This window comes from Gymnogyps californianus, chromosome 12 (genome assembly GCF_018139145.2).
Source record: "Gymnogyps californianus isolate 813 chromosome 12, ASM1813914v2, whole genome shotgun sequence".
Taxonomy (NCBI): Eukaryota; Metazoa; Chordata; class Aves; order Accipitriformes; family Cathartidae; genus Gymnogyps; species Gymnogyps californianus.
Genome location: NC_059482.1, coordinates 7,359,775 through 7,431,863, shown reverse-complemented (window position 1 = coordinate 7,431,863; position 72,089 = coordinate 7,359,775). Strand labels below are relative to the sequence as shown.

Sequence of the window (72,089 nt, the reverse complement as noted above, 5' to 3'; positions counted from 1 at the left end):
ATACTTTGTACCAGAAGAAATATAAAATACTTAAACTGAAATACAATCATACCAGGACTCCAAAGTGTTTCTTAAACAGAATGTGTGTTTCTATTCCATGGGCTTGAAACAGCATATTAAAGACCTAAAATCACATAAATCCAGAAATAGGCTGCAATGATACGGCTGGGCTGAGGATTTTATTAGAGTACCTTTACCACAATATTAGGACTGTTTAAGGATATCATCTCTCAGCTACTGTTTTCTCATGTTTTACATCTAAGTTTATATTTCACAAAATAAACACAAAATGTGAGTTTATCTTGTGAAGAGAATTATATGCAAGTAGTCTCATGGAGACTGGTGAAATCAAACCTCATTAGTATTTCCTGCTTTTGAACATAAATAATGACAGGGTTTCAAAGACTGACAGATCTTTGAATGAACAGCAACAATAGTAATTGTCATCTTTGAATTGTGCAGGAGCCATTTTGAAAATTGTCCAAAGAGTAGGGAAAAAGATTATACTTTTGCAGAGTGGACATTAAGACTGAGAGAAGCCTGTGTTAGGCCCTTGTCTCCAATTTTCTGCCCTGATTAATTACAAAGACTGCTAATTGTGTATTGATGTTAATTAAAACCATTTGGCATTTGGTATCTGTCTAGTCATGTCAAAATTAAAAACTTTCTGTGTAAATGTTAGGTCAAGGAAAGTACCATTGTTTTTCTCCCTCATTCAATTTTGTTTATAAATCCTTTAAACTACAAGTATTTGTATTTATTTCATATTGAATGTGACTGCAATGGGTTAAGAAAACACAAATTAGAAAAAAATAAATTATAAAAATACGGAGTGGAAGTAGTGATTTCTAAATGTCATTAATGTATGGTGATTCTGTGGCATAGTTTGTAAACAAAGAAAGGATCTGATTTTCAGCAAGTTGGACAGACGGTTATTCATGTGTTGCGCATCTCATTTCTGTTTACTGTTGTTACACATCAACACACAAGTGAGAAGCTAAATTTTGCCTTCCTTTCCCTTCTAGTAACACTGACTTTCTTACATAGAGCCTCCCAGACATGATACAGCCAGTATCCTGTACACTGACAGGACCATCTTTGTGCCTTACAGCCCACTGAATTTCAATTTCCAACTCACATTTATATATTGTTTGCCTTTTCTTTTCATTCCTGCTTTTACACAAATTGATTGATTGGATGATTATTCCACAATGACTCACACATCTGGGAGTCCAACATCTGGATATGTTCCCATTTAGTGCATGTTCCCAAGAGCCATCTTACATTGTCAGTGGTGAACTGCATTTGCCTCCTTCTAACCTACGTCTTGATATAATCCAGAAGCTGCTGACTCCCAGGGGTGGTACCTCAATAATTGCTTTACCTCCAAACGTAGGGTTTAATTTAGTGTTAGTTGCATGAGTGTGAGTCATTTAAATAAGCACTAAACTAAGCTACAAGTTTCTTAACTACAAGATTCAGGGATCCACCACAGACACTTGTGGTAGCAGAGCAACATATGGATTTGGCCCACCATCCTCAAACCTACCTGCAAACTACATGTAAACTTAATGTATAAGAACTGAGTTCTTAAAGCTTAAAGGTCTTAAAGCCAACCTTTAATAGCCATTTTCCAGCATGACAGCAAAGCATAGCCTAGAACTAAGTGCCTTGCAAAATTAGTGCATATAAGGCTATAAGGCTGTTTGGTTTGTACAATGAAGTCCAGTCTCCCTTGTGATGTATTACTCCCGGGTGAACATGTTCAACTATTGAGGGCTCCAAGAAAAATTTGAAGCAAAAGGCTTCAGCTAAATAACCAGGCTTGCTCTCAAATAAAAACTATCCTCTGTAGTTCTCAGTGTCCCTGGGGCTCTAAGACACCATCATCCCACAATTTTCCTGCTTCCACAAAGTACCTGAATTCTAGCAATGTCTTTTTCTTTTTAGTAAAAATGTTCATTTGGACATAAAAGAAAAGCATTAGAGTTTCGTACTCTTCTCCATGCAATATAAATTTGGACTTTTTAAAATGAGCTTGTGTTCTGACATTCCCACAGGCCGCTTGCACATGTCCCTTCTGCTCTCCAACCTCTACAATACAGGTTCTGCCATTTAGAATTGATCCTTTCACCCTCCTTCTATTGCTAAAGTTATTTCTGCCACAAATAGCCATTATGATTCCCTTTGGTCCCTTTGCCACTCCCCATGCAAATAAATCTTGCTTTTAGCAGAATCAAGACATCTTTTCAGGCCTTCACTTGCAGCTAGTTAAAGAAAGGGAAATGTGCCTTGTGCTGCTTACTGAGCTCCAAGCAGAATGATGATTTCTGGAAATTCAGATGCAAGGGAGGGTTGGCATTTGTCGGTTGCCAGTAAATGCCTCATGTGTTAGAAGCTCTTGGACAGAATCTGAAAATGATTAATTGGTAAGTCACAGAGGCCAACAAAATGTGCGCACAATGTCTTACAATTAACAGCAAGGAGAGAGATTTCAATACAGTTGCAGAAAGGTACCAGCAGCTCATGTTGACAACAGAATACTAGTTATCTGAGGGCAGATCAAGAAAAGTGAGGCCCAAAATACTTGAATTTAGACAGCTGAGAGGACTCAGAAAAGGTGTTGAGCTGTCTCTGAGGTAAAACGTAAGTATGAAACTGTAATACAGCAAAATAAGTATAATGTGAATTCTGCTCAGAGAATTATTTATTAATGCTGTGGCACAGAGACTGAGAGCATTTAAATGTGTTGTCTCCCTATTGTATTGCAAGTCATTTGCGAGCAATCTGGAGGAGCTACATTTCTTATTCCTTAAGGAGCATTGTGATAGCATTCTCTAAAAGACAAGTAAACTGCACTGTACTGCTTATCTGAAGCCTCTTCATCTACAGTTTGTTGTCCTGAATATTAGGATAGTCACTTAACAGCTTTCAGACAAATATCAACCTTACATTAAGTAACTATTTTTTCCACAGAACAACTGACTGAAGACAAAAGACTATTGTTTTAAAGTAAGCCAGGTTAATTGAATAAGAGGATTTGGATTATATTTCATGTCTCACCAAAGTACAGATAATGGAATTCTGTTCCTTCGATTCCAAATATATGTCTCTCAAGATTAAGAACAAGGATTACCATTTACCACAGCCAACTGGATCATGCTAACATGGGATACAAAAAAAATGCATGCTTAACAAAAAATTTTGAGTTTATCAACTTCTAAAGTAAAGTGAACAGAATATGTAACATTGACAAAAACTTTGACAAATTCTAAGTAACTTCTTGTGATGGCTTCTTCTGGCCACTTTCTGTGGGTTTGATTGTATAAACATGACTTTGAAAGATTATTGAATCATAGAGGGACCTGATTTTCAAATTATCTCTATTCATTTATTAAAGCTTTTAAGCATAATCCTTCCTCCCAGATTCATCAGGGAACAAATTAGATAAACAAGTTCTCTACCTGTTTTCCTGCTGTTTTTAAAAAAATTCCCATGGAGATAAACAGCTTAGTTGGATGTGTCCAAAATATACCATGTCTCATAAATGCCTAAGAACAGAGCCAGACACTCAGATACACAAACTCGATTTGGCACACCTAAGCGGAAGATAAAGGGGCAAAACTACTGTAAGCCACTATTGTTATCCCTTAGAACAGGTGGGGTCCCCAAGGGGTTCCCAGAATTGTTTAGAAGAAACTGTAAGATGCTCTAAATTATGCCTGTTAGACTCTAGGGCCACACCTGCTTCTAATGGCCTGCAGCACAGCCTTCCCTTCCCTCCTTCTTCATGTAATGGCATAAGAAATTTGTTGGCAAGGAAATGTGGTTAGAATGCTGCTGGAGACAGGGGTGCAGCCAGGTCTTTGGCCACAAGCCTTCTCCAGCACACCCAGCACACCCGACAAGCTGTTACATTAAGACTGGGAAATAGCTGTTGCTGGTGGGGAACATTGCTGGTGATACTGTGGAAAGTCTAATCATTCTGCATAAGTGGTTTTCTACTTGTGAGCAACACGGATCCATACTCCTGCACAGGACACACAGCATAATTGCAACAGTAAGGTCATTACCAGTGTCCTGTAGGAAAAGTGAAAGTCGTTTACTGACATGATTTCCTTCTTTACCTTATGATCCTCTGGCAATCCCCTTGCAATTAACTGCCAACTCATGTCACTTAGTAAAAACTATAACCTTGAAGCAAAGCATTTCTGGAAAATACTTTACACCATTTATCACACGCAGAAGCAGGCTTGGCATACTCAAAAGTTGAAAGGAACTTGAGCTCATAGCAGCTACCATGTTATAATAACTTAACGGATGTCTATGCTGAAATGTTAAATTACACCTAAAACATACGACAATAAAGACACTGCAGTCTTTAGTGCTGTTAAGTTTCCCATCTGTTCAAATAGTATACAATTCAATGAGGTATATAAATACTTCTGGTTTCCATGATTATGTTCGTTTTTCCAACACAGTATATGACAAAAAGTGTGTTTAATTCTTTGAGTGGAACTGAGTAACCCTTACTGACTGCTCAGGTGCTTTATTTGCAAGACAATGTCAGTGACTGATATTTAGGCAGTTAGGTTAGACTGATGTGCGTGCTGATTAACTGGAGATACAGCAGAGACTCAGCCCATGCTAAAGCATTTTGTCTTCTGTCCTGTGGAGACAGTTAAAAATGTGGCATAGATTGTTGCCACATTATCATGCATTCAAAAATTACTCATTAGGGACATTTTGTAACCCCGTTCAGAGGTGGCACTCTCAACAGATGTAACATACAGAAGTGTGCAGTGCTTACAAGTGTCTATCTGCACTCTTGCACCTATAAATGAGGTGCACAGACTTTTCACTGATACCTAATTTGAACTGTCGTTCTTTTTAAATTCAAGTTTTATGATCATTCTTCTTTCTTGTTATTTAAAAATTATGAATGGATAAGAGATAATGATCATGACAAGAGGGTAACTGTGTTTGCTCTAGCATTAAGATAAAATTGAACAAGGAAAAATTCTTCATTAATAAATTAATGTGGTGAAAGATGCTAACTCTATTGTTTTAAATGAGGTTCATTTAGTAAGTTCAACCTCTACCCTAGACATATACCTTACATCTGTTTAATTTAATCAGAAAAGACAGACGGTGTTAATTACTTTCTGATGGTTGTTCTGTAGTGTGGCTTTGGCAAGTGAGAAAAGACAAATTCCCATGGTTTTAAGCTAAAGGAAATGGCTTCTAAGGGATAAAAACCACTTCAGCTGGATGGCAGTTATTAAACTTAATAATAAACTTTATTATTTAAAGTTTAAAATCTTTGGGGTTTTTATTTGCAATATGCATGTTAAGATGCAAAAATGTGCTAAGATAACTTGTGTCCATTTCTTCATTGTATATTTGCATGAACTCTGATTAGTGCTTGGGGAATACAGCAAAAAAGTCTCTGCAGTTCTGAAAGGTGTATACTATGACTTCAATTGTCATTAGTTTGCCACCATTTAAAATAATTCTACAGAAAGTCATGTTTGCCCAAAGCCTGACTTCTGAGTTAATATTGCAGAGAGATTTGTATTGAATGTATCTTGAGTTAGTAATAACGGAGCATTCATGCCAGTCCTGCTTTGAGGAGTCAAGCTCATCAGGGAACAGAAATATCCTAGCTGCCATATGTGCCAAGCCAAAGCAATTTGAGCTGCTAACTGTTCACAAAGACTCATTTGTCAAATGATTTTAAAGGAATTCATCCATAATCATGCCTGTGTCTCACAGGTACTTCTGGTCTCTTGAAAGAAAGGTAGATATCAATTGTCCCACCTCTCACAGAGGGGGAAACTGAGGAACAAAAAGTTACTACAGATCACACATTAGGTAAAAGAACAGAGTTCTTTACCAGTTGGTCCTAGCGATTTGTAAACAAGACAGAGGAAAAACAGATTGGGCGTATTATTGAACAACACCTATTCTTGATGCTGAGTCTGCAATATTTGCACATGTTGAAATTTTACACCGCAAATTTAAGACTGCATGTGCTTCAGTCACTATAGTATGCAGTGCTTGTCCCCTTCTAATATGTTTAACTACTATAACCACTTTAACTACTTAAAAATAACTGCTTTTTTTTACTTTAAAGGACATAAATTTAGGCATGCTATCCTAGAGGATGTCACATTCTTAGATACAAAAGTGTGTGTGTGCTGTGATGATGTTGCTGAATCTGTCCTATGAATACCATGGGTAGGAATCTGATTTTTCCATCTGGTTCAACTGGATGTTTTTATTGTCTTACAAGTTTAGAGGACTGTTCCAATGAAATAATGGAAAATAATACATGGGAACTTCTGTGAGGAACAATAACGCCTATTGTCATGGATTGTTTCCGTCACCTCCTTCTCACCTGAATGTAACATTTGCCCCTCATTTCCTACTGAATATGATACATTCATCGCCTTTGTGCTTTAATGGAACATTTAATTATACGTTTATTTCTGATTAGAAATTATACTTTTTCTTATTTTTTATTCTTTCTCTCCACTTTGAGGTTGTGTCCCATTAATGTCAGAATCAATGAGAGTCAAATTCACCCAGCTTTTCTCACATACCTAATAGTACTGAATCCAGTGGGACTGTTAGTGTGAAAAAGGTTGTTTTTATAGAGTATTACATCACAGAAAAGGGTGGAAGAAACTTCACATCCTATGACAGCAGCAAAACCTACATAAATGACATGTTCCTTTCAGTGCACAAATGCTATCTGTCAAGAAAGTTTTATTCGTGTACTTCAACTCTCTTTATTCCTGTAAGAGCTACAAGTATCCACCATTTGTACCTCAGTTTTAGCTAGTGACTCTATTTAAGTTAGGATCTACTCCAGTTAAACTGATGCAATTATACCAGTTAAAAAAAGGTCACAGGGAAGTCAAACAGGGACTGTAGCATGGCAATAGCTGTAGATCAATATTAGCAAGTATACAGGCAATGGCAGATTATTTCTTTATAAATAAATATTGAACATAACACACAAAGTTGTGTGATTTCTCTGTGGTAGCTAAATAGCCATCAGGGCTTTTCTTGAAACAACTGTATTTATCATTATTTTCCCTACAATATGTTGAATCCTTCTGAAATCTTGCCTGTTAAAAGTGTTTGGAAAACACTTTTAACTTATGTACGTGTAACTCAAAACCTATGCAGTAAGATAGGAGAATAGGGAGTGCTGAGATAATATCATTTATGGATTTTCCTCTTTCCCGCCCTTCAAGTTTTGCTGAAAAAAAGGCAAAATCTTAGGATTAAAAAAATAAATCTTATCGCAGTGTAAAAGCAAAGTAAACAGACAGCAAAGTCTTATGGAATAATATTTTATGTGTATAAACATCTGCAGCCAGCAGCCGCAATAGGTATGAATATTTCTCTTTAGCAACTACTACACAGTATTTTCCCACACAGGTTTTCTCATCCTATTCTCCAAAATATTTGAAACCACTCCCAGTTAACTCTAATTAATAAGTTTTGCATGGGCATTCATCTTAGTCATTAATGAAAATAGTTAATGGAAAGTCAAATAAAACTGGTTAAAACTAGACTTCTGTGAAACTAAAACTACTTGAAATACATATTTTGACCTTCTCCAATTGCACGGACTGACAATATTTAACATAAATGTTGTCACAAATGCTCAAAATCTACAGGAAATATTTTCCCCACTCTTTTATTAAATAGCACATTGACGATGAAATCAGTATGCTTTGAATTCTGCATAATCTTAAAATTTCTGTCATTTCCCATACTATTTTCTCCAACTGTCTTAAGAGCAGTGCAGATGTAAAATACGTAATTGTAGTATACAACCCTCCTTTCTGAGACCAGGTTCAAATGTTTTGCAGAACATAATTCCATTTTTTAATATTTTTTTGAGACCAAAAGTGATGAAACTTCTTCACAAATAACACATGACCTGTAGTACCTAAACACTGAAAACAACAGCTGCAAAAGTTGTATTTTATAAATAATTGCTAAGTGGTTATTTCCAAAATACTTTTTCCACTCTGTTACTTTTACACACATTTCAGCATAAGCCCTTCCCAGGACACTCACACACATAATCAGAGATGACTTCTCAATGTCTTCAGTGTGGCACTAACATCCACATATGTCACCAAGCCTCCCCAGAGAACACTGCAGCTTCACAGTCTTTCAGCATTCCTTTAATAGACACTGAGCCAATTTCTGAACTCGACAGTTTGGTTTTCTGTAGAAACAAAGGACTGGAACAGACCTCCTAGATTTTTGAGTCAACTCCTCTCCTATTGTAAGCAACACATCCTATAATTCTTGTCAGAAACTCGTCAGCTTACAGTGAGAACAACAGTACGGATCTCAATTGGCCCTGGCTCTGGGATGTACATCTCAAAGCAAACTTGTGTTGTGCAGTCACTAAGTCACTAGGCTTGCTTGTCTTTAACTGCTCTGTTTAAATAACCTCCCTGCAGAACTGCAGCTGCCTTAAGACTCCAGCGGTAGGTGTGAAATCTGCAGCTTGCCCTTAGTAGAAACTCTCTAAAAATTCTCTCTTTCTGTTTTTGTCTGAAAAGAACTGAACTGAGGCAGTACAAAGACATGGGATTCAGAAGCACAGAACAGATTAATAGGAATATTATGCAGCGGCTTTACTGACCACTCAAGGAATGACAGCTATCAGGAGTCTGGCTGAGCATATAAAATCGTTATAATACACAGGCTAGTAATGATCTACCTTAGGATCACAGATAATCTCCAGCACATGAATCAGCCTTTTGAACATCTTACATTTAGAAAGCTTTGGAAAATGTGGTGAAGGCCAACACTGCTGCCCATCTCAATGGATTCCATTTCTACCCTGTGCTGTCTCTCTACCTGCTCATTTACAATGCAGGGAGCTGAGGAACTTATTTTGGACTTCTACAACTTCTCTAAATGGTAGAGAAGGATATACAAAATTGTTACCACATTCCCCTAATATATCAAAGGGCATGCATGAGGGAGACCAACAAATTACTTTTAACCTGAAGAAAGCAGGGAATCAAGAAGTGAGAGGTAGTATCATTCATTGCTCTGGCCAAGGGTGTTATAATTTTGCAAATAGCTATTTCAGGATGATTGATAAAACACAATTGAACCAATTGTGTGGTACGGAGAAAATTTAATAACATCAAGCACATCAAATACTAGTGCATCAGCTATCCTCCCTGTGGCCACAGACCACGAGATGACCATTAGATCTTCTTTCTTTGCATCCTACAAATGTGGAAACTCAGCCTGATGAAAAGAGGGGTCACCCCCTCCATTTCCAGAAAAGGACAAGACATGTTTGGTCTACATTTGTGGAACTAAATAAAAATAGTGTGATAGTAAGAGTCGATGAGCATGTCAGACACCATCTAAGTTAAGAACACCATCACGTTTTTTTCCCTGTATTCACACAAGGTTTAGAGTCTTTTCAATTTACATATCTGGGGAGGCACTTTTTTCCTGAATTATATATAAACTTCATTACACATAAAGTGATATTAAAAAGACACACCAAAAAATCCCATTGTACACCAAAAGATGAACATGGAAGTTTTCCTACTTGAAGAAGCAGAAGTCAATCCAAATAATTCTTAATGCAAAACTGAAGAGTGTTTAGTTACTTTTGAGACAAATACAAACAGGAAACTATTTTGTGGTGCCAGTAGAGTTTGTGCTTATTTTGGCATATTTTACCATCTCAGTCAACCAAACAGAACCAACCCATTTTCAACAGGCATTGGCTTTATACAGTCTGTGCTGAGTCAGAGCTATTCAGAAGCTAAATACAGCTTGTACAATACATGATATTTTTAGATTTCTTCTGTCTGACAAGATCTATTAGAAATACAAAATGAATGTACAAGAATGTAAATGTCTACATTAAAATATATTTAAAACATGCTTAGGAGAAATATTTTAATGAAATAAGGTATTTTTCTGTACATGTGGGAATTTATGGTAGAAAAACACAACTTTGATAAGATCTGATTCTTAAAAAGAAGATCAAGAATGTGGCTTTCTACACTTTTTAAATTTGCAAAATAAACCACATTTCAGGAAACCTCAATTTTCAAAAAAAATACAGCATTTCCAGTAAATGCCAAGATAAAATTGGCTCATGTTCAGTCCTATGATAAAATATACTTTAAAGCACATAATCCAAAATTGAAACATCATGAGGTTAACTAAAAGCTAACCTACACTCTAAGTGAAAAGTACCTACACACTTAAGTTTGGTAATGTCTACAAATAATTTGTGACTAGTGAAAGCAGATACACAATATGTTGAAACTGCTTAGTGGATAGAGTATATTGGGTGGATTCCACCCTTCCTTCTATTGCTCTTGCTTAACTGGTCCCTATGCTCCCTATTTTCCTATTTTCTTGTATGCTAGATACAATAGTGGAAGAAATGTGTATTTTCTATACATTTGGAACTTGCAACATTGTTTGGCACAAATCAGTACAGAAGCTGATAAGTGAACTGTTAAGATAGGAAATCTCTGAGGTGACAGGTACCGAGTGAAAAGGGGACAAATTCCAGCCTCAGATGGATAAGTTGATTGTTTTTTGTAAAATACGCTATATAACCAAGAATGTGATCATTAAATATACCGAGTTTCTGCCACTCACAGTGAAGTCACTAGGTGGTCAGCATCTCTTGGTGTTGTGATCAAAACACCCATCGCTCCCTGGAATTCAGCAGCTCCCGTGGGCTCTCAGCTCTGCCGTGGGGTACCTGATAACCTTTTCACACCAGACGTCCATTTACAAGCATTAATGTTTTACATTTGCATGACTGTGGGATCATTTCAGCTGCACACAGTGCTCACAATGGACTTCCACCATGCCAAGTGCTCCTAGTAATCATGTTTGTTATGGAGCGCAAACACAGGGCCAGCCTGTAGAAGGGTTTCCTGGCATCCACTGAACAGTCAAGCAAAATGTGAGCCATTTCATAGCTTTGCACTGAAATGGGGCGAAACTCACAAATGACAGTTTTTTCTCAAAGAAACTTTTAAACTAGTTAGTTTTAAGCATTACTGCTCTTGATGTTTTGCATTCACTTGAAACAGTTTTCAAAAAAAAGACCCTTTAAAAATACTTAATAGCTGTAAAAAAATTTGTTTCTATTTCCTGTTTTACACAGACTAAGTCAGATACTACTAAATGGAATAAACGATACATTCAATAATTTCTATCTTCATCTTTTTTTTTTATGATACAGAAGTCAAGACAAAATATCAGTTATTGTTTGTGGAGAGCAAAATGTGTGGCAATACTTCTAGTATAATTTTTATAATAGGCAGTGAAGACTGTTTCTTTATTTCTACTTACTATTTTACTTAAATTTTGTCCATATTTAACAAGTCAAATTGGTTAATCTGTGGTTTTTCTAACCAAAGTAGATCTAAATAAAATAGTTCCCTGAGCAGTTAAACTAATGAAGTATGGATCTCTTTTGATTACATTGAATTTGTAACTTACACACTTCCCTTTTCTTCAGCAGGAGCAGGTTTCTTTCTATACCTGGCTTACTATTTACACAAAGTCTGTACAACAAGGTGGTCTCTGCTTTTCTTCCTACATTTAGCTGGAACTGCACAAAGCTCAATGTCATGATACTGACTGGGAACTGATATATAGCCAACCTATTTACAAATCTGGATTAAACCATATGCAAGGTTATTTGTTAAACATGGAATGGAATGCTTCTTATTCAGCAACAAGACTGTTAGCATTAAACAACTGATATTCTTACCATTAGTTTCATTTAACCCACCATCCCTTGGCTCTTTTTATTGTGATATAAATATTTGATCACTCTAAAATTGCAGTGGATAATATAAGCTACATGTAAGAAGTTCACCAAGGAGAAGTTCTATCCTTTAAGGACCATTCAATACTATTTCTTTCCCAAATCTATCTTCTTTCTGTTGTTTTCATTCTGTATAATTTTTCAACATTTTTCTTCTAATTAGTCACTAGTTAGGGACTTTGCAAGTACTCTGGCTCAAGAAATCCAGTATATCTGGCATTTATTAGATTAGGGAATTTCACTGACTTTGACTTGATTTTAATTTAATGCAGTAATCTAGTATTGCGTTATTCTCCTATGTAGTATGACCATGTGACATCCAAAATATATGCTCATTTTGGGGACAGAAACTTCCTTTTAAAATAAAACTTTTTAAAAGAATGTATGTTTATGAGGCACATTCAAAAGCAATTATAAACTCAAACACAACCAAAACAGTAGTGGATGGAAGCAGAAACAGATTTTAAGTGCCCCATGGCAATTAATGACTTAACAGCCCTTCACAAGTGGAAGCCAAAAGAAATGCTTTGTATGAATTCAGGATAAAACATAATCCATAGGAGGAGAACAAGGATAATTGGTTGTATCTTGGCTTTAAGATATCCACATCATGAGGAAAAAATGTCAGTGTTAACTACAGTTCAGCAAATTTCTTATCATCAAAAATGCAGCCTTATATATTTGATTTGCACTTTCTAGAGGCTTGGGAGCACCCACGCAGAAAAAACCAACAGACTCTGTTTTGGTCTCTTTTTTGACTTGAAGGGAAAAAAGAATGGTGGGGAATATGAGAACATGCAGTACGCTTATGTGGTCAGATGGGGCTCGGCATTACAACTGTTGAGGACTATTCAGGCCTATTTCCAAAGCCCAGTGAAGTCAAAGGTGGTCTATCAGCTTCAATAGGATTTGGGTCAGTTAGTTCCTATGGGTTCAGTTACTTGGGGTATTATCCCATTGCCATTGAAAAATGTTCTATCAAGACCTCAGCATAGTTTTTTTGACACTCAGCTGATTTGTGCAAATATGCTGTAACTACGGCAATGCTAGAAAACCCCAAAGGGGTGTCTCCCTGGTATTTCACAGGCACACACATGCTTGCTTTGCCCACACTCAAAGCTAGCTGGATAATAGCCAGTTGTAATCGGAAGTTTGCAAACAGCGCTGTAGATCTGCCTTTGGAAGCATCAGCTTATACAGAGCACAGAAACCTCCTTAGTTGACTGCATAGCCAACTCCCTTGTAATAAATTATTGAGCTAATTTTCTAAGTGCAAACAACTGTAAAGAAAAGAGTGGCTGGTGGAAGGTATAATCTATCAGCTGGTAGGACAGCAGAAAAGGCTAGTGGAAAAATGGAGAAAAGGAATTGCTTACAGGATTGATGCCTATAAAACATATGAAGGATGAATTTCCTCACAGAGGAAGAACTACTTAAATCAAAAGATGACCTAAGATAACAATATAAAATGATTATTAATACAGTTAAGGTGAAACTGTGCAGAGAATTCCTAACTAGATGAATTCTGCTTTTAAGATAGAGCATGATCATTTTGTGGAAAAAATTATATGCTGTGACATTCAAATTTTGAAGAACTCTTCTATGTCTAGATGATCCAGTGCTATGGTTCTGGGTGCTAAAGAAACAATCAAGGTTAAGATATTAGGCTTAGAATCGCTACATTAGATTTGTCTATTTTTTTCTATCAATATCCAAAGTGACCCTTTCAAAACCAGTCTAATAAAGGCATTTGCCAAGAAAGACACTCATCTTTCTTATTTTCCCCTGTGGAAGTTTACAACAGCCTGGCTTTCCTGTATACAGATAAGTTAGCATGTCTAAAATATTGTTTGGTTAATTAGTTGGGAATGTTACATGTGTTCTTTATTGCAACACCACAGAGTTGGACTTCAGAAATTGTGCTTTGATGCAGCCAGTTGCTGACAACATGTTACTGCACTTCCACTAGGTTAGTGACGTCAATGTATGAGAGGTTTAGGCAAAGGAGCGTATGTATGCTCAATAATTCAAAATGAAAGGCAAGTTTTTATTTGATTTTTTAATTTTTGCTTTGCCTCTGAAAAGTTAGTATGAGTAACTCACAGCAGCAACTGTTTTCATAGGTAGTAAGTTCTGTAACTTTTAATGCTCACATGGTTGTGTAGAACATGCCAGTATTCAGCAAAATTAACTTCAAAATTCATTTTCCAAGATGTGGAGAAAAAATTCACTGAGCTTGAATAATAAACACCAACAAGCATCTAAAATATTCTAAAATATGCCTTAAGCAATACTCCTCTGCTTTCTGTGATTAGTGATAACATCATCTTTCTACATACTCCTCTACATTCTCCTACCTACTTCATGACTGAGAAGTCTGACAATCTGATACATTCTGTCTGAGAGTTGTGGGTTTACAGGATTTTCTTCTGAAGGCAGGTGTTTCCTGAGGTTCTAAAATGAGCAAAGAATTCACAGGCTTTCCTTGCAGGATTTCCAACAAGACAAATCATTTAAAGTAAAAGTTGTTTCTTTCCCTGTTGCCTTCTTTTGCCTGATTTCAAGAGAAATACATCAGTCAGGACAACAGAACATGTCAGAACAGAACATGTTGCCAGAACATGTCAGTTTAGGTGCCTCATCTGCCACATATGCTTTTGTGTGAACTCCAGCTAATCAGCTTCTTGTGCTTTAGTTCCCTATAGGAATAATAGCATTACCCTGTCTTATAGGCCTATTTTTAAGAAAACGAACAAACACCAAGAATATAAAACTGATACCTGTTTATGGAATGGAAGCTAAATATATTTTAAATGAGATAAATTTAATATGCCATGTTTGGTTTATTTAGCCTGCAAATTAATCAGGGCAAAGAGAATGTCTTGTTCCTTTTGTTAAAGTGCAATGCAAATACAGTTGCTACATACATGTTTGTTATTAATAATAAGAGATACTTTTAGATTCAGGAGTGAAATCTGATTTTCCTGGCAGAGAACTGCAATTTCAAGGATATTGCATTCTTCTACTGCATTTCCAGAGTTAGCGCACTAGGAAAGGCGATATCCCTTTGGGGAGGGGCAAGTCACAATGGTTTTGGGTTTTAGTCAGTTTAAATGGCAATGTTAGCAAAATGCTGCAAATAAATGAGCTTGCTAAAAGCAGAGGATGACTTGGACAGCCAGGTTTCTGCAGGTCTTTTGGTTCCTCAGTCTAGGAAGGTAATTTACACAGTCCATTCCACAGTGTGAAATGGATAATGATATGCCCTAGTGGCCTTAACTTCTACATTCAGCATTTTGGGGCATTCCTCATCCCCAAAATAGATCCTGCTGACCAGTCCTTGGCTGGAATAAAGCCAAAATCACTCCACTGATTCCAAAAGACTTAATTCAACTTTGATAAACTGAATTTGGGTTTTACTCTGCCTCAGAAACTTCACTGAATGTTCAGTAGTCCTACTTTTTAGGACTAGCCAACTGCTGCTTGTGATTGGTTTTTTATTTGTGTATATTTTTGGGGTTTAGATTTCAATACTGACCGTATGACACATATTAGGTCTAATACATGATTTTGTTTAAGCTCAATATAAGCTATGTAAGATTGACTGACTCCAATAAACACCCTTCTCCCTTTTTTTTTGTCTTAAAAAAAAGACACACACTCTTCCTCAAAGGAAGGACTGGGGAAAAAAAAAAAGTTATATTTTAAATTGAATAGAATCTAACATTCCCCACAATATGCACTCTTGATATTTTGAGATATATAAAGCCAGCCTGGCAAATGTTAAGTTTGTAATTTTTTGGAAGATACAAGTTGATGGAATAAATAAAGAAATACTCTGTATCACTGCCCCATCTGGTCCTACCATTCTACTGAGGGGTACCACAAGAAATAAAGTATCCAGAAATTGACTTCCAAAGCTTAGTGACTGCACCACAAATCAGCCAGTTTCTGAGACTTCTGTTTGAACATGCCCTGTACACGTGCGAAGAATAACAGACTGAAACAATGGCAAATTAGAAACATAACTGAAGAAGCATCAAGTCATCTTTTGCTGCCAGTATGTACAGTTGCAAAGCAAGAAAATTCTTTTTATGAGTATGCATCTCTTTATTAAAGTGCAGATATGTTTAATTTCACAATCCTGTGAATCATGCTTTCCTTTCCAGCAGCTTCAGACACGTCTTTCTTCAGTGCAATTTGATTGATAGACCAGACAATTTCATCATTTTTTCTTACCAAGAGAAAGTTGGCCTGATCATTAATCATAAAAAACCTGAACAGAATTTAATTAATCTTTCTTTCTTCCTTTCTTTCTCATATCTGCTTCCTACAAATCAAATATGTCAGGCCGCATTGGGAAGAACTTTAACTAACATAACCTAATTCTGAATATTGAATATTGGTTCACAGTGGCAAGTTTCTCACAATGAATCCATTAAAGTGAAAGAAAAATCTCTCCAAGATCTTGCTTCAGAAAAATCAAGAAGATTGCAAAGCGTTTGCAAAGTTTCCATCAACAAAGAGACAGGCTTTGTCTGGAATATTATTCACTAGGAAATATTTCCTCAGGTCTCATAATATGAATATGGAGTTTTTTTCTTCTACTATATGTGTTACCCTATAAAATACAGAAGCGCCGAAGCCAGATCACATGAAATAGACTAACTGCTGATGACTTGCAAGCAAATGTAGAAGGGGAGACTGGCTGTTGATACCACCAAACAGGGTTCTGCCCCATCTCTCCCAGGAAGCCTAAAGACGGGTCTAGAATGAGCAAAAAGCGCCTAAGAGTAACAGTGTCCTGCATCCTGTAATTGCTTGTCATTATGAAAGAAGACCTCACCTCCCAGTGCTTGGCTGACAAATGCATGAAGCCCTAAGCATTTACATGCACTGTTCTGGAATTTAACTACAGCCTGGTAACTTGGTGCACAAACATACTTAAAAACTTTCTGACTTTCTTTCTACATTCCTGACTGAAGAGAAAAAAGAAAAATGATGCTTCAATTGGTAGCTGATATTAAAAAAATTAACTTAACCTCCTTTTCTCTCCCTTGGAATCTCGAACATTGCTAAAACAGGAATGAGAGGTTTTGGCGCAGACTCTCCAACTCTCAGCCATGTAATTCCACCAGAATCTTTGCATATCACTCATACAGGATATTAGTTTCTGAGGTGTACTGTGGGGAATATGGCCTTCCACATTTCTTATTATTAGTGGGATCATTCTTAATAATAATATTAAAATTGGCTGTGATTCTGAGTAGAGATCACCAAAACCAGTATTTGCCACCTTGATTTCCCTATCAAAATGTATATGTAAAGTACATAGGGTACAAAATAACAGCATGGGATCCATCATTCAATTACAGGGCTCCCATTAATTCAGGCAGATAATCTGAGATTTTTAGTTACTGTGGGAATTTTCAAAGTAATTAATGGGTTTTGGACAACATGACATCATTGCAATGACTGACATTTGGTTGAACTTAATATGTCACTTAGCATTCACTGCTAAGCAACCAAGCTTTTGGTATGCTGAATGTCTGAGACATGAGGTCAATGTGTAAAGTGTATACGCAACACAATTACTAGTAACTACCAGTCTCTAGTGAAAGTGCACTCACTTAAGTTATTATTTCAGTAATTCTCCTGTTTCAGAAAACTTAAATCTTAAAAATTGTCATTCACGCAGGCAAGTGTGTCCTCCATAATTTATAGTTCTGCACTTGTTCTAAACTTAGTTATCTCCCATTTATTACCTGTATTGGTGTTTGCTGCTTAAGTACAGCAAGTTATGCCCTGCAAATAATAAAGACAAAGCAAGATAAATTGCTTTAATTTGGCTTCCAGTTATTTTATATTTACTTTAACTAAGGTTTGAGCTATTGATCAAGATGGATTTCCAGGAGCAAAAGGCAGATCCAGAGCTGGGTTTGATGTCAAACTTCCACAATGATGGACTGAGGAGAGTGATTTAGTCCCATTTCATGAAGAATAATTTAACACAGTCTCTATAATGGAATCATAATTCTGATCATGTCACACATGACAAAGAAAGTCATTGTATTGAGAAGCAATTCAGACTTACTTCAACTTAATATTCCAAATGAAGAGCTAACTTTGATGAATTCTCATTAAGACTTTTGTTCACTTTCTTCTTTTTAGTCTGTCTGTTCTCAGGCTTTCTTACATAGTGCTGCCTTATAAAAGATCCGTGAAATGTTACAGCTTTTCACCAAATAATTTTTTCCACTCACAGAATGTTGCTTCAGGAACTGGTCCCACCTTTTCCAGGAGTAATTTGGAAAGGGTCCCACCCTGACCAATCTGACCTCTGATTGATTGCTTCAAAATCTACACACCCCAAATGAGAATAACTGTCCAGGACAAGACATGTAATAATGATCTCACCTGACAGAATGAGAATGATACAACTGAAGTAGAGGCCAGAGTAGTGGGAAAAAAAAAAAGGATCACTTTCTTACTTGCAGTGCTCATTTTCTTTGCCAAATACACTCAAACAGGAAGGATAATATAACAGATGATGGCCTGAACTCCAGAAGCTAAGGACCAAAGTATGTGATTCATATATACTGCAACTAGTTAAGAAGAGACATATTAAGTAATTCTGGAAGGAAAGCAGCACTTGTCAGTATCATTTTAGTGCTAATACAAGAAACCCATAGCTCTGCTTAAAACATGAGACATAATTTGTGTGATATATCTTCCAGGCAGTTATACGTACTTTTTCAGCAACATGACCATAAGCTGCTAGATGTTTTTAGCATTTGGATACTATTAAATTGTGCTTCAACTATCCCAAAATATCAGTAAATGTCAACTCAATTCATATTTAGCTAACTGGCTTAGCTGTAGCTAATATAAATATATTTATATTTTAATCTTGTCAACAAATATTGAAGACCAAATATTACTGACCAATATCTGATCCCATTAACTCCAGTTTGATCACAATGTTCTTACCTAAAATTGGGATAAATGCTAACATTCTTACCAAGCTGCAAATGTATGAACTTTGCACATAAAAATGTAAATATTAGTATATGTGCATTCCCATGTTCTTTATCTTTACATGTGATCAACCCTGAGCTACAGCTGAACCACTTTAAGTCATTAAGGAAACTCAAAAGCATGTAAAGTAGCGTCATTTTAGAAGACAAATTTATGCTCCAGTGAACCTCAAGAACTTCACTGAACCTCCAGGTTTTTAAGGATCTTTCATCATAACAAATGTTTATGTTAAGCATATTACCTATTTAGAGTACAATTTTTCATTTTGTGAAAAATTCTGCCCTTGACCTTTGAATTGCAGACAAAATTCTTAAGCCCAACATGGATCTTCAAACCAATTCTACTGAAATCTATTTCATTTAAATTAATTCAGTGAAAAGACCATGAATTTGCAAGTTAATACTATCTGAAGCTGAAAGGAAGACATTCAAGACAGCTGTATTCATTCCTGAAGTCAACATATCTAGATTTAATTTTTCAATGTATTTTAAAGCAAATTTTCAAAAACCTCAGGTTGGTATTTTCCATATTGCTGTTATATGAGAACCCAGCATTCCACGCTCTGTACAACTCCCATTAAATTTAGTGGAAGACTGATATTAATTTAAGTAAGAGATGGATGTGTCCAAACGATCAACCTTAATCCCATGATTGTGCCTATGTCTTTTTTTTTTTCCACAGAGTAGATGCTTTTCACAGTTAAATGCTTGTTTTGAAACTATTTTAGGCAGCATTATAGCCCAGATAAAACTTGGAATACTTACAATACTTAGATAAAGCTAAAAGCAATAGTATAGAACAAAATTTGGCTCTTTGTATCTTATTTCCACAATTCTAACTTTAGGTCTTCTCATTGTAAAGATCTACTGAAGCATCTCATTGAATAGATGGGATATGAACAAAATTCTTGCACTAATAATAAACACTAGACTATATTAGCCACTCAGGATATTTTCAAAAGAACTTTGTATCCTCAAGCAGCAAAGATTCAGATAAAGTAACTTTTTTCCTCTTCCTGCTTGTTACACTTAGAATGCATGACACTGGAATGATATGTAGTGAATAACTATGGACAGGCAAACAGAACCCACCAACTTTTTGTGGACGTTAAGTTTTCAATTTATTAACCTCAGCTCAATCCAACTTTCAGGCTCTTTTCTCCTGCAGCCTCTCTTTGTGAGCTATTCTCACTAAACTCGGTGGAATTTCCACAGATAGGATAGGACCCAAATGAGCATCCAGTCATGCTCCAAAAAATGGGTAAAAGAAGCCAAAAGTCATGATCCTCTTGCTGAGGACAGCTTAGCTCTTAGCTGAAAGAAAAGGAGTTGCAAGGCTCTCAAAACCTCTTAGAATCATGGACCTAGGAGGTATTTGAGTCACGAATGACTGATTAATCTTTGTGTGTGTATTTTTTTTGTTAACACTTCCACTTTTCAGCATAAAACTGCTCTTTTAATGGATTGAGAATTGCATTCAATCAGCCAGCCTTCACTGGATGGGCTGCATTGGAGTTACTGTTCATCTTGCTTTTAAACTTGCCAGTTTTAAGCTGGCTTCCAAAAAATGCTTCATGTGGTTGAACTCTGTAGGTCACACTGCAAGTGCACTTCGGTACACTGACCAGAACATAGAGGCTCACTTGTTGCATACTCTGCAGTCCTCAGAATGAAAAAGTGGACTAACAGCTCACACAGAACCAGGTTTTGGACTCAGGACTCCTGGAGACTCTTCCAAGTTCACTCCATATTGGCCAGATGGTCCCATGACTTGTGCCGACACAGCTACATGAACAATTTTGCTACAATTACTGCAAATGCTGTCTGGTATACTGGGGGTTTATACAAACTGCCATACATCTAACAAGTCTTTTCATAGTTAGCAGCTAGTAAGGAGTTTTTTCCTACTCTTTAAAACATTACATTTTGATCTTGCTCTCTTAGTCTTCCACACAATGCAAAGTTCTTTTTTTTTTTGTTTTACAGTCCAGTATTCACATTTACCTGCCACCATCTCGAACACGGGAATATCACATTTGTCAAGAATCACGAAATGTTGAAAATCATGAAAGTCCTAAAGTTTTGGGACTCATTTTAGCAAACTCCAATGTGCTAGTATCACCTGCTCCATTTCTGGAGACATTTCTTAGACACACTGGGGAAAGCAGCAGTGTTTCACTTTAGTAACTCTGAAAATTTTGGTTAATTTTGTTAGTAAACATTTAACAGCTTGGTTGAAAGTGTGCTCTGCATCCACACAGAAAACTGAGGTTATAAACCAGTTTTAATCAGCATGATATGAGCTACCTACATCACTGCACCCTATGATTAGGGGAGGTGATTGGACTCTGTGCTATGTGGTCAGAGTGTGAACTGGGCTTGTAAGGCAATAGAGATATTTGCTGTCCCTTTCTTCACGATGATTGCAGGGTTATAATCTAGGTCTACATGGTTTGCTTCTCAAAAAAAGTCAAATTAGAAAACTGTTGTTAAATCGTACTTCAAAAGCAGATATGTATCATCTCTTCAACAGTTTTTAGAAGGTAAAAGTTTTCCATTTCCACCCAGAAAATTCAAAGATCTGATTTCAACTTATGAACTCTGGATTCTTTTCAGCTGAAAAATGAAAATTGAAAAGCTTATGCCATTTTGCTTGATTTCAGTTTTTTCCCTACAGTATATGTCTGTATATACATATTCAAGGATGTTTTAGTCTTCAAATTCAGCCTAGTATTAGACTGGGACGTTCACTGTTCACTCTCCATTGTTCCCATTCTCAAGGTACTTCCCTTTGTCAGCTATCTGTACCACTGCTTAGCTTGGTAAGACAACCAGTGTCAGTTATAGGCATACCTGTTTGAGCAGAAATGTGAGCACTTTGAACTTTCTTCTTTCACAGTGAGCTGCTTAAATCCTATTGTTAAGTAGGGTTTAAACTTAATTAGATTAAGCTAAATACATCGTCAGCTCGATTTGTTTGGGACAATGGGGACATCTGCTGGCCAGTGAGCCAAGCGGCCCTGCACCCCCAGGGGTTTCCCAGGAAATGGGGACACCACACCACCGCTGGTACAGCACTTCTGAAAGCAGGGGTGCCACTGCAGGCGGGCACCGCTGCCCCTCCGTACCAACCACACGTTCGTGATCAAGGAAAAAAAAAAGAAAAAAAAGGAAAGAAGTTCTGTGCATTTTCCAATTGAAAAGGACAGTATTTTCCACTTTCGCAGAAAGTACAGTTCAAGCCTTGCCTTGCAATTACAATGGTAACACTGCATATTACTGGCAATTCTTTCATTTCCAGAAGGCCAGCAGTAACATGCAATAACGTAAGCCAAGAGGCAGATTTGAAGGAGGAAGTAATAGGTCTATAACCTCCCTCCCAGTCACTCACACATACATACAGCATGCACTATTGCCTCCATCTGTTCTGGCATGTATAGTTCTGGTCATACAATGCAGTCATGGAGCTGCACAGACTCCACAGGTCACTGTGCAACCAGATTGTCCTGTTGTTAATATAATACAGGCTTTATTCTCACATCTTCTACTGCAAACAGAAAATCCTCTAACAGAATTATAAGCAAAAATTCTTGTTGGCTCACTGTAATATAATTTGGAAACTCAAAGCAATGCCTCTCAGCTTGCCCTAGCTGGCAAAGCTCGCTGGGAGCTCAGGAGACTCCTAAAATTATGCTAACCAGAAAGTCAGCCACAGATTTAAAATACTGCTGTGAAAATATATCTGGGTTTGGGATCACTGTCCAGTAGCTGTTGAGCATAGCTGTGGCCGTGCCTGGCTCTCCATGCTGAGCAGAATTAAAAGGAATAAGCACAGGAGGACTGAAAATGTGTTATTTTTGCTGTAGTTTATCGATACCTTTCTGTTTGATGTAATGGCCATTCCAAGAGCTTAGACTGAAGACAACAGGAAAGAATATGGCTGTCATCTTTGAATGCAAATGTACACAAACTTTCTCTCTCTTGCCATTTAAGTTACAACCCACTCTGGTCTTGATTACTTTTAGAATTGCTAGGCAAATCACTAATTTAAATTAATAATAAAAATACCTGAAAAGGCATCTGAGCAAGACTATATTAAAAAAAAAACAAATTCATACAGCAAACAATGCCACCGTTGGCATAAAAAGTTGGCCAATGCTGTATCCAGGGAGAAAAATTTAAATATATCAAGACAAAGCCTCACAACTTCCAAACAAAGTAAGCGAGTTAGAAGAAGACAAAGCATGAACAAAACTGTCCAGAACAGTAACAGCAACCAGAGATCCATCATAGACTGTAAAATGGATAAGACACAAGGGTCAGAAGAAGCTTATTTACATGTTATACCCATCTTTGAGGAGCTCAACAGCTTATTCTTAAAAAGCAGCCTTGAATACCCTTCATCTTCTTCAAGGGGTTCCAGTATAGAATTTACTGTTGTTACCAGTAGCAAGAGCAGTCAAAAAAGAAATAAGGCAATATGTATGCTTTGTTTGCCTTTTGGATACGATGGCACATAACATTTTTGACTTGCTCTATTATATCATAATTTTCCTTTTGACTTCAGCTGTCAACATGTCAGACTGTTCTGATCCCCTTTCAAGCTTTCATGACAAAAGCCCCCAAGAGATTAATTCTTTTCATTCATCGGTTTTCTACTTTAAAGTCTTCCATGCCTTGAGGGAAGGAGAGCAAACACTAGAGGGTCAGTAGGGGGTTAAACATTCTTTGACCATATGAAACAAATGTGCAGACCTACTAGTTGTCATAGGCTAGCAGTGGGGAAAATTGATTAGCAAATGAAAGAGACAAAATAGCTAACTAATTCTGCACATTTATCTGTGAAAGTTCAACACTTTAAGCTACATGCTTTCTCATAAAACACTTCTATGAGCTTTTCTGGTTTTAACTGCTTTGATACGCTTTCCACCAGTGCTTTGATTTTCAGCTAAGTGATTTCCACTTAAGTGAAAAATCTATCCATATGTAGAAGCAGCAGGTGTTTGTTACTGTTTTCCCTGCCTTGACCTGCTGGATAGTTTTCTTTCGACTTTCACAATATAAATGCCTTAGAAGTCTAATGCTTCTTGCAGTGATTAGTACATGGAAGAAAAAAAAGGAAGCAGGATCCAGGAGTTCTTATGGATAAAATGTTAAGTTTTAGCGGAACACATCAAAATATTCTAACAACATAAGTCCTATCTTAAACTTCTCTGAAGGTTTGACTTTGTGTGTGAAAGATTTCACACAGTTTCTTTGGGGAATGTAAACAAGCTACAGTAGCTTGGAGCGAGAAAACTCAAGGGAATATCCTTTACGGGCATTGCATTAAGAGCATTTTCCTTTCCAGATGACTGAAATGATAACAGTCTGTATTTGGTTTGAACTCTTGTACCAACTGAATGGGTTTTTTCAACTTAGCAAGATTTAAGTCATCTCTAAAAACTGGCACCATTAGGGAGGCCAGCTTCATGTAGGTTTCCGCTTGATTTCCATTGGTTCAGGTTTAGATAAGATCGTTGCTGTGATCTAAAGAGTACTTGACTCTTCAAACTCTGTCTTGAAACATACATGATCTTAGAGATAATGTTCAGTGCATGACAACTGAATGTCCATTTCAAAATGGAATCTACTGAAAATTTTGAAATATTGTAGATAAATTAAGTTCAAAGTAAAACAAAAGAGTGAAAGTGAAAAAACAAAAGGCGGCAAACTGAAAATACAGTTAATACAGCCTGCATGCATCAAACTTTTTTTCCCACAGTACCTACTCAAACAGTAACTCAGTATAAATACGGTTACAGGCTTTTTAGGCTTCTTAATATATTCTGCTAAGAACATGGAAAACTGTCTTTGGCCCTTTTTATGGTTATCTGGCATCATCTAAGTGATCTTGGAGTGTAAGCTCTTGTGAAAGCCAGTATCACTTTAGTTCCCAGTTCACCTAAGGAGAGATGTTTAAGGAACATAAGCACCTGAAATTGTAGTTATGTAGGTAGTAAGATTCTCAAAAGTGCCCAGGTTCCTAATTTTCACTATGAATTAGATATCTTAGGTGGCTTTGAAAATCCTAGTAACTCTGTAACCTCAATTTTAGGTGCCTTTAAAAGTTGGGCCTTCAAAATCGGGCCATTAAATATATTTTTTAAATGTTGTCTTCTGAATCTCCAGGTCTACAAGACCTAAGCTGTTGGTCTCTGCTTTGCCTGCAATGATACTATACGTTACAACTGATTCTACGCTCCAAAGTCTTATCATATATAAAAGGAATGACATGTGACGGGGGAGACTCTGAATGCCTCACATGGAAGGACCCTACTTTGTTATGAAGGGACAGTTATTTGGTAGCTATCCAATAGCATTCTCATGAATAGAAGTATGAATGGGCAAGCACACCTGGTATTGAACATTACATTTTAGTATCTGTGGTTCCAGCATTCAGCACGTGCCCTCTGCAGAACTGAACTCTGTCCATAACTTATCCTCCCATAGATATAATCTGTGAACTTTGCCCAGAGAGTCCCATCTGAGCTGCTTCTGCTCTGTTCCAAACTGCTGTTAGCTGAACTTGTCCCCGGCTAGTTTTACAAAAGCATTCATCTGTTACAACCATTTCCCTTTTGATGTATGTTTTAAGTGAGCCATTTCTGGTGTTTTGTGCGAACTTGCAAAACAAGAAATTCTTGAAGCAAACTGTGTAAACATTTCATACATGAAAGGCAATTTCCAACTGGAAAGGCAATGATTATAATAAATGCTGCACTAGCTATCTGTATGGCAATGTGGATTTTTTTGAATAAGAAGAACTTATGATAATGACAATCACCTGGACACACCAGCTCACTCTTCGTGTGGGAACCCACTCAGAATGCCAGAAAAAGATACTCTAAAAGAACAAAATAATGTGCCTGATTCTCATGTGCAGAATCCACAGATCCATACAATTATTTTTTTTCCTAAGCATGCAGCTGAACTCAGAAGTATTAGAATAAGAATACAAGCATGGATACAAGCATAACTTAGTAGGGTAATAAATGAAATGGAACAGTTAGAGGTTAAACTATGGTCTACAAGCCAGATTAGCCCCACAGAACAATTTGTATGACCTTAGGCATGCTTGCTGCTGCCTTTCCTGACAGCACATTAGACGTAAGAAAGAAGTGGCTTCCAGCCTTCTGACAGAGCCTAACAGCTCCTTCTCTATTTTGTAACCCAGCTGCAGGCAACCTCTGTTATACAACGGACAACATAAATTCAAGCAATAGGCATAGGCATATGCATGAGATTACACACAATCAAGAATGCATCAGTGTTACGAAGTCACTTGCTCACATGTGAGATGCACATCCTGCCATGCAGGGGAAATGGGTCCTAGGTCATGACCCTCAGCATTTCTATGTTGTTTATGTTGGTATGGTACGCACTATATTTTCAAATACAAGATAGAGTTCTGATGACTGACATCAGTAAAATATGTGTTTTGCTCCTGCAGTCTTCAGCTGAGACTGGTGCATAGCAGTGAGAGTGCTCCTGACCTGCCTCTAAATATGCATGAACATAGTCTATGAATATATGCAAGCAAAGCACTTTAGTTAACATTTCCACATAATTAATATGATGTATCCTTGTTTTGCTTTATACTCCGGTATCTTACTTTCACCTTTTCCTGCTGGTCCAGTTGATCAATAACAAGTACTACCCATGGAGAGGGAAGTTTTACTTTGAGATGCTGCTGTAATTGCCTCCCATTTCAAACCAAGAGGGATGGTGAAATATGGCATCTCACACCAGGTTGTGGGACTTAAGAAAATAAATACCTTTAACCTTACAGCGGTTGTGGCATTCCTGCTAATTATCTGAAGATGCCACAAGAATTCTTGTTTGTTTATTTGTTTCAACAGTATTCCAGTTGAAAACTCGAACGGCAACACCAGGCGCAGCAAATTAGAGTTAACCAAGGCTAAGCACAGCTCAGCCACTGTGTGAATTTACATGTTCTGAAGTAATTTCAAAGTCCCCAATATATTTGAATGTATACTTAATTGTAAGCAAACGAGTAGTTTCATGGATTTCAAAGCTTAAGTGTGTGCTGCACTGAGGTTTCATTTGTCAGGTGAATCCTGGTTTTATTTACAGAGAAGCAGGTGAGTATATAACTACGGTTATTTTGCACAACAGAAGAAATCATCACAAAATTTTAGAGTGCACAACAGTAGCGGTATGATTTTCTAATTACTATCTTTATAGAAACATATATGCTATATACAACTAAGAGCTAAATATAAACAAACACAATACACTCGTTTAACTGTCAGTACAGAACATACAGGCATGTGGAAATGCAATAGGCATTCAACCCCCCAGGCAAGCAAAGCAAGCTCTATGGACAGCTTTGGCACACTGACTGTAGCTTTTTTTTTGTACCATCTTGTGGATTGTAATTGAAACTGCAGCACCACTCCTCAAGATGGCATGGTTTAATGAGGTTTTTTTCAGTATCTTGAACTCTCTGGATGTCAAAATAGTTTCTTGCAAGTCACGTGATAGGCAATAATTTATAAATAATGCTTTTAGGAATGAAGTATGATGTTCTCTTTCAATTAGAAGCTCACTAAAAATGGGCCAAAATAACTTTTTTCTGTCCTTAGCAAATCCTTAAAATTCCAAGAAAGTTCAACTCGGCTAAATCTTTATCTGTGAGGAAGTCTGTGTTTCTTGAATTACACTGTTCTGCCTGTGTATATCCACGTAAGTCAGAAGCCCTCTCTACTCTCATGCACTTCAAACCTTAGAGGCTGTCTGTCAGATTATGTTTTTACTTATAAGGATTCCAGGACAGGAAAGAAAGATGGAGGTTCATTCCTTGGTTTGGAATAAATGATGAGCTAACCATTGTCAAAAACCTCCTGGTTCCTTCTGGGCAGAAAGGTTTGCAAGTGGATGTTTTAGTATATTTTTAGATTCTGTTTGAACAGCTGAAAAAGACAAAATAATTGACAACAGATGCAAAGTTAAAGAGAGGCAGAACTGAAAGAATCAGCCTATGTCTGGAAAACTTCTTATGGGGAGTTGGAGGAGGATGGGCAAAATAGATAGAGAGTTTGATTCCTGGGACTGAGTTTCACATGTATTTGATTCTTATATGACTCGACCTCAGACTACTTTTATTTCCATTTCATGTGGAGTGCCGGAACTCTGATATTTCGTTCTGGCTGAATAATCATGGTTTGTTAAAAGGCTAAAATTCAAAGCCTTGAATCAAGGCTTTAAGAAAACAAGAGATTTTACATATGTGGACACAAGACATACAAATACTTTTTTTGGAATTTAAGAGCAGGTCAGATTGAGTGACACAATCTATATCAAGCGACCTCTCGTTATAAAGCGTACATGTAGAAGACACGTTCAAGACAGACGGACTTCATTTACATGAGATGTTCAAATGAAATTACTGTGGTTACTTTTAGTCTTGGGAAATTCCTCTTATGCTGTAAGCATTCATAGAGGAATATTCAAACAGTGATCTTCAGTTTTAATATATTTTCTGGCAGATCATAAATGAAATATATACTGCCTAAACATGTATAGGTTTCTAATAGCAGAAGAGCCTATACAGATTGCCTACAGCTGTCCTAACCACATGAAACAATTGAACAAGCTCCAGTAACCTTATTTTGCTGTAAATTCATTCATCAAATGTTAGATGTTAGGCCACAGATAAATAATGAACAGTTTGGCTGCGTAACATTGTCTGTTGGTACAATTTTTACCCTCTACAGCAATACAGTCCTTCCTATAGGATGTATAGAAGGAAATATCAAAGACTTGTGTTCTTGTGCTGCCATTGAATTTCACAAATGAAGATCATGTTAGGAACAGATTGTTGAAGAAAATGCCTTTATGTGGATTGATTTTGCAGTCTTCATTTAACCAAATTATAAGATCTGTCAATGTCCATCAGAGCAGATATTAGCAAGTATATTGTCTACACACAGGAATTGAGATTATCATCCTTAACTGATAAGTTAACAGCTTGCTTTGTTTGGGACTAATTCTATGTAAGTTTAATCTATGCAAGAATTCTAACTGTCTTTATATAGAACTCTGTCAATTGTGTTAATTACTAGAAAAGTGATTGCTGAGTCTCAGACTTGAAAACATTTCCAGCAATTCAACATTTCCAGAGTCTCAAGTCAAAACCAAGAACAAACTGAAAGCCAAATTTATTCTGATGTAATTCAAATGGAGGAGAAATCTGGTCTCAAGATTCCAGATCATGCTTTGTGCAAGTCTGGAAATGTCCCAGCTTCTTTTTACTTACATTTGCTTATAATGTGGAGCAGGATAATGGGTGGCTCTGAGTGCCACCTTTTTCACAAAGTCTTGGAAGCCGTTCTTAATATTTGGCAAACACGTCAGTCTTTCAGTGAAAGGTGGAATGAAATTCCGTATTATTCTTCATTACTTTTCATACCAACTTTCACAGAGAATATATAAGGCATAGAATGCATTGGTTTACCCCGAGTCTGATTTACCATTTTTTCACCAGGCTAATTCTATTGTTGTCGAGTTTCACACTAATTTAACATTCACACCAGTGAGAAATTGTTATAATAGAATGGGTTTCACCTGTATTAAATTGTTATCATGGACTGGTGAAGTTACAGAAACACTGATATGGTAAATATGCACAACTCATAACAGCACCTATATATGCAGACCTTCGTATTTTTATAAGTTTGAAATTAAAAATCAATGGGCAATCTTTCTTTATGTGATTTTGAGCCTGCTGTTATGTATATACATATCTGATGAATGGTTAAAATTTTACCATAGGATTGCCTTTAAGCCAGTCAGAAAATTCTTCCCCCAAAATCCAAAATGTACTAAGATGCAAAAGGAAAGTGGATTCTTAGCATGTCCATGCTCCAAGAGCACAAAATACCAAAGCAGTGCACTTGTACTAGACTCACAGGACATTCTGATCATGTTTTCTAATTGCTGTAACAGTAAAGTCAGTTCACCATGTTGTATGTTTTTACAACTAACATGAAAAAAGCTAGCTTGCTTTCAACCATTTCTTAACCATCTTATCTATTTATAACACCCCAGTTCAAAACAGAAATGCACAGACCTCTTGCAGTATCCAGAAACTCTAAATTATTTGTAGCCACAACAATTTGTAGCAAAAAGGGAGAGGAAAGGAGGGCCATTTTTTATCCCTTATTTTTTTTCCTACTCTCTCTATCTCCCACTCTGTAACTTAGATAAATAATTGGAATTCTCTTCCTCTCTCCCATCCAGATGTGTTTATCAGGTATGCTTAGAAAGTGCTAGGAAGCATTTTTCAAATGCTGTATCTCACTCACACATTTACATTATCCAGACTCAAGGTAATGATCAATATTGTAATTCATTAGCTAAGTCCATACAAAATTTGAGGTTTTATCACCTTCCTAAGATTTCCCCTATATAACTATCTATTTTGCAATACATAGGACCCAACCACACTACAAAGCTATTGAAATGTACAGGCAGTCAATTCCTTGTAATATTAACATTGACTACAGTAATCAGAATAGCTAGGGTGAGCCAGTCAGTTGAATTCAGATCTATATCAAATTATAATCAGAGCTTTGCCAAACCAACTCCTCAGTCCCCCAGTAACACTCATTAAAGGGTAAAGAACACTGAAGAAAGGACATTTGACAACACAGACACTCATTTAAATACACTATAAAGGAAGAGGTGTCTCAAAAGGAGTCTGAATGTTTTACTGGCTCAAGAGATTACCAATTTACATATCAGTTATTACTGATGGGAGAAAGCATTGCTAACTTTACAGAAAATAGCGCAATATACAGTTACTTACCTTCAGTTAAAGAGAAGAGCCTTGCTGTTAACCAGGTGATTACACTGGCATGCAGAAGCGGCAGCTGACTTTGTAAATCCTGGGCAAGAACATACACTTGATCACTGCTTAAACTTTTGCCAAAGACCTTGAGTCAAGGAAGAAGTTGTGAGAGCTTCTTTTAACAGGCTTGAAGTCTGATGAGTGTTACAAGGAACTAAAGTTCCCAGTGCCTAATTCCCATCTCAAAACCCTCTGTAGCAAACACATGACCACCACAGTCCCAGCACAGTCCTTTTATAACTAACAGAAAGATTTTTATTGAAGTCCATGGAAGTTTGACCAATCTAAGTACACTTCTGGATATAATTGCTTCTTCTCTCTAGTCTATTCTATTTGTCAACTTGTATAACACAATATTGCTTAGTCAGAGGATGTCTATGGTGGGGTGAGGACTTGTAGACAGATCTTCATAGCCCTACGACAGTGCCATTTTGGTTTTCACTGGTGTTCACAGGGCTGAACTGCTGGTTTGGAATTTATAAAAACTACCAGGTCTGTGTTTCTAGTCTCACAAGCCTGACAGATAACAAATTGACAATGTACAAACCACTCTGGTTTGAAAAAAATGCATTTTCAAAACAAGGAGATTTCAGATAGCTATTTAAAATTGTGTTTCAAAGAATTTTGCAGGACCTCACTTTGTTCAAGGATAATCTTTTTTTTAGTTCTTCAGGGAACATATTATCAAGCATCGTGCAACGTAGTCCTTACCACTATCCTAATCCATTAATGCACATAAGGATTAGAACACTCTTTCAGATATCTTTACGCAGTCCATAATAACTCATGCAGATGATAGCATAAATTGCATAGAAATTCACTAAAAACACAAACATCTTTTGCAAGGTGAATCAAACTCCTTATAATGAAGGGTTTGGAAGCCAGTTTCTTTTACTGATTTCCAAAATTCACTTAAACAGCATTTCACTTATGAATTTGAGTAATTCAGACCAAATTGCAGATAGTCTTGAACTTTTTTTGTTAGACACATGCAAGTTCTACTGTTATCACCATGAGTTCTAGGGGGTTTTGACTTCTGAAGTGTCAAAGAAAAAGGAAACTCTTCAGATATGACGTAATTAAAGATATATCACATATTCGATGTACTGTGACAAAGCCGTATGTGTATCAAAAAATGGGGGATTTGGCATGTAGTAACTCCTCATCATATTGCCTTGGGGTAAAACATTTGGGGATTCTTAAGTTGAAAAGAATTTAAGAACAGATGCAGGATGGAAGGTCTGCAGGAGACAGAACTATGGAAACCTTCAACAAGGGGAAACCTCCTGTCCTCTTGGCTTTCTGTGTAAACTCACAAATATGCAAAAGTCCATGCCAAAAGTTGTCAGCTCTCTTTTATTTTACCATTAAATCAGGCTGACATTTAAAAATGTTTGCTTTTTCCAAAATGTCCTTGTTATTCTTGAGCTCTTGATGTTTGTTGTTGCAAAAGGCAACTACATGTCTCAGAGACAGCTTCAGAAATGAGTCCTATTCATGGCTGAAAACGGGCACTAAAGAGTTTGCATAAAAATAATCTTCTTCCTGGAATAAAGATGGCATAGCCGAAACTTGCAGAAGAGAAAAAAGACAAGTTTTGAGAAGGGAGATACTAGTTTTAAAGCTACAACTACCTCTCACTAGCATATAGTTCATTAAACGTCTTGTGCAACCCCTTTCAGCTGTTCTGAGCATCACTAGGCCTAGGAAGAGCACAGATTTCGCCTAAGAATCAAGAAGATAGCTGTTACTTAATGCCTGCTACTGCCCACTGTAAGAACGGAGGCTGATCTGAAAGCTGAACCTTATCCTAGGTACCTTTAGCAATAATATTCTTGATTAATTAGGCAGGAGCTCTCCTATACGGACCATGGGCAAATGGGGTAACTGGTTAAAAAAAAAAAATCAAAACAAAAACTTGAAAAAGTTACAGATAGAATGATATGTTGTCATTGTTTGTATTAACAGATAAAGTGACTTAATTCAGGAAATTCCTTTGGCTCACTCTTCCTACATTCATGTTCTCACCACGCCACTAAATATCACTGTGTCCCTAATAGCAAGTCACTTACACTTTGCACATCAGTGTCCCCACTTTAGAACCGAAGTGGCTAGGCAGTACCAACCAAACATAGATTCTGCAAAGTAAATAAAAAAAGCTGAAAAGTGCTTTGAAGTCTGGGAATTAAAAACAGAAAAGGAAAGCAAATATATATGGGCTTTGTAATGCTTTGGCCCTCAAAGACTTTGAAAACCTGGAATACATCTTAGCATCACATGTCGTATCTAGAAAAGGTGTAGGACAACCAGGGTTTACATTTGCCCTAGGCAGGAAAATTACTGAAGTGATTATATCCCAAATATTATCATAACAAGGTATCTGGAAATTAAAATTCTTTGTTAGTCTATCAATATTTATGAATGTGAAAACTCGGTAAGATCCCATTCTACAATTTTCATGTATAGCAAACTGAAAAAGGCTTGACTCCTGTGATAGCATCTTCTAGCCACAAAAGCTCATAATTCAGGGTTTTGGTCTATTTTTTCAACTTTGAAGACTAGAAGTGGGAGGAGTTGGGTTTTTTTCCATTTTCTCATCATTTGGTTGCAATTGCAGTCGTGAAAAAAATGTTGTGTTTTAGATATAGCTCTGTCACAGCATGTACATGAGCCTGAAATACCACTTTTTTGGTGTGCACTGATGATTGCAAGTGCTTGGAATAAGCCTCTGCTCATCAACTGAGTTTCACAAACAGACTGTGTACTCATAGTCATCCCCAGTGGTAAAGTAAAACTTGATTGCTTAAATCACTTCAGCTTACGAACTCATTAAATTTTGCTAACTTGATTGGTTGTGAACATCCATACGCATTCTATGTCTCATTTTCCAGTATGTCCTGCAGACAATTTTCAACAGTGGTTAGGCACTTGGGGAGGCAAGTGGAAACCAAATGTGATTTTCAAATGCATGTAAGCAGATTGAATGTGTAATTAAAATTGAGCATAGGCACACTCAAAAAATTTTACCATCTACATCTTAAAATGTCTGTAGCTATCCCTATTTGGACATAGGCTCTTAGTCTAAATGAAAATGTTAGTCCCATCTAGCTGGACAAATACATAGTGAATGTGTCAGGGTAGAGTAAAAGCAGAACTGAGGATCAACCTCAAACCAGTAGGATTTTTCAGTGCGAGGCTGTTTTAATGCTGTACTCATACTAAATGCACTACAGTTGCAGCCACTGAGTATAGACAAGCATAGAGAAGCCTGGGTAGCAACAGCAAACTGAGTCAAAATTAATTTCAGATAAGCTCCTACTTCTGTTATTTGGCAAAGGAAAAATTAATGTACCTTATCCTGAAGTCTTTGCTCAGGTAAGCAAGCTGCATTATGTAAACAGTCGTACTGAATTATCTATTAGCTAAGTTATTTCTTTACCCATTTCACTGGTTTAGTACTGCCAAACAGGCCTACAGCCATCACAGCTTTGTTTATATTGGTGAGATTTCTCTACTCAGAGGGCTTTAATTTACCTTCTGTCTCAGTTTGCTTGCCCACCTATGGTGTGCTGACCAATGCCCTTTGTCCTGCACCTCCATTTGCAGTCATACTTTATGCATTAGTCTACCTCACAGAAATCAGAAGGATCTCAAGGAAATCAGAAGTATAAAGATTTTTTTTTATTCTCCGAAGTTAGAACTAGACTTTGACACAAGGAATACTAACAAACTGCATGAGTAGATTCATTGTGATCAATTTGCTTGTAAAAAACCATGTTGCTTAACAAGAGAAAGATCTTGTTCCTCTCCTCTCCCTAATACACTCTGAAAGTATGTCCCAGCTGTTGTACACGACATGACTACTTCTCACTGTTTTTTCTCATCATCTTACCGACAGGCAATGCACACCCACAATACAGCAATTTGTTTCAGTAGTTTGTGTCTTTTTCAAAGCCTATGTACATACTGCTAGTTTGATATAGTAAGAAAGTAAATGAAAGATACATGATTTACAGTTGGGAGAGTATTTTAGCATTTTAAGGTGCCAGAAAAAAGGGGGCAAACCAGGGGGAAAAAAAGTGGCGTAACTAACAAAATATCACTGATTTTATTTTAAATTTATTCATTCAAAAAATCTCCCCCTTCAAAACTGTTTTGCAGTCAACTGTAGCGAACACAAAAATCAAAGTAGACAGGAAATTGTAAAGTCCTGACCCATTGCCCTTTGAGGAAAATGGGAACTAAGCCCTACAACACTAAAGAAATAAAGGAAGAGAAAAAAGGAAAGTCCAAAATGTGTATTCCTGGACCTCCTATCTGAAATCCAGAAGATGCATTCCAGCAAAGAAAAACTCATAATTCCTAAAGTACACTTTACCTCTATATTGTTCTTCCTAAAAGCAAAGCAAAAAGTCCAGGGTTTCACACACTACTCCATCATGTGTTTCACTCCTGCCCTGCATAACACACTGGTAAAGCACTGTACAGAAAAAGAAAGCTGGAGTGTACTTCAGTCTTCACGTGCTTCTTTCCCCTTCTGCATAATAGGCTTCTAGAGTATTTTACAGGAAGAGAAAGTCAGAATGGCAGACACAGACAGAGCAACTGCAGAAGACAATTAAGGAAGAATAATGGAATTGAGTGGTAGATTAATGTTATTAAATTTTTTTTAATCTTATAAAAAATATCCTATTAGTTCTGAATGAGGTCAAACACAGTTTGGGATGGAATACATATGACTGGCTTTCCTTTGTTTTCTGAGTGCATAATTGTTAAAAGAGCTGAAATATTTTTTCATAAAATGATTATGAGTTTTAAGAGGTGACATTTGAAGAAGGATATAAATTATAGAGCAAACATCTAAACGTTTTCATAATGTTGAAATGGTTATTGTAAAAAATGTATTTGATATAATAGGAAGCATATGTTTCATTAGGCTGAATCCACAGAAAATGTTCTCTACAGAACAACTGCATAATCATTCACATTGAATATACGCTATTCACCTCACAAAACATGTGCGCTGTAGTCTTTTTCACACAACAAACACTGCTGTTGTAAGAAAAAGGAACTTGGAGTCAGAAGTTTCTTAAAAGTTTTTGACTAAGAAAGGGAATCTGCTGTCTATAATTTGCAAAGATACTTACATGAACTGTGGTGAAATAAAACTGTATGCCAATACAGGTTTCAAGGTATATATTTTGCATACTCAACACTCACTTAAGCCACTGAATTTCTCTCCATTATTTGGAATCCAGAAATGCCCAATGGCCCCAACTGGAAGCCTCTCCATTAAATTCATTGGACTTTGTGTAAGCACCGGCTCAAGTCAAGTAATACAAGCTTGAACTCACAGCGTAATAAACCTAGGAGGAGGGTTTTTTTCAATAGCTCTTACACCAATCTATCCTATTAGTTGGGATGATTTAGAGCCAAATGTTGCTTGCTCAATCATGTAACGCTCTCATAGCTGTCACTGTATCAAGATAACAGGGCCTGACCTTTAAAGATAATTTAATGAGTACAATGATGAAAGAGAATTTAATGAGTTCATGGTATATATTCTTCAAGTTACAAACAAAGCATTTTAATAGCTTTTTGAAATATGCTGTCTTTAAAAATCATCATCTACAGAGAGAGAAGTACACTGCAGCCATCATGGCTTACTGTGCTGTATTAGCATCTAGATCGGATGTGCACCAAAACCTTTAAACAAAACCAATTAATCTTTATTTTTAAAATGACACATCTTTGCAAACATGAGCATTATATACAGGAAATGTATTTTTCCCTTGAGTAAGTGAAAAATAAGCATCTAGTAAGCCCAGTATAACAAAATCACAAAACCTACAGAATTACATACCCAGGTTAACTGTCCAAATGATCAGTGCTAACACAGCAATGGATGTAATTGTCACAATCAATAAACTGACATCAGGGAGAGACAGTGTGGTATCTTTCAGGTTTTAGAGAATGAAGAGAAGAGAAATCATCACAGAGATGGCAAATGTGTCAGCTGACTAAGGCTATTCACAGTTTGGATGACTGAAGTTTCAGCAGAGGTGCCTGATGCTCAAACGATCATTCATGTCAAAAACACACTAAGAAATGAGGCCTTCTTAAGAATTAGTACAGGACCATTTAGGGCCCCCAATTGACTTAAGTGTCAGAAACATACCGTAAGTGTATACCATTATGCAAGAAGCTAACAATGTGCCTGTTGGTAAGGATGGCAACAAACAATGCTCAGGAGTACAGTAAAAGACACACAGGCAAAAGGTTGGATTTGTCTCACCTTTCTATGTCTAAAAGTTAAATACTAAAGTCTGAATTTGCATCCTTTTAAAATCACGGTACCACAGCAGTCGATCCTATCTCTTGCTGGTGCCTACTTTTCTCTAACAAACTTACAGTACAGAACTAAGTTACTGTGTCTAGTTAAGACTTAGATGATTAACTTTCAGAGGCTTACATAAAGGCATTTGAATTTAATCCTTCCCCAATGAACTTTTTGTCATTTAAAGCTGTTGGGATAATTCCCATCTAAGGTAGTGCATTTTCAAAAACATCGCATTACCTTAAGATCACCAGGAAAAAGACAGGAATATAGGTGCTTGACACAAGAGAAAAATCATGCTCTGGCTTTTTTCTACATCTTTAAGTCCTAAAGGACCTTAAGGAACCAGAATAAAAAATCCTGGCTGAAGTCATATAAACAGTCAAGGGTTGAGCTGAAGCAAGAACATAAATCTTGGTATCCTAGCTCAGTGTCCTATCTATCAAACTGCATAGCCTTCCAACTTATCCCTCATAAAAAATGGAGACTTGAACTGAGGCAAGGATTAATGCTCATTGTATTGTGCTCTATTTGTGCTGTCCTTTATAAAATGTATCCCCATTCTACTTCAGTTGTTCCATATTCCATGGAATAAAAAAATAGTTCATTACTATGCAGTTGTGTTCATTACTGAGGAAAAAGCAGCACTGAAGACATTCAGAAAAGTAAAACTGTAGGTCAACCTGACATTTGCTGTCTTGTGCCTGGGAAAACATTTCTTATGAAATTTGGACTTTAAGAAGTCCAAATAAGAGTTTGGACTCAAAATTAATGCAGTAAGAAAAAGCTGTCTGTCAAAGCTGACAGCAATGAACAATCACTGCTCTCCTTCTCTGATAGGAGAATTATAGCTCAAATCTCAGTTTCAGTCTGGGTTTGCCTTAAAGCATGGATATTGGAAAACACTGCTTCTACTCTAATTCCTTGTGTGACACATTGCTGAGCCAATATGAGTTGCACAAAAATTACCTACTTTGGAGTCCCTATAGAGACTGATGCTGACAATCAGAATGGCTAGAGGTCTGCATCATTGCTGATGTAAGAGCTATTTAGGACATCATACTACATCATATGAAACCATAATTTTTATGAAGTGACAGAACCACATTTATATAAATTGTTAAAAATTGAGGTCTCAAAAATAAAAATGCAATAAGGTGGAATGCAGAAGATAATGTTTTAAAAGAAAAATACATGCATTCCATAGTAAGACAGTTTCAATGAAACAGTCTGAAAAGCAGAAGAGAGTACAGTTAATCATCTAACCTATACACATACAATGAACACAGAACAGGATAAAATGGCTCAATGCCAGTCAGCCTGGACATAAAACTATTTAAATCATCATAGCTCTGCAGTGCTTATAGACTAAATATGCACAGATAATTCCACTTCCACTGAAGTCAAGGGAAAGATTTTGCAGGTATGTAGTGCAGGTAGCTAGTCTGCAGTGTTTTGCAGTCTATGTGTTATTTATAGAAAAAAAAGAGGGATAAGAGATGAGAGACCTCAAGTTCTGAGGTTTTATTTGCTATTACCTCTTCTCCCACTTTACCCAAATGGTCTAGTCCATTCACAGCTCAAGTCCACATTCATCTTCCCTTCCTCCACTTGCCAGAGATATTTTCTTATCCTAATTCCCAAGACAGCTTCCCCAACCCAATTCTTCTCTGCCCCCTTGATCATCCCTCCAAGAACTGAGTTCAGAATGCATACAGTGTTCTATTCAGCCATCCTTCCCACCTGTGTGATTCTCAGCAAGACACAAAAGTCTTGTATTTTACTGTGACATAATGTTACTGAACATCAGAGAAAGAATTAACAAGACAGCTTGTGTGTCCACCGGTATGGAGTAAGGATACAAAATGCATATGAATGTTTGAGGTCATGCCCCATATCTTTTGACAACATGAGAAGTGTTCTGCAAATCGCCAAGTATCCATATTTTAGCTCCTTTGTTATAGTGCAAATACTTTCCTTCAACTATTTTGCTTTCTTCCCATCTGAATAAACAAAATTGTACTATTTTTCTTGCATTTACATCACTCAGCAATGTGCATAATGTATTAGTTCTCATACGGACAATAACTTAACTTAATTTTTGTCCTTACACCACTTAATAATGCACATATATCTGAAGAAGAAGCAAAAAATAAGAGTGTTTCCCACTGCATGACTTCTTTGAACAGAATTTACTCTTTAAGACAGCTTTCACAAGATGGTTCCTCTAAAGTTGTCCTAAATTTTCAAAGCTCTGGTTATTGCTTTATGAGTAAGAACTTCAGAATGTAGCTGTCATTAGAAATCCACCTTCATTAGACATAACTGTTCAATATATCCAAGTAATTACTTTTGCAGCTGTTGTGTAAATTAAATAACAGCTGATTTATCAGCTCCTAGTAAACAAAAATTTATTCTGCCACCTGGATGGTAATCTTCAAAACATGCTTCTCATTACCATTACAACTAATCTAGGCCAGATCAGTGAAGTTAGAAGAATTAAAAATATTAACAGTAACAGAAGATTCCCTGCTAATGGCTTTGTGAAATGAGACAGACACACCTTCTTGTTGCTCCAAAAGGGTGACACTTCCAACAGTGGTAGCAATCAAGTGAAAAACAGAGGGCTTATGAAGACCTTAAGAAGTACATAGACCTGGTGCTGTCTTCAAAAGATGTACGCTCACCCTGAAGACATTGCCAGCAGGTATTAACTGATGAGAGGAGGCTATAATTTAAGACTTGGTCTTGCAGATTTCTGAGCAGTTTGAACTGCATTAGCATGCAGACAGAGAATAGAAGGGATCCTAGATACTAACTGGAAGTACTCAGTACTTTTGAGGACTGGACATGAAACTACTGACCTAGCCCTTTTTCAAGAAGTAGAATAGGTTTTCAAGGCAGAAACAGTTTAGACAGCTGGCCAGGACTTTTTAGGGCCTGCATGACAAGCTCTGTAACTGCATCTCCTACATCAGCATTTTGGTGGGTTCTAGAAGAATATATTGATTGTTCAAGAGACATAAGCTCCTTGAAATCCATGTAGCTGACATTCATATGCCCAAGTAAGCAACGACCGGCATTCCATCATTTACACATTGTCTTAAAAGACTGTCACTGAGCACTCTGTTAGTGAGGGCATCCAAAGTGGCATGAAAGCCTTCATCCTGTCTGTCACAGGAAGCATTACCAAAGGTGTCCAGAGTTGAACATTTGAGCTGCCCATGTTTAACTAAAAATACAAGTTATGATCACAAATGAGAGCCAAGCTATAATTTCAGTCCTCTGAAAGTCAGCACAGGTAGAACCTGGAATGGACATCTTCCAATGGGGTCAACAGGCCCTGCTATGAGTAAAAACAGAGCAACCCTTCAAGTACAGGAATAAAATGTGACAGGCATGCACAATTTGTTATTACTCTAGCATTACTCTGACCTACCATTTTACTACTCAATATTTTATTGTAAGCCACCTCTGAGCCAAACCGAAAACCACACTGATTATTTTACATTAGAGAGTCTGCTTCATTAAAAAGCAGTAATGTGGGTAATATGTCATTTTGTTAGGGATATTTTTATACTGAAAATGAACACTCCTGTAGTGGGAAACAGTTTGTGGGCAGGAGTTAGGTGAGGGTGCTAAGTGCTACTGAAATACAGAGTTGAGGAAAACTGCCACATCACATACCAAAACTAGGTCATCCTTTGTATTTAGAATATCATCCACACCACAGCCAGACACCAGGAACATTTTTTTCCGTGAATAACTGTCTGCTGAAAAAATAAGGGGAAAAGATGATCTGATACTCAGAATTAAAAGCAATTAAAACTGGGAAGAAGCAAGATAGGTGGGACATATGTGCTGAGTTTCTGGAAGATAGAAGGCAGAACTTCCAGGCTAAAAGGTACATGCTGACATAAGTTTTCAATCAGCTAAGATCGAGGTCAATAGCTGCTCCAAGACATGGTTGCAAGCTGCAAAGTTTGCCCAGAAAGAAGGCTACATCCTTGGGCAGTTAGCCAGCATTGAGCATATTGCTGCTGCAGCCAAAGTACTACTGGCAGTGAGGTATTCATAAATTATGCAGTCCTGCATGAAATCCTTTAAGTATGGGCTGTTCAAAAGATGCCCACTCTGATACACTCTTCCCACTTCTAACGCCATTTAGAAAGGCTATCTGCATTGGTCTCATGAATAAGTTCTTTCTAAGAGAGCTCTCCAAAAGCTTCTCACAGAATCTGCCCCGACAAAGTACCTTCTCAAGGCTTTAAGATTCCTGCACATAAAGTTATATTCTAAATTTACGTAATCAGAATGAAACGGAAGTTCTATCCTAAAGACACCACAGTAGAAAGGAGGAGTTCTGTGCAATGGGATGCATTTCTATACTTACCTGTAAGATCTGAGAGATACCAAGAATACTGTAGCCTGAAGTGCTCCCAGGACTCAGCTCCACGTGTTTTTTTTCCCACTGTCAAGCAACCAGAATGCAGACTTTCTACAGATGTCATATGTCCTTAGGGTGAAAAATTCTGGGGTCTTTTTAAGAAAGACTTTCTGTCACCTTATGTCCTGTATATTTGCCATTTGAAAGCACTGCAAAGTCAGGCAGGATAGATTAGATTACCAGGCAAGACACAGTCCTGACAGCAGGTCAGCACTCTCTACAGTAGAGGACTCACCCAATTATTTCCTCCTGGGAGTACCAGCAGGGTCCTCACAAAGCCAATTTAATAGGAATTTCTGTAGGTAAATTGTGTGGACAGATGGAAAAATTTCACCTCAATCTCAAACTCAAGACTGCTCTTGCACAGCAATAACATCATACTATTTCATAAATTATCCTAGTTCCATTCATTTCAATTTGTATCAGTCAAGAATCTAGCTTAGTGCTTTGAGCAATATCTGAGTGACTTCCTGTGTTAAGATAATGGGCAGGAAAATATAACAGAGCTGTTAATTTCCATGCATTGTAGAAACACAATAGCAGCACAATCATCAGACTAACAGACTGCCTCATGGAATTTCTTGCCACAGGATGTTGTGGATGCTGGAAGATCGCAAAGGCTTGCAAGGGATTGAACAAGTTCATTGAAGAAACATCTCATAAAGGCTTTTAAACACGAAGATGATCCTCTGGCTCAGAAAGTCCCTGAATATAATAATTTTGGCAGTTGATTATTTTGGGAATGTATCACTATGCTTGTTCTGTTCTTCAGTATCTACCAGAAGCTATTATCTTTCAGTTGTTGCTGTTTTTCTTTCAAACAATGAGTAAAACACATTTAGAAGTGAAAATTCTGATTATATCTGTGGTCCTTTCACTATGAGCTGAAGAGACTTTGTGAAAAGAAAAAAAAAGCTCATTGGGAGACTAAGGAGGCTAAAAGCACAGGATAGCCATTTAAGGGTTTGGTCCAGAGCAGAGCTGACAGGTTTGCTCAACTTAAAGATATTTCTGGGTCTCTAGTTCCTGAAGATGCTGACATCATTTTAAGTTCACTGAGATGGTGTGCAGGCCTGGGAAGAGATGCTACCCGGCTGACCCTCTCCCAGTATAACAGTTTAGAAATTAAGTCAACAGGCTTGGACTTCTATCTATAAAGAGGTAAAAGCAAGAAATGTAGTCCTATAGAGGACAAGAGCAAATGAAGCCTAGTGGGCTTTTGGTCTTACCTGATCTGAGCCCACCACACCACCACACAGATAAGGAGCTTGCTTTTCTTCTTCTTTTTTTTTTTTTTTTTTAATTAAACCTGATGTTTGGAATTAAAGGAATATAGGGACAGTCTTAATTTACGCCATTCCTCTGATGCTTCCCCCAATGCTCAACAGCACTCTTCTAGAAAACCACGGAAAAGCCAAGAAATTAAAATAAAAATTGCAGGGGAAAGTAATACCATGTCTCAGTTAAATAGTACAAGTTTGTGTATTGTTTTTATATGGTATTCAGTACTTACTGATATAAATTAATGGTTGGGAAATATGTTTCCAGAACCCAACAAAGTGAAACAATAGTTTGGGTTTGGATTGAGCGTTTGGCATGGTAAAGATTACACCAATTTTCATTGCTATGAGGTTTGCTTTGATGTAGGGTTTTTTACTAGAAAGTAACTTATACAAATCTACTTTGTATTACATCATCCTTTATATCACGTCCCTTTCCAAAGACAGCTGATAGTCACTGATCCATATAATGCTAAAGCAGCCTACGTGTTACAGATCTTTTGCTCAATTTAAATACTACTTCAGATCTGGAATTACTGTTTTCAGGCAACTTGCCCCCTCTCACCTCCCCCTACCGAACCTTCTAAGAGGTCTAAGAAAACACCAAGCAAAAACATTTAAAACAGCTTGTGGCGTATTACTACTTTTCCTTATTTGGAAAATCTGCAGGAGGAAATTTTTTATTATTTTCCTCATATTTTCAAAAGAATACATTTTGTAGTCAGTTCTTCACACATCGGGAATAATGCTTTCCCCTATCACTATGTAAAAGTGCAGCTATTTTGAAGGATCCTGAGCAAGCTTCCACCCTGTGCCTCTATCTTATTCAAGGCATACCATTTAATATTTTTATTCAGTTCACTGGAAAACTAACATCTGGAAATGTGAGGCAATTAAACTTAATTCGGACTTGAATCTAATTAAAGGGTTTACTTAAATCAAACTATTTGCATAAATAGCTAAGTAAAATGTGCTAGTTACAAGCAAAAAATCAGCAATAAACAATTGTTACCTACAACGATACACGACACCACATGTTTTCTTATACTTATCTAAAAGACAACCACTGGCAGTTGCCAATTCTTAGAGGCTGATGTGGTTTGGAGCTCACAGCATCAACTCCTTAAATTTTGGTGTCACGATGGGAGATTTTAATATGGCTTCAATTCTGTTCCTGAATACGGCAAACAATATACTGTGCTAACAATTGCATTCATTCAGAGGACTAATTAATAGACTTGAAAGAACAATGAATTTTAAGAATAACACTGCAGCCTTCTTTTATGCAAACTTGCAACTTCTATGAATGAGCTGTGCTTAGCATCTCATCTACATTATGTTAGGGGCACTTCATCTAGTTTCGCATGATGATAAAGTTAAGCCATAAAATGTACTCCTCTACAGACAGGTATTTATCTCCCACCAACAAGCAAAAATTGAGAAACTAAAGAAAACACGAATTCTCAAGAAAACATGCATTTGGGTCCAGACCTGGGTTTATTTATGTCAATTGCCAACTGAAAAAAAAATCAGTGGATCACTAACACTTTGGAAGGTTTCCCTTAAAATTGCACAGATGTTCTCATCTGACTAAATAGAGAGGGCTGTTGAAAGGATGCAGTTTGCTTCTGAACTTACATTTCAAAATTCCTCATTTTGGAATCAGCAAAGGCTGAAAGGTTAGAAAGGTAATGAGAAATTAGACTCCATTTGAGACACAACTAGTTCATGGCAACATTTCCAAGAGCAGAAATATCTTGCTGCCTCTGATAAATGAAAGGTAACCTCCTCTCCCATAAGTGAAGAGGACACTAAAAGGAGGCAAATGTTGATTTACTGCAAGGGAAATGTCTGTGAAAAAACAACTTTCTCTTCTTATTTTTTTTGAGTAGTTAAACCTTTCTTTTTGATTTCTCTAATCTATCTTCTGATACAGTAGATGGAAAATATTTCACATTATTTCAGTCATAAACCACTAGTTCAGGTGGATTTGATTACTAATTGCAGGAGGTGGCACATTTCCAACATGCTACCAAGTGAACTTACATGCTTGTTATTCATGAATTCTTCATCTTGTGCAATCTTATCATTTGATTTACGGACTGTTTGGGTTTATAGCTTTTAGACTTATGTTTGGGTTTGTTTAGGTGTTGCCTTTTGTACTGTGGCCACTATTTATAAAATCAGAGCTCTGAGTAGGATTTGAGTAGCATACCTGCACTCTAACAAGGTTGGGGGAAGGCTCCTGACAGGGCACACACTTTTCACTTGCAACTTGGAAATGCTATGCTTTTTTCCAGCAAACATCACCAGGAACAGGCAATGAAAAAACAGATGCTACGTGAAGACTTTTCCCAATAAAACCACAGCTGTGGCACAAAGCAAACCTCGAAGAGAAAAAACCGCCACTGACACCAAACAGTCTAAAAAATGTTACCCTGAATCCTGTGGTTTCTTCATAAAATCAGTTCTTAAAAAGCCTCACAAAGTGAATGTCAGGCCCTTAGATACACCAAATAATTAGTGATGGGATAAACTTTAAAAGAATCACTGTATCAAACCCTGGAAAGTCTGTGGGCCTAGAGTAAACAGGAGTAGATTTCACTGAATTCATTGCATCTTCTCAGATTTACTCCAGCTGAGGTCTAGCCCTTTTGTTTATTCAGACATCTTGATGTTTTCCATGTCCCTCATCTCTCTCTCCCTCTTCTTTCATGCCAAACCAGAATGGTCTCTGCTCTCCTGATCCTGTCATTCCAGTCCTGTGACTCCCAGCTGGTTCAGAGCGAAACCATTTCAAATTTCATCCAGCAAGCATAATTCCTTTTTCCACCACCTCAGAAACTAAGGTAAGATGTGATTTTGCTGGTTAACACACACACACAAAACTTTGCACAGAGAGAATTATCTTCTTATTACTGATAATAACTTTTTGGTTGTTATGAGTATATTGATGTTAGAATGCTTCATTCCCTGACAAACTAAAGAGGCAGCAGTGAAAGTGTCTGTGTGTACGTGCATCTGTGATGATAGGGTGTGGGAATATAGGTATTTCTGCTGCAAAACCAGAATAAAGCATTTTGTCACACTCTGAAAACAGCAAACCCAGCTCATAGGCAAAGAGCAAAATAGTAGTCATTCATGACAGAGTATTTTCCCAGTGAGAGGACACAGTTACACATGCCACATGCCCTGTCTAAGCTGGATAGCAGGTAAATTCTGTTATCTGCAGAGCTGAAGTGTTCAGAAAACACTTCTACACAATGTACACTGTTTTCACAGCCGAAGTCCCAGTGTGCTGTATTGCTAGAGAGGACAGTGGATGCCCGGCTCTCAGCTGACTCAGCAAGCTGAGAGTGAACTCCGTGTTGAAGTGAATACGGTGCTCCCTGTTTGGGTTGGCAGGGAGCAAGACCACCTTGCAGTTGAGTCTGCCTCCACTTTTGTGATATTTTTGCATGAATTCCACTTTGTGTTTCTTCTCTAAATGGTAGAATGAAGACTCAGCATAAGCTTGTCTCTTCCAGCATTGTTTATTCTGGGGGAAAAAGGATTCTGTTCCCATACTATCATCTGCATGGATTCAGGCTTAAGAATGATTTGTCTCATAGAACTGCTATGACCCACTTTTAAACTGAGTCATTAGGCACAAGGATAACCATATAGTGAACGTTGATATACTGTCATTCACAATGACATCTAATTTTGATGCTGTCAGTGCTCATACACTGAATATCCAGAATGCTATTGATACTGCTCAAAGCACAAATGCCTGCTATTGTGATTTGACATTTAAATGGACTGGTGAAGCCTCGATTCCACTGAAAACAAGTAGTCTTGCCACTGATTTCAGCAGAAACAGATTTTTATGCGTAATGATGGTAGTTCTTATTATCTTAACATAGACACTTTATTTGCTGTAGGAAATAAAACCATTTAGTTAAAATTCAGCTGAACACTTATTGTTATGCTGCAGATGAAAGTAAGACCTCTCTCTATAAAAAACTGTGTGTTTTTCACCCCTGAAGCCAACGTTGACATTAGAGATTCTCATCCCATTATAGTGGCTTGGCTGCCCACCATCTGCTACAGAACTATGGTTAAGTACTCGAGAGCTCCTACACTCCAGGGAAGCAAACACTTCCAACGAGGACATTTTTATCCCATTACTCTTCCTTCAAATATGACTCAAACATTTTATGCAGACAATACAATGACCTTTGGGGCATAGAGGCCAGCATAAATGCTGCACTACAAGCCCAGTTTGTAGTTAATTTTATTGGAAGAATGATAAAATTGTATTGTTTTACATGAATTATGGCAATGAGTTACTCAGTGGTGGAATCTACAGACTAGACATCTTGTACTGGGGCTTGTCACACAGCCAGCAAAAGCATTATCATCTATTTAACCAGACTTCATTTTCAACATTATTTTTAGGATCATTTTTTCCCTGTGCTAATTAACTGTATTCACAGTTATACCACTATAAAATGCTGCTTAATTTATATAGCTTAATTTTCTTCTTCTCTAAGCATTGCAAACAAGAAAAAAATAGTGTATGCACAAAGGAGCTTCCATACTTTTTCCTGATACTTTGACAATTAGTTTCTTGCTTTTGAATTGTATCCAATGCAGTACTTTTATCATTAGTTGTTTGCATTACGATGTAAGATCACCTTTCATTAAGATCATCTACTCACTAGCCACAGACAGTCCCTATCCTGAGAAGTTCATTATCATCCAAGAGGAGGGAAAAGAGGCTTCCCGTAAAACAAATAAAGACAAAATTTTCAGAGGTAGTCATAGGAAATCGGAGAGCCTGGCACACACACATACCTTTAAGAACTTAATCTTGAATTAGTAGGCCCAACTTCCACGGTGCACATGAGAAGATAAATTTAGAAATGTCACTCTTGTATCAGTTGACTCAAGAGCCATCAGCCGAGTGTGCCTAAATTTAGTCACTATCTCTTCTGTATCTGTTCATATTGGGTATTAGCAAGCCGGCAATTATTCGTTTTGATTTCATTGTGTTAGCTTGTTGCTGGCCTTTCTGAAGCAGTACAAGAGGAAAGAAAATAACACATTGACTTCCTGCCTGACAATATGAAGTTAGTTCTAAATTTGTGTCTACACCTTGAGCAATGCAGAGGTTGCAGTCTAGGTATGTAGAGAAGGAACAGAACAAACTGGGAAAGGAATAGAAATTTCACTGTATGCTGAAAAGATGAGCTAGCTGGGCCCATAAGGAAAAGCAAACATTCTAAAGTTGATCAAAAAATACTTGCTTCCTTTTGCTTTTGGAACAAGAGAAGAACCTGATCTGCCTTTGGCACATATCTAACATGGTAATGTCTCAATAGTGCAGTCATAGATTGCTCCTCAGATAGGGTTTTCAATCTGTCTTATAAGACCAGATACTGAGTTCACGTATACACATTGTTACACAGGCAGGCTAACTCCTTATTCAATGAGTAGACATATTAAGAAAACTCTAGCTATCTGTAGTGTCAGTTAAATAAAGATATTAGAATGTGGCCCAAAGTTATCACTAACTATGACTAAGAGAGATTAGGTCAGTCCCTGTATTACAGTACAGGTTTGTCACAATCTGTAGCACTCAGTCTTCTCTTTGGATAGCAATAAGGCAGTTTATCCAGAGATGTTTCATAAAACACACAAATCAATAGCTATACACAAAACCTGAGAACCAGACATACGATTCAAAAAGAAAGAAAACCCTTTTATTACCTTCAAATCAGCACTGAAGAAAACCATGAAAAGGGAATAAAAAATTAATGTCATACAATGTGACAAGTTACATTTAGAACTGACAGAAAAAATTGGTCACCATACAAATTATTTGTTGGATATTCTTTTTTATTCCTGTTCCTTAGATACCAGTTTTGAAATTCTCTTTTGCATATATTATCTCACATTTCTCAGAAGGTGCTACACAAAGTTTCTATTATATGACTATTTCAATTTTGAAGTTTGCACTGTTCTGGTAAGGCACAGGTGCCACTGGAAACCTGCCTACCTGCCACCCCCCAACTGAAATGATTTCTGTAATTAGACACTTTTCCTATATGGCTGTATGTCCTGGTTTCAGCTGGGATAGAATTAATTTTCTTCTTAGTCGCTGGTATAGTGCTGTGTTTTGGATTTAGTAGGAAAATAATGTTGATAACACACTGATGTTTTTAGTTGTTGCTAAGCAGTGTTCATACTAAGTCAAGGATTTTTCAGCTCCTCATGCCCAGCCAGCAAGAGGCTGGAGGGGCACAAGAAATTGGGAGGGGACACAGCCAGGACAGCTGACCCAAACTGGCCAAAGGGATATTCCATACCATATGATGTCATGCCCAGTATATAAACTGTGGGGAGTTGGCTGGGAGGGACAGATCACTGCTTGGGAACTAACTGGGCATCGGTCGTCGAGTGGTGAGCAACTGCATTGTGCATCACTTGTTTTGTATATTCTAATTCTTTTAGTATTATTATTGTCATTTTATTATTATTACTATTATTAACATTATCATTATTTTCCTTCCTTTCTGTCCTATTAAACTGTCTTTATCTCAACCCACGAGATTTTTTTCTTTTTTGATTCTCTCCCCCATCCCACTGGGTGGGGGGAGCGAGCGAGCAGCTGCATGGTGCTTAGTTGCCGGCTGGGGTTAAACCACAACACTGTGTCTCTGGGCTGGCAATACAACAGACGGAAAAGCATTTTTTGTACATTTCTGTACTCTGGATCTGAGCTAGTAAGAGCCCTCAGAAGTGGGCATACACAGTGTGGAGACTCCCCAAGCGGTTGCATGTAGCCTATTTCTAACAGGGTCACTGCTAAGCTGCACCCAAACTGAACTAACTGCGCAGACGGAGTTCCTGGGGAATCTCTGCATTGAGATCTCACATCTCACAACACCTGCATGATGTCTGTTTTGCATTACCTGACCTATCCCAGTTCCCCATTATCCTGAATAATACACCTGACTGCACATATATGACAGATTACTCCACCACACAAATAAAAATGGAAAAGTAAGTAATTCCCTCAAAATTCTTCTCAAAGGTTGTTGTACACAGATGCAGGATGCAAAAATTCATATACAAGACTCTGACATATCCCAAGTTCACAGTTTACAGCAGGAAAAATCTACGTTAATGAAAGATTAAGTTGGTCTTTTTCATATCTTTCTGAATAATGATAAAAGAAAAAAAATCAAGATAGGAATATAAATGACATCTCTGACAATGCTTGGGAGGTATGTAGTTCACTAGATACTTGACAAATATATATGCTTTCTGTTAACTTTATGACGATGGGCTGTCTGAACATGCCTACAGTAAGAATAATTATTCTAGCGCTCTTTCAGCATACACAAGGACAAGGATCCAAACCAGCTGCCCTGTTCTACATCATGCCATTTATCTTCTCACTTCCTCTGAAGATGCATAGCTGCGGAAGCATTTGATGAAAAAAAATTAGATTCTTGTTAACCAATTCAAAGCCTCAGTGCTAAACCTGAATGGTTACTGTCATATGTGAGTTTTTGGAATGACTGTTTCCTCTATGGTTTGAACAGATTTAGTGTGATCTCATAACTCTCTTGCTGGAGCAAATAAAACTTCTTTTTGCTCTTCTTTTCGAGTCTTTCAGAGATCTATTTCAAACATGCACAGGTATTACGTAAAAAACTATCAAAGCTGGGTCTTATTTGTCATTTTCTCTTCTGCTTAACTCTAAGCATGACTTTTCTGGGCTTCTTTAAAGAGAAAACCTCCTGCAGTTCGGGTCCCCCTGACATGTGGCCTGTGTCAGGGCCCTGTGTGCACCAATAGGCCTTACTGGCCATGGCCAATCTCACCCAGAGCCTCTACCAACATCTTCTGGCCATGGGCCCAGCGGCTCCATTTAAGCTCAGGACTGGGCTTTCGGTCCTTGTCAGAGCTATATCATATGTGTACCTGTCTCCAGCTCAGCTGGATCTGTTTTGTTGCGGTGGACTTGCCTGGTGATCACTGGACCTGACCTGTGGATTGACTTCCCAGCTTGACCTTGGTCCTGCTGCATCACCACAACCTTTTCTGGTGATCCGGACTCCTGGTTAACCCAGTCCCATCCCCAGGACCGTCTTGTTCACCTCAGTCAGGTACTGTGGGACTAAGCCCTGGCTGGTGAGGCCCCTGCCCTGCCTGCTATGCTACCATGCTTGGCTCCTTGTCCTTTAGGCAACAGTTGTCCCTTGCTGCTCCCTGGCAGCCTATTCTTCAACCTTTTCTAGCTTCCAGGTAGAAAACACAGCTTGAGATGATGGATTTTTAAAAAAATACACTTAAGCATAACAACATACTCTGTGTTTTAACTCAACGCAGAAGTCTTTGCTTTGAGCCCACTGACACAGCTGTGTGATAGCACTATTATACCCCCTAGCTGTCCAAAACTTATTTTTCTTTTAATAGCTTGTCTTGTTTTTCCTGGGTAGACTCGCTATATGCACCATATTATCCATACAAAAACTTTGCTATTACAGCCTCTTACTGACAGTGTCTTTGTGGAATTTTTTGAACTGAAAATGTGAAGATCTTAATGTCTCAGTTTCTACCTATGACACCTAGACAACCTTCCCTTCTGCCACTCCACAATGCAGCTGTCACAGACATTCTCTTAGAATAAGCGAGGCTGCAAAGCTGCATATGAGTTTTTTTCAGTTCCAGTTTACTCTATGCCTCTATCATTCTAACTTCTTTAGTTCCATGACTGCAGCCAGACTGAAGCCTTAGCACATGCGTGAAGTCAAGAATGGTTTTAGCTATTGCCTTCAATAAGGATAGTCCTTAATGCAGACTTTTGTGCTTTCCTAAATTGGACCCCTACTGATTAAAATGAATTTTTGAAAAGCCAGTCATGGTGGATGATGTTTTAAAATGGAAGCTGTTTAAGAAGATAATTAAAAGAATAATTGCTATAATGAAAACTTAACCTGTCTGGAAATGACCAAAATTATCACAGCTGTCTTCCATGAGTTTAACTTTCTTCTTTTCTGTTAGTAAAAGCCAAGATGTTAGAGATTTTCCAGCTTTATCATACAGTGGTGCATTTTTAGATTTGTGGCTAGACTGAGTGATCTTCAGCCAGCATCTGAGCCCACAGTCTTACATTCTAGTTTCTCTTGATCACCACTGCATCATATCTTCTACAAAGTCATCTTTTTTTCAGTCAGTGCTGGATGGCACTTTCTGAAATGCAAGTTAACAGCAACAAATCAAGAAGAAAAGTAAGTTGCCATGTCACATGAGGGCATTACACAATGTTACATAAGATGGCTCCCTCTTAGTTATTAGTTTATGTCAGTTTTGGCATACACTCAAATGAAATGTGGAAAAGACTAGTTAAGGAGTGAAGAATGTATGCTGCTTGCCTTCGTTAATATTCAACCATGGTTTTTAGCTTCATTATGACATACTCTTGTGAATGGCTGAACAGAACGAAAACCAGTTGCTGTGTCCACTGTGCCATAAAAACTCGTGTGACTCTTCCTTATTAAGAGGCTTGGAAGATCCTTTTGATGACATACAAGCTTTCTGCTCTGAGCCAAGGTGCTTCTAGCAGAGTTGAAAACAAACCTAACTTGTTCTTATTGAATAACACACTCACTGTCATTATGAGAATGAACAGGAAATTAATTTCACTGAGTTTGGGGCACATAACAGCAGTGCCAGTCCGGCAATATGTCAAAACGAGATAAACAGTTTTAGATTAAACAAGACTGTTTATAAATGAAAAATTTGGATTTCATCAATCTCTTTCAAACAAAACAATTTGATATAAACACAAGCCTTAACTATTACATTTTAAATATTAGCATTATTTGAGGGTTAAAATTTAGATATTAATTCCACTCTTTAAACAGACTATGGCAGAGGTTTAACTATCAGTGAATACACATCTTAAAGTAGATGTAAATTAACTACAGTAGAACTGCATTCATTTTCAAGAATTCAGATTCTGGTTTTATTGCTTTTCTCACAGATCGAAGCCATTATAATAGCATAAGGGAACCGTGAAACAATGTGTTTCTGTGGTGGGTTGACCCTGGCAGGACGTCAGGTGCCCACCGAAGCTGCTCTGTCACTCCCCTCCTCAGCTGGACAGGGGAGAGAAAATATAATGAAAGGCTCATGGGCCAAGATAAAGACAGGGAGATCACTCAGCAATTACCATCACAGGCAAAACAGACTCCACTTGGGCAAAAAAAAATAATTTAATTTATTACCAGTCAAATCAGAGTAGGATAATGAGAAATAAAACTATATCTTAAAAACACCTTCCCCCCACCCCTCCCTTCTTCCCAGCCTTAACTTCACTCCCGAATTCTCTACCTCCTCCCTGTCAGCGGCACAGGGGGACGGGGAATGGGGGTTGCCGTCAGTTCATCACGTTATTTCTGCCGCTCCTTCCTCCCCAGGGGGAGGACTCCTCACACTCTTCCACTGCTCCAGCGTGGGGTCCCTCCCACGGGAGACAGTCCTCCACAAACTTCTCCAACCTGAGTCCTTCCCACGGGCTACAGTTCTTCAGGAACTGCTCCAGCATGAGTACCTTCCACGGGGTGCAGTCCCTCAGGAACAGACTGCTCCAGCGTGGGTCCCCCGCAGGGTCACAAGTCCTGCCAGCAAACCTGCTCCAGCGTGGGCTCCTCTCCACGGGTCCGCAGGTCCTTCCAGGAGCCTGCTCCAGCGCGGGCTTCCCACGGGGTCACAGCCTCCTTTGGGCATCCCCCTGCTCTGGTGTGGGGTCCTCCACGGGCTGCAGGTGGATATCTGCTCCATCATTCACCTCCATGGGCTGCAGGGGCACAGCCTGCCTCACCATGGTCTTCACCACGGGCTGCAGGGGAATCTCTGCTCCGGCGCCTGGAGCACCTCCTCCCCCTCCTTCTTCACTGACCTTGGTGTCTGCAGAGTTGTTTCTCTCACATATTCTCACTCCTTTCTTTGGCTGCAGTTGCTGCTGCACAGTAACTTTTCCCCTTCTTAAATACATTATCCCAGAGGCACTACCACTGTCGCTGATGGGCTTGGCCTTGGCCAGCGGCAGATCCGTGTTGGAGCCGGCTGGCATTGGCTCTGTCGGACACAGGGGAAGCTTCTGGCATCTTCTCACAGAAGCCACCCCTGCAGCCCCTCTGCTACCAAAACCTTGCCACACAAAACCAATACAGTTTCATTAAAAATATTTTATATATCCTACTAATTTCTGTGTAGTCACAAAACTACATACTCATTTTTCAAATTCTGGTCAGAGTAAAGGTGACATATAAGTAATTCAAATACCTAGGCCTGAAAACCTGAGGCATAATGAATTGGGAACAGAAGCTGGCTGTCCGTGGAAGCCTAGTATCTTCAGAAATGTTGAGAGTTGTATATCTAATTTGCTTAAATCCCTTAAAAACCTATCTGATTTCAATGAGATAGCTTCTAGCAAATATTCCAGATTTGGCCCTATGTAAAATGTATGGTTTTGCATAGAATAAATCAGTATTTGACATATGACTTTGTATGACAGGAGATTTAACCTGTAACACTTTATACATTTTACATAAACAAGACTTGGCCTTGCACTACGATAGAATGATGACTTCAAAGGGAAAGCAGAGCTGAAGACACTTGTTACAATGATGATTGTTTTATTGCACCCTTTCTAAACACTAGCAAAAAATTTTTGAAAGGGCAGATAAATCAGTTTCAGAAATATCAGTGCTGACAACTTATCCTTTTTCAGAATTACTGCTTTTAAAAAAATTTGCCTAAGGAGGCTTCATGAGAAATCTAAATTATTTTATTAACACTGAAGGATTTACTTGAGAGTAATCCAAAACTAAACATAAGAAGCCTCCAGCATAACATCTTTCCAACTTCCTGTCTTGTTTCAGTAACAGCTGTCAAGTGCCATGAACCAGCCATGTTTAGTTTTTAGGCTGGCAAAACATATGTATTAAATATATATAAAATCTGCCAGTCTGGGATATAGGTTGTATAAGACTGAAGTAAAAGCAATTACCTGAATTAGAGTATATGTGCAGGATAGAAATGTGGTGAACTACTCTGAATCTCTGGAGGCTTTTGCTGCAGAGGACTCTAGTAGAAATAACTGAATACAATAATTACAACAATACAATAATTCACACCATCCATCGCAGCACCAAATAAAAAATTAAATAAAAGTAATATATCAAATTATATAAACAGTGTGATGTGCATTGAGGGCGTAATCCATTCATTTCAATTAAGGAAGGACTTCTTATTATCTCTAATGGGGATAAAAGTGAATTATGTTCAAAGTAGATCTTGTTTATTTTTGTGGTATAACTTTCCCTCATAAAAGAAAATGTGAGAGAAAATAAAATATGTTAGAAGAGATCAGAAATTTTTGAGTGGAAGGAGATAATGAAATCAAAAGTAAAACAAGGACAAGTGTTCAAGGAGGAAGACATTAACTAGGTCAAAAGCTGCCATGAGTGCAGAATTAAGAAATGGGCGCCCTAACATTTCCCATGAAGATAACTCAGTGAATGGAGAGAAATTAGAGTTGATGCGTGATGGGAGAATAGAAAGAAGGTAGCTGATGAAGAGAATAAGATTATGCTTTTACAATGGAAAAGCTGTAATACTACTTGTGAGATGCAAGAACCAGGTAGAAACGAGTTCAGTGAATAAGGTGACAGGATATTAGGACAAGGGAAGTTCTTCTCTCATTACTAGAATAAGAGGAAACTTGCAAGGAGAGTGAAGGCGTGAAACCTGAATGCTGGAAGTGGAAAAAGATGAAGTTTTCAGCAGTATGAAAAAGGCATATTATAACATACTGGAGAGGGTCCAAAGGAGGGCCGCAAAGATGATCAAAGGGCTGGAAAACTTGCCCTATGAGGACAGACTTAAGGAGTTAAGGTCTCTTCTCCCTGGAGAAGAGAAGGCTTGGGGGGACCTCATCACAGTATTCCAGTACTTAAAGGGCAGCTACAAAGAGGATGGAGGCTCCCTCTTCATGAGGTGCCACATGAAGAAGACAAGGGGCAACAGATACAAGCTGCGCCGGGAGAGGTTTTGTCTTGATATAAGAAAGAAATTTTTTACATTGAGAACAATCATTCACTGGAACAACCTCCCCAGGGACATGGTAGAGTCCCCATCACTGGAGGTTTTCAAGATGCGACTGGACGGGGTGCTAGATAATCTCATCTAGGCTCCCTTTCCCATGAAAGGTTGGACCAGATGATCTTTCGAGGTCCCTTCCAACCTGGGCTGTTCTATGATTCTACGAACGTCTTTACTAGGATTTTCTGACTTTACAATGGTGCAGGCTCCCTACGGAATTCAGATGCTCAACTATGTAAACAGATTCCAAAGATTCATCTATGCCATCAGATTCAACAGGCAGTAACTGGAGTACTTTGATAGAGATCTGAGGAAGGAATTGAAAACTTGAGAATCAGTAACAGAAGCTTTCTCTTTGTTCCCTCCATTGTCTTATGAAACTGTACTGACCAGCACTGAATTTCCTTTTTAGATTGTGGGCAAGCCTGCACAGCTAATGCACACTAGCGGTGGTTTTCACTGCAAGCTGCCAACCACTGGAATCGCCTATAAGTAAACGTAAGTAGCAGCAGTAAAGTCTTTCTAAGCAAGCTCATACAAAAGTGTCATCTTCATTATTCAACATCTCAACAAAAGGCATTGGCAACACTGAAATAGCTGGTTTTACAAAATTGAGATTTAGAGATGAGCTATCTTTATTTGAATGCAGTAATTGCATGGTATTTTAAAAGAACATTTTTTTAATTTTACCAAAATGCATAGTCCACATTTTTCTTACATGCTGTTATGGGAAGATGGCACATGGCTTTGCAGAACAGAACATTGTTAACAGTTAAAAATAGTGATTAGAAAAAACTAGAGGGAAGAATTTTAGAATATTTTAAAATGTGGCCTCTCTGTGGTATGTATTGTTATACTGTTTCAAGGTCTCAAGTAATAGAAAAATCATACGAAGGTAATACAAGTAATCTGAAATCCACTACCATGCAGTTCTATTTTAACTCGGCAATTCACACCAAATTCTTTCACCGCACTAAGAATGAATTCAGGAAAATAAATATCCAAAGAGGAATATGGATTTAATAGTTATTGCTGTTACACTGCTAAAATAAAACAGCTGTGATCACACACTCAGATAAAGCCATTGTTCAACAAATATTTTTATTAAACATCTCTGTAGTGAAGATGAGTCCAGCTCCCCAAGAGCAGAGCAGACTGCTTCCTGGACCACCCATTGCTCCCTAGGTAAAACAACTCATCCAGCTGTCGGGGGGTGGGGGGGAACTTGATCAGACACACTGGACACTATGGCAGTTATGGAGCAACTCATGTTTGCTCACTGACATATTACACTATAACAATTGTATTTTAACATCCAAGTAAATAGACCACAATCTTTTTTCAAATCATTAATTTGACCACTAGCTAATGACAGCAACAGTGTTTCTTAAATGGCACCTTCCCAAAAATAACAGACCTGTGTAGCCCACAGGAGAGAAGTGTCAGAAAACTAAGGTCAGCTGATTACAGGAGGCAACGGGGGAAAAGCAGGCACATAGGAAGGTCAGAGGTACAACAGGAGCAGTCAGGAAAATAAATTGGCCACGGTCGTACAGCAAATAAACTGTGTGTCAGAGTTGTGAATAAAATCCAGAACTCCTGATTCCTTGTCTCTCTGCTCTGTTGCCCCAGTCCTAACCAGATCCTCTCTCAAAATTACTTTCTAATATAGACAGTCCAGGAGACTGAAACATTTTTCCTATCTACAAAACAAATGTAGCAAAAGGTATATAAAGGTTTCCTTCACACAGTCACCCCACCATTTATGTTATGGCCAGAAAGACTTTGTTAATAAATACTGTACATTTCCTCCAGGTCAGCAATCAGAATGTCTGAGTCTGCAGAATTTGTCATTTGTCTATATAAGAATTGGTGTCAGGGTATTTTCAAGAATTATTCAAACTTAAATCTGAGTCACCTTTTACAGAGGTGTTTTCTTCAAGTTCTGCCATCAGTCTGTGTTTGCTAGATGTTGGGGGTATTAGAGGAGTTGTAAAAGCAGAAGACCTTTTCAAGCACAACATTTATAAATATCCAATATTGGTCAAGATATAGATCACTTTTCTGTTTCAGTAAAATAATAAAAATCTCATATTCAGACCAGACAGAAAATAGCCAAGGAAAGTATGAAGGTTCATACTCATGACATTTTCTATGTAAAAGAGCTACATAATCTACAGGAGTACATATGATAAAGACTTAAAATTGTGAAATTGTTTCTAATGTCTAATTGTAAACATGCACTGTTTATCACAGGATATGCGGTGTGGTTTTTCCAAACAGCTTTTTAGCAAACCAATTAAGCAGCTGGTCTTATCTAAGACTTAAAAGTGCCAAAAAAGCCCCAGATTTAGGATGGGCTCCAAATTACTGAAGTCGAGCCATTTCAAAGTGTATTAATCAGGTTTCCTAATAACACAGCAGTCGCTGAATACAAGTGCTTAGTTTTAATGTAAGGCTTTATCAGCCACTTGGAACATGGAGCCCATGGGTCAAGTCTTCAGTGGTACAAATCAGGGCAGTTTTCCTGTAATCCACCATTATACAAGTTCAGAACTGGTCTAAATACTTAAGATGCCTGTTTTAAATTACCTGATTGTATTTGCATTTCGGTGAGATATCTGTACACTTATTACCTGAACACAGAGTTTCTTAGTCTAGAAAGTTTGCTTCATAAAACGTAGGTTTTTCTTCCCCTTTGGCAAGTATTGTCTTCCATGGTAGAGGCTCCCCTCTAGTGGACACTTTCTCTGATGTTTTATTTGTAAGGTTTTAGTAATCTAATAGAACAGTGGTACAATACATCCAATATCATGTATTTGCTTTCTGATTTTAAAGTAATTAAAAGGAAATGCCTGACAGGACTTAATTAGTGCCTATACAATGTTTCCTGAGGACCTTTAAAATTATTGCAGCAGTCTCAAGACCAGTTACTTCAAACTGTAATACAATGTAAAACTGTTTAACAAACTTAGGTATGTAAACAGGTATGTAAACAGCAAAATCATGTGCTGAAAAAACTAATTCTTGATTCAGTAGTTCAGGGAATAGATACAAGGACAAGAGCAGTGTTGTTCTGTATTGACTGGCTGCTGTTTTACCAAACTATCAGTGCTGATCTAATTAATCTCCAGTCTGTTTGTACGGGCTACACTTACTGGCCCTTTCAAGTATCCGGTTATTTAGAGGAGGGCAATAGATTGATACCCAACTTGCTTGGTGCACTGGTTTCCTCAAAACATTTAACTTTAAAAAGATGCACTTGGGGATCCTATATGGAACAAATATATACACACTTAAACTTTTCTGTTCTTTCCTATGGGAGTATGATCATGCAATTTACAACTGAGAAACCATCTAAGGATGCCAACTGGCTACTTTCTATTTTCATTATTCAGCAATGACAAAGCATGAACCTTTCACCTGTGAATTTTTCCTTCTTCAAAATGTGACAATAAAAACATTCATTATAGGAGTAACTTTCATAATGCAAATCTCAGCGCACTAATTGAGACCACTAACACATTTATTGGATTTTCAAGTACTTGCCAGGTGATAGTGGTTATGTGGTTACTCTTATGGTTCTATGGAATTTACTAAGAATCCTAAACTCATTCAAACAAACATGATCTGGGAAGTAGTTTTCTGAGTTTCAGATAGAGTAAGCAGAAGCTTCTTGAACCAGCTTAAAGTTTAATGAAAGTGTATGTTTTTGCCAACACTAAACTTTTCTATTCCAAGTCTCCCAGAGTTCCAAAATCTACTTTTTTCCCCATGTGGGCTGTTGACCTGACTATTTCTCATGAATTCTTTCATAAAATTTTGGAGGCCACATCGTAGCGTGTCTGACATTTTCCATCTATGGGGATTTTAGCAGAATACACCTATTTTCCCAGTTCAATAAGGGGAATCTCATTCCAGCTGAACAGATGCCCACATCACGAAGCAATGTCACAACAGCCTCTTTTGTTGTCAGTTTCTCTAAAGATAAATCAGTACTTGTTAAGAAAATTTAATAATACAACTATATAATACATGCGTATATATGCATGCACCCCTTATGAATAAAATTCTTCTACTCTTTCTAAACATAAACTCTAGTCAAAAAGTCACTGCTCATTTGTAGCTCAGACAATACTTCCAATGCAGCAAAACCTCAGAAGTAAAGTCAGTGGGAGGGATTTTTTGCAATCCTTTTCTGAAACAGAATTAAACAGGACTTTAGAACTGGGCCTCGTTCAAATCAGATCAAACAGTATGGTGCCTAAAGGAGACACAAAGATTTGCAAGGTTCAGTGTATAATTTATAAAAATGTGAGTAATGTGGAATCAAACTTGCCTCAAATAAAGACTTCAGGGATTTATAAAAGTAATTTACATAACAGAGGTGGTCTTCTAATAGACAGAACCAAAGTATACATATTACACTTGAGAATATTTAAGGTGGCCTGTTCAGAGAGAAGGTGTTCTGGTTTCGGCTGGGATAGAGTTACTTCCTAGTAGATGGTATAGTGCTGTGTTTTGGATTTAGTAGGAAAATAATGTTGATAACACACTGATGTTTTTAGTTGTTGCTAAGCAGTGTTCATACTAAGTCAAGGATTTTTCAGCTCCTCATGCCCAGCCAGCAAGAAGGCTGGAGGGGCACAAGAAGTTGGGAGGGGACACAGTCAGGACCGCCCACCCGAACTGGCCAAAGGGATATACCATACCATATGATGTCATGCTCAGTATATAAACTGGGGGGAGTTGGCTGGGAGGGACGGATCGCTGCTCGGGAACTAACTGGGCATCGGTCGTCGAGTGGTGAGCAACTGCATTGTGCATCACTTGTTTTGTATATTCTAATTCTTTTAGTATTATTATTGTCATTTTATTATTATCATCATTATTATTATTTTCTTCCTTGCTGTCCTATTAAACTGTCTTTATCTCAACCCATGAGTTTTACTTTTTTTCAATTCTCTCCCCCATCCCACTGGGTGGGGGGAGTAAGTGAGCGGCTGCATGGTGCTTAGTTGCCGGCTGGGGTTAAACCACGACAGAAGGCTGCCCAGTATGTGTGGTCTGCAGTCAAGGTTTCCCTATACAGACATCAAGCACACAAAAAACTACATAATATAAAGAAGAACAGAGCATTTAAAAAAAGGGCAGAGCTAAGTTGGGTGCTACAGATCATATCAGACATGCACACAATATTTATTTCTTCACTGTAATTTCAGTAACTGTGCTCAGTTAGACTGCTGGAAATTGTAAACTGAGATAGTGCCAATACTTAGCCCCTTCATTAGAAAGAGGTTTAAAACTAGTAGTCTCACCCATACTGTTGATTTCAGCAAAACTACACTAAATTCTGTTTAAATGTGTTAAACTACATGAGAATCAACAAACAAATGTGAAACCTATATGTGTCTTTTTTTCCTGTAAATAATTAGGAAAAAAAAAATATTTAAATCCTAGAACTAGTCATATAAAGCTGCAGGTGTCATACATGGGCAATCAGTATGAGCAATATTGCAGCACTTAGTATTCTATCATGGCATCATCCTCTCAGGGCTCTCTAGAGCACCAACATCCTTTCAGGACAGCTAAATTACACTGAGTTAAAAAGCTCAGGAGAGGGGAAACATACAATCTAGTCTGGATTCCCTCCCTTTTCTTTCTCTCGCTTTTCTCCACAAACACTTATAAAGCCAATGTATGTTTGCATGAGTTCCTCAGCAGTGCTGCTGTTCACCTTCATTTTGGCACCTGAGAATAAGGAAGGGAGAGTATCTCTGCTCAAGCAATAGCCACCACTGTTTACATGTATGGTTTTTGTTAATGTTTCCTTTCAAAGGAGGATTTTGTTGAGGAAATTCTCCAGGTCTTTGAACACAAGTTACTACCAGCTAGAAAGGAGTGCCTTACACTAGGAATTAGAAAAGCAAGGCTTTTCACGAGATAGGGAGCTCACATATGTAAGGTAGGGAATATGGTAGGGAATTCATAGAAGGAAGGTATTGCTAACTGCATAAAATAGGGGCCAAGTAGCCTCCAGGTATTAATAGTTCCCAAACAGTACTACTATTTAACGTATCACTGAAAGTTGGGGATATGCCCATTAATCCACTTGGAAGAGCATTTCTACATTATCCCAAGTGTCATCAGCCATGATCTGAAGAGCATCTGTAACACTACAAAGAAATGAGAAAAATCTTCTTTCGTTACTGTGCCCTCTCCCCGAGAAAACACTAAACTAGTTGAATTAATAAAATGTACCCAATCTGATAAGAACATTCTGTAACATGTTGTATGCAAGCTGGCTTTAGCTCATTTTGTTAGTAGGATTAATTTTTATAAATCTGAGACTTTCATGTTAATCCCAGATAACAGTGCAGTTTGGTACACTAAAATAATCAGATTATAGTGAATGTCAGCGTGATTTGTTTTTAAATGATGTGAAGCATGTTACTGGAACTATCACCCCCTCATTTTATGAAAGGATGACCTGGAAGAATGTCAGACAGGGTTCACCATGTCTCAACAGCTGCAGACCTCTGCTACAAGTCATCTTTAAAAATATGGGTTTGTTTATTCAAATACTGATTTTTTGACAGCGAGTTAGCATAAGAATGTGTGGACTTTATCACAACAATAGATGTGCAAATACTGTGTAAGAAACCAGTAGGTAAAATTACCTTCTACACATATACCACTGAATTACCATCTGCTACAACCAAATATCTGATTTGTGTTTTCAATTAAAAAAACACTACCATACCTAGTCCTTCCCACTAATTCGATTCATGAGCTTCCTTTTTGCATCTCCCTCGTTCCCCGTATCTTTACTCTGATTGGTTGCAGCAGGGCTCATGCCCATTTTATTTCTGGTTAATCTGATTAAGTAAGAACCTGGGATTGTGATGTCAGTGCATTAGCAGAAGGAAGTAATGCTTCCTGTAGGAAGGATGGCAATTCTGACCTTTTAGAAGCGGGTCATGATCTGACTGCAAGATGAAAATAGAGCAAGACAAACTGCAGTACTAATACCAACTCATTCTCTGATAGCATAGTTCAAAGTAAGATTATGGCTTATGGACTGCAGGTAAGAAAGAATAATGCACTTGTATTTGGTTATTTGATGGAAGGGAGCTTTGGGTGTGGGGGAAGAGGTCAGCTTCAGCAAAAATAGTAGAACATTAGAAATACTGACTAATGAAAGGCCTTGTTTCTTATATTTACTCAGGACTAAAACTGGCTTTCAGAACAGAGGCATCTTAATAGACTCAATTTTTTTACAAACTTATGACATTATTTATGTGACTTTAATATACCTATATTCATATTATTTCATCCTGTGCTGATGAAACAATACTTATTTATGAATCTCTTTATTGTACAAAATTGCTGTAGTTCATTTTGTTGTTTTTTTCCCCCCTTATCTCAGAAACCTACATCAGTAAATGAACAGATGAGACTGAATCTAAATTAAACAACTAATTCCTCAAGTTATAAGCTCATGATTTAAAAATTTAATGACTTTGTGTGATAGTTTAGTAGATTGCTTCATTATAATGGGATGCTGCTGTATTATTTATCATGTGCCACAATACAAGTGCTTTTATGAGCCTGTAAGGTATATGCAGCATGTTGCTATGGTGATGTTGTGCTCAAATTGATGCAATCCTTAAGGTTCTGTTCATGAACCTTTCAGCAGACCTTAAAAAATGCTTCACACATAGCAACAAACAAGATATTAATGTAGCAGACATTGTTTGCACAAAATAGTCCCAATGAGCATAGTTGTTAACCAAATAAAAGGTACTAAACTGCACTGTTGGCGTAGCTATAAGCAGTAATCATTATGCACACCTGTATGCTTCCAGACTAGCTTTATTCAATAGTTACATTAACATGGACAAAGCTCATCCCTCACTTGAGCTGAACCAGTTGTGATGCCTCTCATCAAATGCAGCAGGAAGCTAAATTCACTGGCAACAAGGCTGAACTTTAACTTGTTGTGCAGATGAAAGCCCAATTTATAACTGCAAAAGCAAATTGTAAGGCTGAAGTCCATTAAATATGGCAATCAGTACCATGACTGGGCAAAAGAAAAACTGCTCAAATCACAGGTAGCGTAGTCATTGCATTTAAGCTGCAGTTATGCAGAATGCAATAGAGATGGGGATCTTGCAAAAAAAAAAAAACAAGAACAAAACCCAACAACAAAACAAACAACCCACCCTACAGAGCTTTTCAAACTGTTTATCATGTCAGTGACTATCCTTAAAGGTGTTGTTTCTGTATTCCAAATGAAAATGATGCTTATATGTTCCAGTAGTCTCAAATAAACAGTCTTTTAACCTTGACCATTGCTTCTAATCATGTCCTATCGTCACTGCTTCTTGTTGACAGAATCCCATATCCTGTATGTGTATTGTGTCTGTCACCACTAGCAACCTCACACAGGCAGAAATTAGCCCACTTCAAACTGGCCAACTGGGTGAATATAACACTCACACAACAATAAGCAGCTCGGCACTGCATTAAAGCCTGCTCGTAGATGCTACTGTCGAGCCTGATCTACAGCTGATACCAGTGTAACTGCCAGTATCTCTTCCAAGATTAATAAAGCATGAGCAACCAGTTTAAAAACAATCCTTCACCTAAGCTTTCACTTCGCTGACTTCAGCCACGAAGAAAACAGTAACTAAACCAGGCAAAATATTACTGCTGACGCTCTAAACAGTGCTCAATTGCAAGACTATTCTGTAAGTCTAACTTGGAACATCAAGGCCTATCAATTTTGAGTACTTGCAGAATATGGTTACTTTAGCCAGAATGAGATTCTGTATGTTCTACGATAATCTGTTCTTTGAAATTCTCGTTCACACCTGTCTCTCTAGTTTTATCTTTAAATGAAGTACGCTATTTGTGGCCAATTTAAAATAAACAGCAGTAATTGGTTATCTCATTATTGTGGCTGCTGTGAGTTTTGCAAGTAATAATATACTCCTGTTCCCTACAGTCCATTTTTCCTTTCTTCCTAAGCACTCATCTCTCCTATGCCAAAAAAGAATTAAAAACAATTCATCTGTCTAAAGAGTTTGCAGATGCTAAATTGTTTGTTAGCAACACTTTATGCTAATACTATCTAGTTCATAGCTCTGTGCTGTTCATTAGCAAGCCACTGTATTGAGTTCTGTTGAATGCAACTGGTGTGTAGTTAACCTATTTGCACAAGCACAAGTAAGTCATCTCCCCTGTCCTCTGAGACAGCTAATGGTTGGTATGTGCTTACCTCTGTCAAAAGTTCCGTTGTGAATTCACACTTATGAGACAGGGTTTTCTCTTTTACACAATGGAAAATGATGGTCAAGGTAGTGTAGCATCCCAAAGTCACCTGCTGACTGGAGATCAAGCTGTAATCTCAACCTACTTGCCTTAAATTTTAATTTTTGCTTGTGTACCACATGAGCAAGCTACTGTGCTCTGCAGAAGGGGAAATGGAGAATACAAGAGGGGGTTTTGTTGTTGTTTTGGGGGGTTTTTTATGAGTTGATGATGGTTGAGAATTTGTCTTATTATGACTGGGGCAAAGTAGTTATCTATCCATTCACATCTCAGACAAGCACACTAGCTCCTGAATTATCAGACAGATTGTGAATTGTTCTGTCAGAAAGTTCAAAAACTCTCAGACAGAGACTGGAAGGTTTTTTCCTGTATGGCTCTTTTTACTTTTAGAGCTATTTCCCTTTCACTTGCAGATAAGAGATGAAGAAAGTGGCTATAACAAAAATCTATTTTGCATTCCTAAGCATTAGGAAGAAGATTTGGAAAGAGTCTTCATTCCTCATGGACTCATCCTGGACAGGTATGAGGGTAAACAACAGACAGTAGTGATAGTGATGCCAATGATCCATTTCCCTCCAAATGAAAAGACTGAAGCCCTACCCTGCGTAGCCCATGAGAAACATGGAAACCCTGCAGCTGTAATACTTGTGGTCTGGAGTTTAATACAAGAGGAGTTTTATGGAGAGGATTCCTCTACAACCCCAGTTAAGTCTCCCTGTTATCTCAAATATCTTTAAGCTTTCCTGTCCTGCATTGTTTCGATATATGGATTAAATCAACAGTATGTCAAGTGGAGTAGGCATCATCTTGTGAACTGCGAATGTGTAACTAACTTTCCTATGTCTTAATGTGGTCACAATTTGCTGGTTATAAAAACCTGACAGCAAGATCAGAATTTTAACTTGAGCACTGCTTAATATATGGACAAACAAATATGATATACAAAGCATTTTACAGGATTTGTTTTTTTTCCTTCCAGGACAGAACGTTTGGCTAGAGATATCATGCAAGATATGGGAAGCCATCACATTGTTGCACTCTGTGTCCTTAAAGGAGGCTATAAATTCTTTGCTGATTTGCTGGACCATATAAAAGCACTAAATCAAAATGGTGATAAATCTGTGCCTATTACTGTGGATTTTGTCAGAATAAAAAGCTACTATGTAAGCAACTTTCTTTTCTTTGGAAAATTGACCCTCCCCATAGATTGACATTCTGAATACTGATAGTTTACATGAAAACTCCACAAAAATTGAGTTTATGCATATATCCTGTTCAAAGTAATTCAATTTATTACATACTGAAAAGCAACTGATTTACCAATCTGCCCCAATGAGCAGATGGATATTGTATATTCACTGGAATGAACATACAGCAGAACACTTAACATGACAAAGCCTGGGTCAGGTCTCCAACATCCTCATCGCCAGTCCAAAGCTTCCATACAGGTTCTACTCTGTCTTTACGGCGGCACCCTTTGGTGGGAGGGAGTATGGAGAGGAGCTTAGCATCAGAGACTTGCTTGTCTCTCTCTGCATTCTTTTTTATTCCTATAGATAATACTGGAGAGACTTGTTTTCATAATCTGTGTGTTGGGGAACAGGTATCTTTTGCCTGAACCAATCATAGTTGGCCTGAGCCAACTACTGTAAAGCAATGCCTTATGCTATTTTTTTCTGTTTTATCTTCTCCCCTCTTTGAAGGCTGTAGCTCTGTGCACTGATCAAAATTTACCCCATGCTAAATACAACAGTTTACAATATCCTATAAATTTTTCATGGAATTCTAAAACAAATCTGTGGTAACAAAAATAGCTGAAAGCCATGGTGTCTATTCCATGAATATGGATGTACTCTTGTTCCATCTGTTCCATTGCAAACATCTGTCTTCACTGATACTGCACTCTCTTCTCTTGCTCAGCTACTTAAAAGCTGTTTTACTGAAGGAGTGCTGTGTAAAGTTGCAAGTGTCATTCGATAGGCGAAAAGCAAGAGCAGCATACCATTCATACACATACACATACAAAAGATAACACTTTTGAGCATGTTTTACGTGTCTTCCCTCTCTTCTTTCTCCTTCTAGAATGATTCACCTACAGAAGAAATCAGTATTGTTGGCGAGGAACTGGCCACACTAAATGGGAAGGTATGAATTAGCATCTTCAGCTTTTAAGGGGAAAGAAGAGTTCTTGTGTATCTTCCAGGAAGTCCATCTTTATTAAGATTTTGATGCTACATATTTACAGCTACTTAACACTGGTTTAAAATGCCACGCTTTGAAACAGTGAGTGATTCCCACTGATCTCAGTGGAAACTTAACGCGACCAGTACTGAATGCTTCTAAAGATCCTATTCCACATTTTATCCCACAGCCCCCAGAAATGAACCATCTTACACTGACTCATGCAGTATGGTTCTAGAATGCTATTGCTATGTATAGAATAATATACAAAACCTGACACAGGTGGCTTTCTCACAATATTTTATGCTTCCATAAATACTTACAGAAAGACTCTTCAGAAAGCACTAAAATAATGCAAGTAGTTAAGCGACAAGCTCCTTTGAAAATCAACTGCACCTTACTTATAACTGAAGTTTGTAGTGCAAACTTTTGCTGGCTGTATAATTCACTGAACGCTGCCATGTAAATATTTTCTTTTCTTTCTCTCCCTACATGATCTTTTCCAGAATGTGTTAGTAGTAGAGGTAAGTAAAGACTGGAGTGTGGAGGGAGGGAACGACATGGACTTTTTTCTCCCCATTTTGCAAGTTAATACCTATTGCATATAAAACAACAATTAATTATGTTACTGTGCTGCCAGGGTTGCTGACTGTTTTTTATGCTTTAAATTAATCCACTGACAGTCTGTTTTTTCTTTCAGACTCAGAGGATAATTTATTCTTTTATCTCTTTCAGGACATTATTGAGACTGGTAGAACAATGAAAGCACTACTTTCAAAACTAAAAGACAATGAACCAAAGATGGTAAAAGTTGTAAGGTATAATGATATGGCCACTTACTAATGTATTGTAACAAGAAGATATAGCAAAATCATTTAGGTGAATAATCAGTGTATGCTGGTGGGAGTTTGTTTCTGTTTGGTTTGAAGTTTGGGGGAAGAGGAATTAAAAGCAGGAAGCAATCCTTATCCAGCTGGTAAAAACTAAATATTTATTAAACTGGGAAATTTACATATGCATTACCACCTTCATTGTTAAAAGTAATAAAAAACGTTTCCTGGCTCTTTTTGTACAGTCCATAAAGTCTGATGGATTCCGTTTCTTACCTCCTTATGTCTGAAGGAAATTCAGCTCTTTCCATAGGTTTCCTAACACTTTCTCAGTTGCCTCAATACTAGAATGACAACACTTTTTCTTAATAGCCTCAGTCATACAGGTTTTCAGAATCTAAGAGTTTGTCAGCACTTGCAAGATGAGTTCAAGTGGCATTCTAGATCTGCTCTTAGATGATCTCTAAAAGGGATTTTTTGGGAATATCCCTGTCTTTGTCAAGTAATCACGATGCTTTGAAAAAACACTTCTTGGTTTATGTACCAGTTATGCTCCTTCTAGTGACTGTCCAGGAGGTTCTCAGTTTCTTCAGAAGTGCACAGGAAAAGCAACAATGGATATGATTTTGTGGAAGAAATCGTAGTGACATTGCACAGCTTCTCCTCTTCTCCCTCCCTCCCCACTAAAATCTTTACATGTCACTTGAACTTGCTTACCTGTCTATGCTATTCTAGTTTGCTGATACCTTGCTACATGAAAAGATAATGATGTGGGATACAGAACTGAAGAGAACTAAATGTAAAACAAGAGAGTCATTTGGACCTTCAGAATGAACCTAGATCTGAGCCTTCACTTCTTCCTCAATTATATGGCTGAACACTACTTCTTTCTGTTACAATAATCTCATTGTTTTAATTTAACTGCATGATTGCAGAAGCTTATGGGGAGGGGTGGGAGAAGTGAAGTATACAGCTTAGAGCAAGACATATTTTAAAAAACATAACCTTCTCTGCTCTGCCTTACAGCCTGCTCGTTAAAAGGACATGTCGAAGTCCAGGTTACAGACCAGATTGTAAGTATTGCGTTTTTCTGGTTGTCCAAAATCCGATCTCATAATTTCACTTCATGCAGTAAGTCTGACAACTGGCATATAAGTTTCAGGAAGGCCAAGAGAAACGGGGAGAAAATACACAAAAATTTGTAAACTGATGACCAGCTATCCCATGCTGAAACCTCATGACCACCTTCTTTTTTTCTCCCGGTTGGTCTGAGTGCAGGTTTGGCTATTTGTTACTAGATACCAGAAACAGAATCAAACCTTAAATTTGTACTGTTTGGCTTTGACCCTTATAGGCATTTGACCCTTATAGGCATTTGTTTTGACTCTGCATTAAACTTGCCTTGTTTTCAAACTGAAAACCCCTACTGAGTTGCAGTGCATCTACTTTACACAAGTAAAATCTCGCTCCTTGTCTCCCTCTCCCAGGACTATCTCATAAGTAGGTTTTAAATAATTATTTTGTTCTTAAAATGCATTCTCTTAACATTTTAATTGTATTACTGATGGGGATGGTATAGATTCTAAGCTTTGTCATCAATTTACAGCTCTGATTCTTAAAGAAGCATGCTAAGTACCTTGAAAGCAAGATGATGTATTTGCTAGGTATTACTCTTAAATAGCTGAAGCATGTGTTGAATATAAACTGTGTACTTAAAAGCTATTTACACCACCCAAGTATAAAAAGAATTATATTTTCTTACAGATATAGGCTTTGAAATTCCAGACAAATTTGTGGTTGGATATGCTCTTGATTATAATGAATACTTCAGAGATCTAAACGTAAGTACATACATGTGTGCCTTGACTGTTACATATATGACTGTTACCACAGGTAACCAGCAAGAATATTAGCTTATACTAGGAGCTTCTCAACAATTAACAAAACTTCAAATCTGACTAGAAACTTCCATTAAAAGGGCAAAAACATTATTAATGTGCCAAGCTGATAATTCAATGTCAATACATAAGAACTTGTTTGTGCCTTACCTTTTTATAAATCTACTCCACAAGTCTCATGGCCCAGCCATGCTGCACAATATTCTGAATCCTCCAGGACGGTTGGCAGCATACAATCTGCTGGCCCCATCTGAAAAGAAAGTAACTTGTAATTTGGGTTTAATTTGATGTTTGTTTGTTTTACTGAAATCCTATGTTGCTGTCTTCTAGCCAAGTCGTTAAGATGGCTGTGTGTGGACTGTGTGTGAAGGTTTTTCCTACACTGTATAACATGTCCATCAAGATCTTTTTTCCTTTGCTCCATTACAGTCTCCTTAGGCTGCACTGAGTAGTAGAATTGGAAAGAGCATAACTGATAGAAAGAGCTGATCTGTTTTTCCCTCCTTAGTTTTCAGAAGTACTTTCTTAAATCTGGTTAAGTGGAAAAGTTTTTCACTGGGAAGTCTTTTTAATAAGACAAACCAGTTCTGTTAAAGACACATACTGGATCTATGCTATTGCAAAGCAATATGAAGAAGGATACAATAATTGAACAAACCTGACCTCTTCAGAATATACAAATCTATAAATGACAGATGAGCTTGGAAGCAATATTAACATCTCAACTTTACTGCAAGCAGTAAACTTGCAACCAAACTCGCAAAGATTACTGTTCTGGTGTGTTTTCCTTACAATGCTAGGAATACGACTGAAAATCATTCTTGCATTTTCATTGAAGGTAAAGGTTGACTAAAGTTGTACTTTTTTTTTTTTTTTTTTTTTTTAGCACATCTGCATTCTGAAAGAGAAAGCCAAAGAGAAATATAGGATCTCATAACATCAGTCTTCTGGAACAATAGTTCAGTGGCATGTACAGCTGTGTAGATGAATAAGAAGACGTAATCTACTAATTGTGCTCTTTTCAGTGAAGAACTACAACATATTGTAAAGATACTATTCTATGTATTTTTTCCTATAACGATTATGTAAAACAGCTTAAAGGTGAATGAGTTTTGTTAAAAGTTTCAGTGAAACCTGAACAGAACACTGGCCATAAAATGGATATTATATTCTGCTGGAATCACAGGGGACACAGCCAGGACATGTACATGTGTATGTAATTATGCTTGGGTTTTAATTTACTATATGAAGTAACACATTATGTGTATTGTGTATAAACTGCACTTATTTTTAAATGTGAGCTTGTGTGTGTAAATATATACACATGTACTTTATGTAACAAACAGGCTGAATAAGCATTTAAGGACTTGAGGTTAAGTCAGTCAACTGTACAAAGTGTATACCACACGGAGAATGCATTTGGTTCTTTAGCTTAATGCAATGAAAAAAAATAAACATTAAGGTAACTACACTGAGATTAGTTCTTATACATTCCATGTAACTTGGGGTGTTGTCTTGTTTTTTCGGGGGATCACATGTTGATTGTACCATTGTGGTGCTACTTGAAATGCAGGTAACACTGATGACTAGCTGTTAAGACTGGATGATAAACCATTATAGCAGAAAATGACTTTGCTACTTGTGTGTCCCCAGTGAGAACTGGAAGCTAAATTCTACTGCCCAGAAACTGCACCAAGCTTGAGGCAGCCTCTGACACCTCGCTGTTTTCTACCACTGTCATCTACTAAATGATTAAAATAAGCTCTGAGACCTTGGGGCTTTTTTCCCAT

The 72,089-nt window shown here is 37.6% G+C and overlaps 1 protein-coding gene across 1 annotated transcript; it reads left to right on the top strand.

The window, feature by feature from the left end:
* The first annotated feature begins 63,010 nt into the window (after positions 1-63,010).
* LOC127021049 (hypoxanthine-guanine phosphoribosyltransferase-like) lies at positions 63,011-71,819 on the top strand. The gene is given in 9 exon segments (XM_050903966.1): positions 63,011-63,141; positions 65,804-65,910; positions 66,370-66,553; positions 67,473-67,535; positions 68,078-68,095; positions 68,307-68,389; positions 69,428-69,474; positions 70,166-70,242; positions 71,186-71,819. Coding segments are annotated over 9 exon segments (648 nt in total). The 5' UTR covers positions 63,011-63,123; the 3' UTR covers positions 71,237-71,819.
* The last annotated feature ends 270 nt before the right edge of the window (positions 71,820-72,089 follow it).